The sequence below is a fragment of the Silurus meridionalis genome, chromosome 14 (assembly GCF_014805685.1).
Source record: "Silurus meridionalis isolate SWU-2019-XX chromosome 14, ASM1480568v1, whole genome shotgun sequence".
NCBI lineage: Eukaryota > Metazoa > Chordata > Actinopteri > Siluriformes > Siluridae > Silurus > Silurus meridionalis.
The window spans coordinates 8,221,958-8,294,046 of NC_060897.1; the positions used below are offsets into that span (position 1 = coordinate 8,221,958).

At 37.4% G+C, this 72,089-nt stretch overlaps 1 protein-coding gene and 1 non-coding gene across 3 annotated transcripts; both read left to right on the forward strand.

The window, feature by feature from the left end:
* Positions 1–4,932: 4,932 nt before the first annotated feature.
* LOC124397350 (neurexophilin-1) lies at positions 4,933–58,888 on the forward strand. Of its 2 annotated transcripts, XR_006927908.1 has the most exons (3): positions 4,933–6,103; positions 31,256–32,927; positions 58,872–58,888. XR_006927908.1 is itself a non-coding variant. In XM_046866925.1 (2 exons), exons 1-2 carry the CDS (start codon positions 6,050–6,052, stop codon positions 32,048–32,050), a joined length of 849 nt encoding a protein of 282 aa, XP_046722881.1. In that variant the 5' UTR covers positions 4,933–6,049; the 3' UTR covers positions 32,051–36,796. The 2 variants fall into 2 exon arrangements, 1 of the variants encoding a protein (XP_046722881.1); XM_046866925.1 differs by lacking the exon at positions 58,872–58,888 and having other exon boundaries at positions 31,256–36,796.
* trnae-uuc lies at positions 14,000–14,071 on the forward strand. Its single transcript has one exon. It is a non-coding gene; the product is annotated as a tRNA-Glu (tRNA).
* Positions 58,889–72,089: the final 13,201 nt, after the last annotated feature.

A 72,089-nucleotide genomic window follows, 5' to 3' on the forward strand; every position in this document is an offset into this window, starting at 1 on the left:
GCAAACTTAGGATACCATCAGCCTGAAACTCTGTTGAGAGAAATGATAGCATACTTTTTTTTTTAATGAAAAGACATAAATTAAAACAGGGATAATAAATGCAAGTTCAAGTTTTTAGGGAAGAGATACTGACGGTCATCAACTGTCGTTTGAAGAAGGCAGTGACTGTTCAACCATCTAGGGGAAGTTCATTCCACCAGTCTTGATGTATACCTATCTCTAACACTGAAAGATGGTGGGACTAGTCGTACTGCATTGTCAGTGAGAATACAGTGAGGAGCAAATAATGAAAGACATAAATGAGTCATTTTCTTCCTCTGATGAAACTATAGTCTGGTTGGCTTCGCTATACTACTGTGTTAATTTATCAGTGGCATGATAATGTGTGTGTGTTATGAGGGAAGAAATCATGACAACCATTCCACTGAGGAAAGGTTCAGCTGTCATCTGTCACTTTAGGTTTGACAAAGGACACTGCATTCATAGAAAAACAAATCCTCCATACACACAAAAGCTCCAGTGGGAATCCTTCTAGTGATGGTCAGCAGCAAGAAAACCTGTGTTTTCTCCCACATAATTGCAGGACAGATTTTTGAGGAAATAAATACCATCAGAATTATTTACTGAAGCCACAATAGCTGTGTGAAATTCAAAACATATTGTAGAAGGGAAATGAATAGCAATATAAAACATGTTTGTGGTGTTGAGATCAGTTGTTCTGTAGTGTTCTGGAGAATGATGGAGTGCTCAGTTGGATTGAGTTCTGGTGAATGTGAGTGCCATAACGTGATTTTTTTATTTTTTAATCAAATTCATCCTCCTTATAACATTTAGAGTCTTTGCAACCTGTGGATAAAGGAGGAGTTATCCTGGAAGAGGTGTGATAGTGGGAGACTAGCTTTTTTTAAAGTGTGACATTAGTTCCCCCTAGTGGTCATATCACGTTTTCACTTCGTGTGTAGTGCATGTTATTTTAAGTAGAGGATTTGCCTGCCTTGGCTACAGTTTCATGTTTCACTGTAACACACCTGAAAATAAAGGTTTTTTAAAATTAGATAATTGACTGAGGGGGAAAAAAAACTGTCTAGTATACCTTACTGGATCTTTGATTTGTACCTCTGTATGAATCATTGAATGTTTAGTAGAAATGTTTTGGGAAAAAATAATTAAATAAAGCAAAAACATTTTTGAAAAATCAAACTATTGGCCCATGAGGATGATTTATTTTTTAAATCGAATTACCGCAAATGTAACTAAAATAACACAAAACTACCAGTGTACATTTTTGGCATTTGGCAGACACCCTTATCCAATTACAGTTTGAGGGTTGATCAAGGGCCCAGAAGTAGCAGGTTGGTGCTGCTGGGATTTGAAATCATGACCTTCGATCAGAAATCCAACATCTTATCTACTGCAGTTCCACTTCCCCAGTAGCCATAACATAGGTTGAGCTTTTTAGACCAGCATGGCCAGATGCAACACAGAAAATGACTCTAATATGATCACAATTTTACAATTTTCTTAATTAATTTAGTAATAAAGGAAACTGGAAAGTAAATGACCAGTTGCAAAAATCTTCTACCAATTTGACCTGTTTGCTTTAGTATTTTGGCAACTGGTCACCAGTCAAAACAAGGATATACAGTGCAGTCCAAAGGTCTGAGAGTACACTACAAACCTGGATTTTTAAATTGAAAATAGGAATTTCTAAATAGAATATTGAAAACAACATGCTCACCATCCTGTATATGTACTATTTAAGATTCTGCACTATTTCATGTCACTATTCTAATGTTGTGTTTGACCATGTTAACTGCTTTGTACTAAAGCTCATCTTGTCCTTCTACTAAAGTGGATGGTGAGACAACACGGGTGGATTTGATCTGAAATGAATCATAGGGTTTTGTCCAAACCTGTAGAGTCCATGCCAGCTGAAGTGCACACTGTCATTGAAGCAAAAACAGGACATACCACATACTCAGAGAGCAACTCTAAATAATTATATCAGTATGGTATTTTATTTTTAACTCATGTCGTTGTTTCAATAATATAGATTGTGATGAAATTTGAAAAATAGTGTAAATGATGAGGGGAGAGTACATTTGAGAGAAATCCTTTCTTAATGTTTTCCAGCAATGTAAGGAAGCTGGTGTCAGAGTCAGCCATGATAAATCGCCCCTGGAGCAAGGAGGGTTAATGCTTGTTCAATGGCCCATGACTGGCAGCTTGGCAATACTGGGGCTTGAACCCTCAATGTTCCAATCAGTAATCCAGAGCCTTAACCAATGAACTACTACTTCCCAACCTTACTGTTTTCAGATGTTTTTTTCGATTGTTTCATGTATGTACGCTGTTAATGTATTTCCTCTTAGGACAAACAGTGGGTTTTTTTGTATGAAATCTGTCACTTTCACAATTTGCTAGAATTTGCATCCCAAATACCCCATGTATGCACTAGATGGCGCCAGAGCATTATGACTCGGTCTCATTCTTGTAAATGGTTCCTTAAATAAACCTCACAAATGAAGATACAAGAAGAATTGCTGTTTATGTCTAGTTTTTTTTTATTTTTTATATTAAATCAATTTAATCTGAAAAAAAAGTTATAATAAAATAATATAAAAAAGCAGGATACCCATTGGATAACAGACGAGAAAAAATTTGAATAATTATTGTTATTTTATTATTTGCCACAAATCCAGTCTCTTTTAGTACACTAGAACTTTTACACTAAGACTTTTAAAAACTCCACTCTCACTTCTCTTTTCTTAGCCTAATATATACTAATAGGACTAAGCAAGTTTCTATTCAAGTTGAAGGCTCATTTGAAAGATGGAACCTCTTTATAGGTTTGTGTGTGTGCATGTGTGTGTGTGTGTGTGTGTGTGTGTGTGTGTGTGTGTGTGTGAGAGAGAGAGAGAGAGAGAGAGAGAGAGAGAGAGAGAGAGAGAGAGAGAGAGAGAGATTCCCACTGCCTTCATTATAGTGATGAAAGCTAAATGCTGATGAAAGCACGTTGTCTGACCTAGTCCTCCTGGTGGCTACATAAAACGTGCATACTCACACACACACACACACACACACACACACACACACGCACAAACACACACCCTGACTCTCTTTAGCTTTCTATCTGATGACTACCATCTTATTTTCAACCCAACAAAGGCATTGTGTTTTAACTGTGTATAGCCAGGTGAACACACACACACACACACACACACACACACACACACACACACACACACACAGAGAGAGAGAGAGAGAGAGAGAGAGAGAGAGAGAGAGAGTGTGTGTGGGGTAGACAAAATAGTCTGTTCTCAATTAAGAAAAAGAAATTAGCATTGAAATAAATCAATTTTTTTTCTTTGCCAGGATTCCCCTGTGTGCTCGTATGCCACGGTGCACACGTAAACAAATGAGTGTGGTGCATAACAAATGCACAGTAATCAGCCTGTGTGCCTCTGCTTCACTCAGATATTAACAATGTGATATTTAAATTACTCTCCCAGCATGTGACTCAAGTGCTATGAGGCACGGGCCTACACTTACTTTCCAAATCAATATACTCCAACTAATAGATTCTCAGGGGGAGCTCTGTAGCGCTATACTAATTAACCGTTTTACAGACACACGTACAACATACAGGTGGGTCACAGTGTAAATCTTTACAAGTGCACAATTACTCACTGTAGCTGCTCTGTTCCTATGCACAGGTCATCAACTCTTCTACACCATCATTGGAATAAGGAGGCCATTTGTTATGATTAGAGATGATGTAGATAGAGGATTATTCCCAGTATTAGTAACGGTGTTATTAGTTTTAATATTTGTAGGTGTATGTTTTTAAAAAAATATTAATTAAAAGAGTGTTTTTTCTGTTAATTACTTCCCCTCTGTCCATCACAAATTTCTGCTTGGTTAACTGTTTCTCAACCCAGACGTAATACTGAGGTGTTTACAAACTCCAGGAAACACCTGATATGCTACCATGATACAACACCTAAATAAGATCGTGTCAGTGCTAACCCTGTGGATCTGTGCAGTGATGAATGGTGTGAAATTGTACGTGAAAATGCCACATACTCTATTATTTTCTCGCTTAACGAACTGTTGCATAAACACAATATCGTACTTGTAATTGAGTGGTTACCCTGAATGTCAGCCTGGCTGAGGCTCGAGGTTGCAATGTGCTACAGCCAAATCTTGCTAATGTGATATTGCTTTAATAGCTTCCGTATTTAAAGTGAAGGAATCGTTGGAAGCTGTCGAAATGACAAGCGATCGATTGCAGTACACCACTGCGTGCAGGATTTTTATAGTGTTTTTGAATGTTAACATAAAAATATATAACATTAGCCATGTATGTGTTCTACAGCACATCTGTTTAATCCTCAGCTGCTTAGTTGCATCTTGGTCAAATTCCAAATGTCTCTGGATCAGCCAAATGCAGAAATAGTGAAAATATCTTAAAAGCTCCTTAAAACATTCCCCAATGCACTCAATGTGTTCATATCCCAAACCGTTGTGTTCCCAAGAGTAATGAAATCCTTCCAATGCTATTAGTTACGCTTCATACTGTACCATTACTGATTTGGACCATCATGTGTCTGATGAAATTAGGGTGAAATGCATTTGATTGGAGTGAAGTCAGATCCATTTTGGTGTAAACTGTATTTGATGGTGAGCGTCAGGGTTGTCATGTGATGTAAAATTGGGCAAACATAGTCTTATAGAGAGAACAAAATGCCTGTAATGCACTTGTGTGGGATCATTTAAAATTTCCGGGACTCTAACAAAGAAGCATATTGTTTATACTTCAGCTTCAGCTTCAACTTTATTGTCCCTTTAGGGGAAACCTAAACTAAACTTTTTTTTTTTTTTTTTTGCAGCAAAGCGTAATGCCATAACCAACATTTTTATTATTAATAAAAACAAATACTAAGGCATACCAATACTTACAATACAAACCTAAAATTGCAGGTTACATAAGATACATACATAGAAGATTTTTTATAAAAATCTATCTTTCATCAGAGCAAGAAGAATGCAGTAGCACAATGTCACGAAGGAATCTGTCATTCTTTAAGCCATAACTCTTGGTACTCTACAGCGATGGCCTGAGGGAAACATCTGACACTCACTACATAAGGGATGATCCAAAGTACAAAGAATGGCAACTGGTCAAGAGATACGTGCGTGTGTGTGTGTGTGTGTGTGTGTGTGTGTGTGTGTGTGTGTGTGTGTGTTTGTTTGTGTGTGTGTTATAAGAACAGGAATATCTGACAATTTTGACATTATGGGGTCATTCGGCTTGTCCTTATAAGGCTTTGCAAAAACTGGACAGAAAAAAAAGAGAAAAGGGATTGTGTTTGGTTTTAGAGATTAAGAATGGGATTAGATTTAGGTGTAGACTCTGTATTAATTAGGTGTTAAATAATTGTGTTAATAAAAGGTCCTTACAAGGCTAGTGAAACAAATGTGTGTGTGTGTGTGTGTGTGTGTGTGTGTGTGTGTGTGTGTGTGTGTGTGTGTGGTTGAGACACGGGTTTGAGAAGGGGAGGAGGAGGATGAGGAGGAAGAGGAGGGGGGTGAGAGATAGGGTTTAAAACGACGCCGCTTCACGTAAGATCGTTTACTGCCAGAGTGCGCGCGCCGTGCGCGAGGAGTTCCCGTGCGCCACGCTCGACGTCTGGATCCCATACCGTGATGCTGAGAGCGAGGATGAGGAAGACGCCCCTCAACCTCCCCTAATTCGTCACCTCGGAGCGGAGTAAAACTGTAGGCTCTTGTCCGCGTTTTACGGAGATGCTGATGATGTTAAGGTGTCAACCTCGGCCACACTTCGGATGCCGCCGTGCGCCCTGGTGGCGTCGCTGAGCAGCTTGGAGTCGCCGTGCCGGCGCTGGTCGCACCGGGAAAGTTGAGTGCTCGAGAGTGTCGCGTGTCGGGACATGGGAACACGCCTGGGTAGTGCGGGATACGCTGGTGAAGGATCGGCGTCCTGAGTGCCAGAGCTGGAGAAGCAAGGACGCGTCGCACCGGCACCATGCGCACCGAGCACAGTTTCGTGTTGCTGCTCCTCAACGGGACGGCGTGCCTGGTGAGCGGGGACAGGGAAAGGGGGACACGTGCGTACAACAATAAGGGGTGCGGGAATAAGTGTACACGTATAAATAAATAGATATGTATATATGGTCTTCTGCAGAAATGCGCCCGTAAACAATTTGGTTGTTTGGGGTTTTTGTGGGGGGGGTTTGCGCGAACGCGCGTCTGGATGAATTTCTTTTTCTTAATTTTCTTGCGGGATTTCCGTATATCTTAAAATCCTGAAATTATAATCCAGCAAAATAGCTCTTTAATAATACTATTCACTCCGAGTTCTGACGGAACAAATGAACCTGAAATAAACTTAGGGAATTCGCTTTAGAAATCTCACTTCCATGCAAACGCAGTGGCGCAAAAAAAAAAAAAAAAAAGGTTTACTTTCAGCTCATTAGACAATCCACTTTCACCCTGCAGGAGGGGAAAAAAGCAAACCAGTGCAAGTGATCCTAGATTTTAAATCGCATTAAGGACAATAGAAATCCGTTTCAGTTTAATGGCGACATGCAGGCAGATTGAGCACGCGCCCCGCTCTGTCCTGCTGTCGCGCGACCAAAAATTAATAAAGTTGACAAATCTCACTGAGTTTAATTACAAAACACCTTAGTGCGTCATTAACGGAGGAGTTTAATGCGCTCTGGGGAAAACCGGAGCACGGTCAATTTTCTTCTTCTTCTTCTTTTTTTTTGCGCGCGCGTTAAGATAAGCTTATGATCAGCCAGGCAATATCGTCAAAGACACTAATAATGTAATTAGCCTAATTATGACACGGCTTCTGGTCATTAATTTGCCACGTTTTTCAAATTAGAGGAAGAGACGCGCGCGCGCGCGAGAGAGAGAGAGAGAGAGAGAGAGAGAGAGAGAGAGACAGTGTTCCGCGCCCCCGCGCGCCTCAGCATGGGGCACGGGGTAATTTCTTTCTCGCGCGAGACAGTGATAAATTATGGTGTAATTAATGATTTTTTTCATTGTCCTATAGCGAGGCAGACACGATGAATATGTTAATAAATCACCATCAATTTTGTATGGAGTTAAGCAAGCAAAGAAGGAAGGAAGGAAGGAAGAAAGGGGTTCAGGAGCACATTTCAGGGTTTTAATTATTCCCAAACCTATAGATGCAATAACATCAGAATAGAGCATTTCATCGATCCCAGAACATGCTCAAAAATAAGTATCACACTGTACCTTCGCTTGTTGTTCAGGTTTTTTAAGTGCACATGTTTTGTACTTTTAATATTCATCTTTAAGGCATTAAAAAAAAAATTCGAAGGGACAACTTATGTACCTTTTTAGCTATTAAAAAGACTATTGCACTTTCCCAGGCAAAGGATTCCTTAAATACTAAAAGTAGCAACAATTGGAAAGTACCACCAAAGCAACAGAAAAAAAAAAAACTTTTTTGATTAGCTTTAATTCAGAGAATGAAGTGTAGTCAAGACTGAATGCATGATTGAGCACCAGATAATTCATTTTTCAAATCGTTCTTATTGTTACTCAGTTTAAAGCTTTCTAGACTCTTAGAAATAAGCAAACCAGAAATAAAGCTCTTTTTTATTTTGTTAAGAATTAACCTTCTGCATTTCATATGTATTCTTCACCTTGGATGGTGCACATGATGTCTCTGTAGTAGTAAAGGTACATCAATGGTCCTTTAGGTCCAGCTTGGTTTTGAAGAGGTACCACTGTATATTGATGTTTCCTGGTGAAAACCACACCATGAAACTGCAAAAGAGAATTTAATTGAATCAGATAAACAAGCAACAAGAAAAAAGTACAGTCTGGTAGATTTTATTATTATTATATTTTTTTTTTCAGAAAGTTTGGTCATCAAAAACAATAAAAAAAAAGGGCTTTTCCCTAATAGTCTCCTTGTTTAAATCGGTTTTCTATAAAGGCCACCAGGCAGCTGATTGCAAATTGCAGGCAATTACTGTGTTAAATCTGTCTATAGTGGTGTTGCTGCAATGTTGCCAGTGCAGCATCTCTCTCATTACCACCTTATTAAATTAATCCAGTTACAAGATGCAGCGTTACTGGAGTCAGACACTGACCTGCCTCAGAGTATTGGGTGAAAATAAACTAACTGTGCTACTCAAATTCGACAAGTCTGTCCAAGGCATGTAGGTGTGTGGGTGTGATGGAAAAACAAGAGAGAGAGAGAGAGAGAGAGAGAGAGAGAGAAACTAAATGAGATCTTCTCTTGCAACATAAAGCCAGGTCAGCAGGACATATTTGAGTGTAACACATTTCTGTATAGCACTTTTAGTTCAACACGTTCTCAGAAATAATAGCACCAAACGGCACACTTCCTTGTTGCTAGAGTGATGCATCTTTATCGGTACCTTTACTATGCATCCTTTACATGGGAAGGTGCCTGCTGTCTACATACATTTTACAGTGCAATTATGTACATTAAAATCTAAATGTAGTCCCCTCACATCCAATGTACAAATCCACTGGGTATCACTGTCAACCAAAGACTAATTATTTGTATGAACAAGGATACTTGGCTAATTATACTGATTCAGCTTTAAAAGACAGTACCTTTGACAGTACAAGCAAAGCAGCAAGAAAAAGTACCATTAATACCTTTATTTCTAAGAGTGCATTCAAAGGGAGGATGTTTGATTCTAGGTATACATGTGCTACAAAGTCTAATGTAGTTTATGCAAAGAATGGATAGACATGCGTATTTTCTTTCTCACACATCACATCTGCTTTTCATGACAGCTCTATATGTGGACACACTAGTGAATTGACCAACACTTGCACAGACCAATATATATATACATACATTTTTAGCATCTGAAGTAATCAAGGAAACCCAGCAGAGCTGATGTCAATGTGATTGTCATAATCTCAGCTGCACTATATTGCCACCTACAGCAACTAGGCTGTGACTCAGCTATTCTTCAAGATCCCAGGTCAGGCTTGTCCTATCTGTCCAGCTCAGCCCATCTTTAAGCCTAGATTCTTTACCCTATTTTTGAATTACTTGTCTTACGTGTTGAAAAAACGATCTTATTCGCAGGTATGCATATGGATTTGCCCTCACACATGAATTTATTCACTCTATTAGCTGGATTCAGGAAATACATTTTTTTTATTTTAGAAAAACAGTCTTCAAACACACTTTTTGTTTTGAGTATTATAAAATTATAAAGTAATATAAATTGCATTGATGTAAAAAAGAGCAGTAAAAACGTGACAGTACAAGGTGATCTAAGATGTTGAGATAGAAGCACATCCTGACATTTTGTTATTATGCCGTTTTAGTTCAGAGAACTGCCCTGGTCTATAAAATATTTTTGCTGATCTGTTGGTGTAGGTGGATAATAGAAAGTGACCAAAAAAAAATAAAAATTTGTGCTGTGTGATTTTAAGAAGCCCAAAATAACAAGTCAAAGATACAGAAAAATAAAAATTAATAATTATTTTATGAAAAGTTAAAAACAACAAGCGGTGATTGAATTTGTTGAATTAATTTAAAAACTATGAGCAACAAGTCCTTGAAACACCCACTGTCCAACATTCCGATCCACAGCTGTTCATCTGTCCCCATGAGCTTCCAGCCACGCCCTGATGATGTCAGCAAATGCCTCAGTTATACGTAAAGACATGGAGATGTTAAAAAGAAAAACAATAACAACTCTGTCTGTCCAGATGGTGGCAGATGTTTGCTCTTCATATTAACCAGACCCGGCTCGAGCGCCATGAAAAATGTCTTGTCTAAGCGACATGCAAAAAAATGTATTCCTTATCCAAAAGCCGCTTTGACACAAACAAATCTGTCCCGCTTACTCAGTTGCCATCTGACACTTCTGTAATTTTATGAGAGTAAAATGACCCACAAGTCATTAAAATGAGTACATAATCTGCAGAGTTTGAACCAAAGCATCCAATCATTGTCCTCGATTTCTAATCTGCAGCTGGATATGTCAAAGCCTGACAAGCCCCTATGAGTTTCCAGCAATACCCTGATCACATCAGCACATGCATCTGTTACTTAAAGGAGCCACCATTTCAGGTGTTCTGGTTCTGTCCCTGAGATAAAGAGAGAGAGAGAGAGAGAGAGAGAGAGAGAGAAACTAAATGAGATCTTCTCTTGCAACATAAAGCCAGGTCAGCAGGACATATTTGAGTGTAACACATTTCTGTATAGCACTTTTAGTTCAACACGTTCTCAGAAATAATAGCACCAAACGGCACACTTCCTTGTTGCTAGAGTGATGCATCTTTATCGGTACCTTTACTATGCATCCTTTACATGGGAAGGTGCCTGCTGTCTACATACATTTTACAGTGCAATTATGTACATTAAAATCTAAATGTAGTCCCTCACATCCAATGTACAAATCCACTGGGTATCACTGTCAACCAAAGACTAATTATTTGTATGAACAAGGATACTTGGCTAATTATACTGATTCAGCTTTAAAAGACAGTACCTTTGACAGTACAAGCAAAGCAGCAAGAAAAAGTACCATTAATACCTTTATTTCTAAGAGTGCATTCAAAGGGAGGATGTTTGATTCTAGGTATACATGTGCTACAAAGTCTAATGTAGTTTATGCAAAGAATGGATAGACATGCGTATTTTCTTTCTCACACATCACATCTGCTTTTCATGACAGCTCTATATGTGGACACACTAGTGAATTGACCAACACTTGCACAGACCAATATATATATACATACATTTTTAGCATCTGAAGTAATCAAGGAAACCCAGCAGAGCTGATGTCAATGTGATTGTCATAATCTCAGCTGCACTATATTGCCACCTACAGCAACTAGGCTGTGACTCAGCTATTCTTCAAGATCCCAGGTCAGGCTTGTCCTATCTGTCCAGCTCAGCCCATCTTTAAGCCTAGATTCTTTACCCTATTTTTGAATTACTTGTCTTACGTGTTGAAAAAACGATCTTATTCGCAGGTATGCATATGGATTTGCCCTCACACATGAATTTATTCACTCTATTAGCTGGATTCAGGAAATACATTTTTTTTATTTTAGAAAAACAGTCTTCAAACACACTTTTTGTTTTGAGTATTATAAAATTATAAAGTAATATAAATTGCATTGATGTAAAAAGAGCAGTAAAACGTGACAGTACAAGGTGATCTAAGATGTTGAGATAGAAGCACATCCTGACATTTTGTTATTATGCCGTTTTAGTTCAGAGAACTGCCCTGGTCTATAAAATATTTTTGCTGATCTGTTGGTGTAGGTGGATAATAGAAAGTGACCAAAAAAATAAAATTTGTGCTGTGTGATTTTAAGAAGCCCAAAATAACAAGTCAAAGATACAGAAAAATAAAAATTAATAATTATTTTATGAAAAGTTAAAACAACAAGCGGTGATTGAATTTGTTGAATTAATTTAAAACTATGAGCAACAAGTCCTTGAAACACCCACTGTCCAACATTCCGATCCACAGCTGTTCATCTGTCCCCATGAGCTTCCAGCCACGCCCTGATGATGTCAGCAAATGCCTCAGTTATACGTAAAGACATGGAGATGTTAAAAAGAAAAACAATAACAACTCTGTCTGTCCAGATGGTGGCAGATGTTTGCTCTTCATATTAACCAGACCCGGCTCGAGCGCCATGAAAAATGTCTTGTCTAAGCGACATGCAAAAAAATGTATTCCTTATCCAAAAGCCGCTTTGACACAAACAAATCTGTCCCGCTTACTCAGTTGCCATCTGACACTTCTGTAATTTTATGAGAGTAAAATGACCCACAAGTCATTAAAATGAGTACATAATCTGCAGAGTTTGAACCAAAGCATCCAATCATTGTCCTCGATTTCTAATCTGCAGCTGGATATGTCAAAGCCTGACAAGCCCCTATGAGTTTCCAGCAATACCCTGATCACATCAGCACATGCATCTGTTACTTAAAGGAGCCACCATTTCAGGTGTTCTGGTTCTGTCCCTGAGATAAAGAGAGAGAGAGAGTAACTCAGGAGGAGAGAGAAAAAGAGTGATTTCATTAGACAGGCATCGACATTGCCTGCTTAGAGTGTTAAGTGGTGTTGATTTATGCACAGACACGGTCCCACTGACCTCAGAGCTCCTCGCTCTGGACCTGCTCACTCCCCACCCAGGTGGCAAAGAGCTCACAAGCAGGATTTCCCTTCGGCATCTGTGCAGGGAGACGCATATCCGATGTCTCCCAGACAAACCGGCAAAAAGAGCAACGACGTTTGTTCACATTCCCACTCTCCATATAAAGTATACAGAGAGCAGACGCATTTTTACCATACATACAAGCAGAAGAAAAAAAAACATCTACGTACCTGCCGAGAAGAGGGGTCCAGATATTCCCCGGAGATGCTGTCAATCAAATCACCACTGAATTGCATTCAGTCTTTTTAATAAAGCTTTGGACTTCATTGATGTCCTCGCATAGAGGCCTGGTGAAAAAATGTACTAATAGCACTCTAGGGGATGGGTTTAATAAATAACATCAGACAATCAGGACTGAATCGGTGGATCGATGGCAACTGGGTAAAGGAGGAAGATTTGTTTGTGTCTGATGGGCATTTGGATGTAAAATAGATGTCAAGGATGTCGCTCAGACATTTTTCACGCCAGCATTACTAGGCCTGAGATATTTGATGAGCAGACATCTGCCAATATCTGGGCAAACTGCAATGTTTTTTTTTATCTTTTGATTTTTACACATAACTCCAATATCATTCAGACACAATAGAGATGAAATGACATCATCAGGACCTAGCCAGAGGCTCAAGGTGACTTTTCTGCTTCAAGACTAAACTATAAACATCTTGATACATATACAGGACTGACATGTAATACTCTGAGAAGGCAGATGCAGGTGCAGAGCAACGGGGGAACATAAACCTGATTAATGAATTAATTAAAATATAATATCTGATGAAAATGTTGTATACTTTTAAATCACATCTACCTTAATGTAATATCAATTAATTCCGGTAAATGTAAAGTGTGGTATGATAAATCTAGCTTTGCCTATCGGTTTCAATTAGGTTTGCATCTTGGCATTCCATTTTGGCAGTATAGTTGTTTGTATACAAACAATTATTATTATTATTATTTTTTTAAACCTTAAAATTATATTAATTATGTTTGTACGTTGCACCAATTTAGTTTTAATTGCCTCTGAAGCCTAATGATTATGGGAGAGAATTAGGTGAATACTGAGGAGTTGGCAACACTTTTATACATATACACAGACTTTGACATGACAAGCTATGTATCAGAAATGGTGAACAAAGGATGGGGTGTTCAGCCTCAAACGCTACGTGTTTTATCCGGATTTTGATGACTAATCTGTAATTTATGATCTTTACATGAAGGCTATAAATTCCCTCTATTATCACTGCTTGTTTATTTCACCCTTTCATTTATTTTCAGGCTGGATCTTTTTTATTTTATTTCACTGACACTAGTATTGACCGTGCTTAATGGAGTGTCTATTTTATTCTGGCCTCACTTTTCTATTTTTTTCATGACCATCCAGATTTACTTTCACATATTATTTTGCTTTTCTTCCACACTGAATAGTAGTGGTGAATGAACGCTTATAGCTCTCCTGCTCTCAATGAATCTCTGAAACCGTGCAGTTCCGGGGCTTTCTGCCAGTCACTCTTTTTCTCTTTCTGTCTCATAGTGTTCTCTATGAAAAATCCTAACAAGCACAAGCAGGACTGGGTAGACAAGAACTCAGAGGGTGTATACAGTACTATTCATGAGCTTGGCTCATGAGCTTGAATGAAATGTGGTTGTAGGTGTAAGATGTGGAGGAGGCATGTGAGCAATTGATTTTTTTTTTTTTTTAGTACAATTATAACCATGAAGTAAATAAAATAATTAGGAAATTTAGACTAGTGATCACTTCAGGTCCCTGGTGGTCTAGTGGTTAGGATGCGGCGCTTTCACCGCTGTGGCCCGGGTTCGATCCCCGGTCAGGGAAACAACCCCAGCCACTTTCAGTGCCTGTCCCAAGCCCGGATAAATGGGGAGGGTTGCGTTAGGAAGGGCATCCAGCGTAAAACGTGTCAAATCAAACATGCGAATGATCCGCTGTGGCATCCCCTAATGGGAGAAGCCAAAAGAAATTTAGACTAGTGATTACTTCATTGTCTGTTTCTGTAACTCATGGTGCTATTTCGGAATCTTAGAACACATGCTAAGAACACTGAACCTTCCAAGGACAGCCAATACACACTGAAGTTTGTTCATTTGTAATACATATGACTAATTAAGATTACGGTTAGGGTTCGGAGTTTTAGGGTTGAGGTTAGGAAGTGTTACTTATTCTACAATTTCCTGCATTTAAGTGTGTGCAAAATACATCTATATCACCATTTCTGAAAATAATGAACAATGCGGTGGTGTATATTTCCAATAACAGCATGCTTTGAAGTGTTTTATTCCTCTTAAATGCACAGTAATTTGCCAATGTGTACTATATATTACTTATTTATGAACAGCATCTCATGCCTTTTAAAAGCATTTAATTTTATGGAACATCTGCAAGGCAAGTTAGCTCCTGTTATCGTTTGTATTATTGCAGCTATAAACAGTCATTGATGTGAGGAGGCCTGGGGTGCAGGCAGCATTCCAATTCATTCCAGAAGGTGTTCAGTAGGATTGAGGTTAGAGCTCTATAACAGGCCACTCAAGACCTGTGTTAACCATATCTTCATGGAGCTACCTTTGTGCACAGTGGCATTGTCATGCTGGAACAGGTTTGGGTATCCTAGTTCAAGCCTGCATTGAAAGACATCCTATACAATTGTGTGCTTTCATATTTGGGGAAACAGTTTGGAGAAGCACCACATATAGTTGAAAAAGTCAGGTTTTCCAATATTTTTGTCTATGTAATGTATATTTTATAATACAAATCTTTATAAACGAGTTGTTACCAGAGGAACAGAATAGTGGAATTATTTTATTAATATAACCTGTCAGCACTGTAGACCTTTGCTAGTCCATAGACCTTCTGACCAATCAGCGTCTCGAAATTCAAATGAGCTGTGCTATATAATTATTTAAAAAACAGTTATCTGATCACTCTTTAAAGATTTACTGTCTTCTTGAATGACAAATGAGAAGCGAGTTCACTGAAGATGTTTTTTGATGGGGTGGAAAGTAGAGCATTCAGTCTTCATCAGTGAGGCAGTAAGGACAGGAGGGCAATGGATTATTGGACATTAGTGACCTCCTTGAAGTTAATGTTAATTATTCATTAGGAGTCATAAGGCCTGATTTGTTTTGTGAAAATGCCTCAGTCCTCCCGTTTTGTCAAACGCCTTAGTTGGGAATAATTCATTTTAAGAGCATAACACCCTCAGCATGACATTTCGCAGCATGTACACAATAAGCGCTCTCAATACCAGGGTCCACAAATCCAGTCTAAAAAAGGATGAGTAATATTGTATAAAAGGATGAAATTAAGTAGAGTAGAGTGAATGTATAGTGGTGTGGTAAACACCATCAACTGACCTACTAATCATCAAAATAAGTACATAATCTGTGTGCTGTCCTCCACTGTCCTCCGATTCTGATTCACAGCTGGTCATGCCAAAGCCTGACAATCTCCCTTAGACATTGGATACACCTTGATGATGTAAGAACATGCCTCAGTTAGTCAAAAGACCCTTTATCCTATATGGTCTAACTCTGTCCCTAAGAGAGAATGACTTCATTTGGCATCACTTTGCCTACTTAGAGTGATAAATAGCAAGATTAATGCCCTTGCAGCATGATATAGGACAGTGAGTTGGAAACAAACAGACTGACCGCGGACATCTATCAATAAATAGTCCAGTAAAGTATTGTTTTATATATATATATATATATATATATATATATATATATATATATATATATATATATATATATATATATTTTTTTTTTTTTTTACAGAGAACTAACTGTAACTCTAACCCTCACCAGTGTAGGGCAGTAGCTCAGTGGTAATCATACTGTGATGTGAAGGTTGTGAGCTCTAATCCCAGTACTGGCACAATGTCACTTTTGGGCTCTTGAGCAAGGCCCTGAACCCTCAACTTCTCAATTGTATTAATGAGATTAAAACAAAATGCAGGTCTGGATAAGGGCGTCAAGTGCTGTAAATATGCATGTCATCCCCTTTGTGTGAAATTTAAAGAAATACATTTGTTCAAATTCAGATGAATTCCTTATGAGATCAGGTTGAATAATGTACCGACTGCCACAAAACTATGCTGCGGATTGATTTGAAGTTGAAAACAATGAGTAGCTTGACCTCAAGCCTGGTTAGAACTGCAATCTTTATCATTTTGATTTTGCAGGCATCCGTACATGTTAGCTCCTCTAGGACCTGTAGTGTCACTGTCCTAGTAAGTCCTAGTGTCAGTGGTTGTAATGACACCTGCCCTGATCAACTAAATTAGTTGGACTGAAATACAGTAAAAAAGAATACAAAAAGAATAAATATTTATTTCAGGAATGTACATACTTTTTCAGGGGTTATTTCTTTCTCTGAAGTGATCTAAAACGAAACCGATTTTGCATCTTTTTTTTTGGAGATATTAAAGGATTTAAATTTATGATGAGACAGACAAAGTGAGAGAGAGAAAGAGTGTGTGTGATAGAGAGAGAGAGAGAGAGAGAGAGAGAGAGAGAGAGAGAGAGAGAAAGAAAGAGAGGGGGGGGGATCCAGTGGCCAGCACTTAGGTTTATGAGTGATAGCTGGGGCCTTTAATTAAAAATTGATGCCATATTAGAGTTGGAGATTTCAATCGAGCAGCTGGAGGAAACAGAGGTGCCCAGTGCACAATGAGCTCTTATTAAGAAACGGTGAGAAGGGCACAGAGTGAAGGGTAGGGGCAGATGAGATGAGGATGAGGTGAGACAGAGAGGAAGTGAAAGACTGTAAGAGAAAATATATACTCGATGGCTCATTGCTTTTCGCTCCTTCAATTACACAGAGTGATTTAGAAAATGAAAATTTAATCTCATATGTATTGTAATCAGAGGTAATATTCAAAGTTAATTTGACACACAGGTTAAATTCAGTGCTTCACCAGTGGGATGTGTAAGTGTGTGTGTGTTTGCAGATAGTTTGATTAAGCTCTACTTGTCAAACATATTTTTTTATATTGTGTTTATTATTAAAAAAATGAACATATTGTATAAGGAACAAAACATCCCTTATATAATATGTTCTAGAACAGTAATTGAGCTTGTGTTTTGATAGCACCTCACAGTGAATCATTTTGTGATAAGTATTTTTTTTTTCCACCTATACCTCAGCAATCTTTTTTTTTTATAATAAAAAAAATATATGCCATATATTATGTACATGTGATATATTTAGAATAGCGTTTATTGTTTGGGAATATCCATCAAAAATCCAGTCTTAATTTCTGGTTATTGCTTGTGTTATAGCATCTCCAGTCTCATGATTTTTCTCTCTCTTGAAGTTAGTAAAGCACCCAAAAATGGCAACATCTCTTTCTACTGGTAAACTATGGAATGCCGACTCTTCTTTCCTTAATTGAAAGATTAAAATAAATTAAAAAAAATTCTTTAGGTATGGCAATTGAATGCTTCAACAATTATACAAAGTTGAAAAATACATTCATGTGGAACATCCACCATAAAAAATGTAGAAACTTTAATGAGCACATTGATATAAACCTGTGATATGCCAGAACTGTTATAAGGACTGTAGTTTAAAAAAAAAAACCTAATCAACACCTTCTGACCAATCAGGAATTCATCTGTGTGGTCTACTATGTTGATAGATGGGTTAATTTCTTTGCTTCAAAATAGGGCCAGGGACAGTCACGGTCTTTTACATAGAACCAATAAGGGTTCCTCCAAATAGACAAACTGAAGATCAATGTATGTAATCAGCAAAGTATAAATAAGTAAACCTGAAGTAATATTTAAGCACATCTAATTGATTATTGCTTTAATCATTTACAAATTGTATATATGATATTTCATTTAAATTCTCTGGTGTAAATTCTGCTTAAATTACACCAGTACCTGACTTTACTAATTAAAAGGGAGGATTGGAACAAATGGGGACTTAATGAGGAATGGGATGTTCAAAAAGCACATACAAATCTTAGAGCTTTCTGAATTAACAGATAAAATTATTGAAAAAAAAAGGATGAGTTGCTGGTGATCCACCATATTAGCACTGCATAGCACAGAAGGCCTGTGTCTTTAAGGAGTTAAAAGTTAAGAAGTTTAAGAAGCATAAACTTGGCTCAGTTAGTGTAATTTAGAAATAGTGTATATGTATCCCCCCACCCCAGAACCGAAACACACACACACACACACACACACACACACACACACACACACACACACACACACACACACAAGAACACACACTTACACACACTCGTTATAGAATTCTCCTGTCTTCCAAGGTCATGAGGTTGATGTTTTAAAGGTTACTTGCAGAAGAGGCAACTCGGAATCTAATTGGAACCTTATTTAAAACTATATGGAAATGTACACTTCAACCAGGGACATGTTTGTCACCATGCTAAGTTAAGTTTTCTAACAACAACAAAAAAATATGCAAATTAAGCTATTAAAAGAAGACATTTATGTGTAAATTATAATGCACTTAGAAGGCTTGCTGTTCAACATTGTACTTTGAAGGTTTTAGCAATGTCGTGGCATTTTCAGGAATTCTTCCACTTGAAGTTTACACAAAAAAAAAGTTCAACTGAAAATTGCAGATTTGTACATCACAAGTAGTGCACATCTGAAGTGTGTAACATTGCTTTACACTTTAGGAAGTCTCAGAAGTCAGCATTAGTCAAAGTTTTCACAGAGATTTTGAGCTGGCACTTAAACCTCAGGGAAACTTTAGAAATGCCAAGAGTGTCCTTTTTTAGATCCATGCCAAAAGACAGGGATGTTGTGGCTTTATCGTCAAGCAGCAAATACTCGCTTTTGTCTCTTTAAATGCCCTCAGTAGAGTGCTGTATCCATGCTTATAAAGAGCTCAGGTAGAAATGTTGTGCTCGTCTTCTTTAATTGGCCAATCTCAAACTGTGTACCTGTCTCTTTAAAGGGCTGTTTATTGCCTTGGGAGCTGACAAGGCTGCATTGGTCATCTACACTTTCCAACCCCTTTGTCCCTCTCCTCATTTTTCTCATTCTCTCCTCATATTCCCTCTCTGTCTATTTTCCACCGTCTCTCTCTCTCTCTCTCTCTCTCTCTCTCTCTCTCTCTCTCTCTCTCTCTCTCTCTCTCTCTCACTCTCACTGTCCCTGTGCTCTAAGCATAGTCCCATCTTCCTCGCCTGGAGATGCACCTATAGACACTAACGCTCAATGAGTCAAAATTACCATGACAATATCACTGCCCACAGAGCAGGATCCCACCTCTCTATATACGACTTCTTTCTTTATTGACTCATATTGATGAACAACATCACACACTCCAGCAAACACTTCACCAACACTATACACACACACTTATGCATGCACAGGCCAAGAAGTCACCTTTCTCAATTTATTCTTCATCTGCCTTCATGCCAGTTAATCAGCTTCGGTTTTGCATATTCAAATCTGTGATGTATCACTGAGTAATGAAATCGCATTTGTTAAATGTACATGCTTTGAGCCAACTCTTGGAATTGCTTCCTGGAGCATTATTGTGATTGTGCATTGATGTGTAAGTTATTGAATACAGTATTACACTGCAATGTGTTAGGTACAGACAGGCTTTGAATGAAAGTGAAGGGTTTATTAAATGAAGCAGACGAAAATAAAAGGGCAAACTAAATTCAAAATCGATAGACAGACAAATTATCAAACAGACTTAACTAGGCAAGGCTGAAACTGAATAAGTGAAACAGACACGGTCAATACGAGAAGAGTGTGTACACAAACAAAAGGCTCGATAATGTCACTAGTGGTACGATAGAAGAAACACTTCGACAACATTCAGTGAACAAATGGGTTATTTCTATTGAGAGTTATTCAAGAACAGGTGACTGCCCTGGGAAGCCTGGGGAAGTGTAACTGGGTTTATAGTTCGGTGTTGGGTTGAGCATACTGGGAAATGGATTGTGTAACTATGATAGTATGGTGCACTCTAGCTGTAATACAGTGCTACTATTTGTAGCTCCAAAGATTCATATATGCATCTTATAATGGATTCAACTCTGAATAGGGTGTGGCCTAAACCAAACATTTCTTTTTATTTTTTTATTTTTTTAATTTATTTTAATTTTATTGATTGTGGAAACATTGAAAACCCTTAGAAGAGGAAAGCCAGCAATTTCACCTCACTGAAACTTTATTATTGGGCTCAACTACATTTTTTTATTTTTGTTTGGACCTGTCTAGTGAATTTAGTTGGTTCCATTTCTCAAAATATAAACAAAAGAGTAGCCTTGTATAAACCACACCCTGCTATGGACAATAGTTATCACCCAAGCTTCAAGAAAGCAAAAAAAAAAGAAAAGTCTAAGTGTAAAAAAGATGTGTTCCATAGGATTCAAGTCTTTATAGTGTATATCCAGATGCCATGTAAAAATCAGAATAACCAATTGTGTGTAATGTTCAATCAAAAAAATTCTTATGAGCAGTATTTAGTTACATCCCAATTCCAGATATATTATTTGCCCTGTGATGTAAAAATTCTTAACTCAGCTTGCTCTCAGATCCACATCCACATTTTTTCCTTCAACTTTCAGTCTTCTCCTCCTCTTCTCTTCTATCTGCCATCTGCTGCTTGTAGCGGGGTTCTTTTTGTGGGTCTTTTTTATTTATCATCTTGGTAACCAGCCATTAAGGACACTTAGAAACATGGAGGCTCTGCCACTGATGATGATGAGAAAGACAGAGGCACATCATGGGTTTATTTAGGATGTCATTCACATCATTTTTTTGGAATAGTATTTACATTTCTACATTTCAAAATTGACACATAAACTAATCATTATTAATCATTAATCACATCATTAACATCTCTAATGTAAGAATAGATGTAGACAGGACATCCATCTATCTTTGTTATTATCCATGCATCCATCCATCCATCCATCCATTGATGCATTCATCACTGAACCATTACTTTACATCCATTCATTCACATCTCTATATCCAAACATTAACCTATTTATATATTAATCATCAATAAATTGATCTATGTACCATTCATCCACCCATTCATCCATCCATTTACTCATGTCTATGTATATTACCGACCCATTGCACCCTGCCTGCACTTTTTTCTTCACTTCTCTAACACACTCTCCATTACTTTGCACTGTTGACCCTAAACATCATAGTCCATGGGGACTCCTGCCTGACCTCGTCTGTCAACCTGTCCATCACCACTGCAAACAGGAAAGGGCTTAGAGCCGATACTTGATGCAATCTAACCTCCACCGTAAACCAGTCTGTCTTTCCAACTGCACACTTCACTGCTGTTACACTGTCCTCATACATGTCCTGTACCACCCTCACATACTTCTCTGACACACCTGACTTCCTCATACAATACCACATTTGTCCATTCTTCAATTCATGACTTTTATACTGTATCAGTTTATCCTTCTATTACATTTGTCCATCTGCCAATCAGTCAATCCAAATCTACATAGTTGCACTAATACAAATCAAAGATTTGCATATTTCTAAAAATTATATTATATTTGACATTTAGTGCAATTTCAATTAAGTAATATATACTTATATACTAATATATACTAAATATATGCAAAATTAGCTTGTAACAAATCAAATTAGTAATTGCTTGCTTTGGTATTGGGAGCTTTCCACCAATTCCCATCCACTTATCCATCAATATATCTTTTCTGGAAAGAAACCATAATATATAATTCAGAAGATCAATTTTATTCAGGTTTATGAAAACCTGAATTAATTATGAATGAAGGTTTATAAACCTTCAATATCTTTTTACACTGTTTAGAATTCATCTTTATTGTAACCCCTGGATGTGTTGAGCTCCTTTTTTCTTTTACTTCCTACCCCCAAAAGCTAAAACAGAGCATGCAGAAAAGTGTAAGGACACAGTGAAGCTTTTTTTCTTCATTTGAAATAATAATGCATTTTGTGCTCTATATCTAAACCACAATACAATATCAGAATCATTGTCATCCCTCTAGAAAGCCTAAACGGTAGTAAAATAGAGAAACCACTTTAGGCACTTCACCTTTCCACTGCAGCATCCTCCATCGAACGCTGCTGTCTCACCGATGGTGATAAGGATTACAAGTGCTGCAAAGTCTAGACAGCTGCAATACTCTCAGTCCCACATGGTGTTCCTCAGCCCTGGGGCTGCATTTTGCCCTAATCTCCACAGATTATGCTGCTCAGCCAGCCGATGGGGAGATCACATCATCTCACCCACTGGGATCATCCCATGATGCACACTTTCCTTTCTGAGACATGTGGATGATGATAATCGCGATGATGATGATGATGATGATGATGATGAGTATGACCACAAGCTAAACATGACCTTTAGAGCTAACAGCTAAATCGATTATTGAGGTGATTTACAATGACAAAGAAATGAAAAAAGAGCATTCCTGAGTTCAGCAAAGACATTAAGCTTCTTACTATCATTAAGGTGATGTCATTGAAAGTGTGCATACAGAATTTTGGCTCTAGGCATTGGGTAAATGTCAAAAGGAAGATTTTTATCTTAAATTTTGCTTATGTTACATGAAAAGGAAAGGTTCTTTCAACACTTGTGAATATTTAAGAGGATCTATGGCAGCACATCTGGAAGAGTGGCAACCAACATTAATGGCAATCCGAATACTTTCTTTCTTGAAGTGAAAACTGTATTTGTAGGTATCCACAGTTCCAGGGTCCCAGATTTGATTTTGGTTTTGCATATTCTTCTAATGTCCTTAAGGTTTACTGGTAACTCAAAAACCAAGCCTACAAATCCACATTTACATTTATGTCATTTAGCAGACGCCCTTATCCATCTGAGCAGTTGAGGATTAAGGGCCTTGATCAAGGGCCCAGCATTTTAAACTCTATGACTCTAAATTAGACAATGTGTGAATCAATGTGTGACGATGTGCCCAGTGTTTCCAGGTTAACACAGTTATGGAAAGTGATTTGTGTGTCACTAATAATGTGAGTTTGCAGTTTAAAAATTTTCAGTGGAGCATATGTATTTGTCCAATTCAAAACATCTAATCTTTAAATGTCAACTTTTTTGGTAGGATAGAGGTTTTTTACTGGTTTGGTTGACATGTGCAGAGTTTTGAATTTCCTGATGTTCTTTAAAAATAGTGTAAGGTGTGACTCAAGGGCATACTCATACCCTGCCCTTTTATTGTCCTGCTGTTATACACCTGATTCAACATACAACAAATTACCCATTTAACAGCCAGCATGAGAATATTAAAGTAAGAACATTGAAATGTAGAGGTCAAATGTACTGCAGGACAAGGTTTGGAAGCACTGCTCACAATATAATGCTGTAAATGAACATAAAATTTTGCTAAAAATGACATAAAACATTGTTTTCACTCTACAACATACATAGACTAAATGATTAAAATATAAATGTACAAAAAATGTAGAAGAATATTTCTTATTTCTTGCTGCTGTTGGTTTTCTGAAAAGATCACAATACAATGCAAATGTAAAAAAAAAATAAAAAGGCAGCTACAAATGTCTTTAGTTTAAAAAGGTAGGTATAAAAATAACCACTGTTTATCTGGTCTTATAATATTTTTTATTTATTTAACAGCATTTGGTTTTAAACAATGCAGCAACATTAAACAACATACATTCCTTAACACTAACAAGTGTGATATAATGATGTATAAATCAATGCTAATGTTATAAAAGGCTCTTTATGTGTACAAAATATATATTTATTTAAGTTCTAGCTACCTTTTGTAGAAAACTGAGTTGAATTTGCTTCCAGAATTTTGCTCGAATTTCGCTTTTCGCATCTCCAGCTAGGCGACGTCAAAGAAATTTTTAACACCACAAATGTTTTTGGCTGATGTTTTGTGCGCAGCGTTTCCTCTTCCCACTCCTGCAGTTTGTTATGGATTTGAACACCAAGCAGAAGCTAGCTAATGCGTTCCTCTCCATATGCTGCCACGGTGGCAGATGTGTTGATTAATGGCATCAGTGATTCTATTGATTACAGCCCCCTCAACATTGTTTATTAAAAATAGACAAATATATTTTTCTGATATAATCTAATATTTTATTGCATTACAGCAGACATAATTTATAATGTATCATATTGCGATAATTAGATTTTTATGTGTGTGTGTGTGTGTGTGTGTGTGTGTGTGTGTGTGTGTGTGTGTGAGAGAGAGAGAGAGAGAGAGAGAGAGAGAGAGAGAGAGAGAGAGAGAGAGAAAGACTACAGGGACTTTCAATGATGTACATAAAACATTTGTTAAAGTCAAGAGTGCATATAATTTTATTTTGGATTTCTCAATTTGGATCACCTCCAGTCGTACAAATATTGAACTTTGTGATGTTTAAATGCTGTGGAGATTACTGTTGTGTTGCACCTACCAGTATTCAGCTTTGAGAACAGCCATAACCGTAATCAGGCAAAGCTTCTATTTTTAAGATTGGTGTTATGGGAAATTAATTTAATTATGCACATAAAACTTTAAGCATCTTTTGGAGGGCTTCAGCTGAGGGGAATAAATGGAAACTTGTAGTGTGTTATGTTTAATGTTAGGTGTCAGGTTTTCCCCTGACCCTTCAAGACTAGTCTAGTCTTTAACATAAATTGGAGGCTGCTTGTTGGCTTGATGCAAGTTGTTTGGGGTTTTTTTGGGTAAGAGGTGAAGTTTGTGGTATAGCTTTCATTTTAAACACACATGTATTCCTCTATTCTCAGCATACAGTATGCTGCAAAGAATATGACAATAAATATATACTAAACCAGCAGAACTTTTATGCCTCATTTCTGTTGTTTAGTTGGCCATATTTGAGGTGTTAATTTCCTCAATAATTTCCTCATTAGATTCCATAATCATATGTGTTCCATACAAATTGTTGTAGTCTGTAAACACAGTGTTATTTCTTAGTTTAATTAGATTCTTGCTTAAATCAAATCTCAGCACAAGACTTTCATTATTGTTCTCAGGCAAACAGATTTGTCTTTGTAATATTTAGTTTAATTATTACAGCCACAATTGGCAAGAAAATTGTTGAAAAAGCACATATAAATTGTGTGTGTGTGTGTGTGTGTGTGTGTGTGTGTGTACATCTTCTGCATTACTTGATCTTACAGATACATATAATTGGATAGAATCACTGTAGTTGTCATGAGAGAGAAATCAACATCCCATTCACCTTCAAACATGGACAGTTTTGCTCTTTTGACTTCTGGACATGAATGACCTGCATAGGAACCTATGTAAACCATCAGGTCAACACAAAGACAATATATTAATTATTCCAATTTGAATGATAAATGTATGGCAGTCAATTTCAGTCAACAGCTAAGAGTTATCCATTAGCCTACTGCATACTATAAATGTAGGCTTTGTTTGACGTTTATCCGAGAAGATTTTGCCTAAAATCCGTATTTTCAACGTTCTTGATCACTAAATTGGTTTTAGACTTTTGGCAGGCACTCTAAAGCAAATTAAGAGTGAGGGAAAAGAGTATAGGGTATCCAAGTTTGGTAATTTCCTCAGTTTCAGATTGCTAACTATATCCAATATTTCACACTGCACATAATTAGGCCTCTCTACCACAATATACTAACTGCAGTTTGCCTCCGCTGCAAATGACATCAGTGGGCTCTCTAAGCTCTTTAGGTTTCATAATAGGCTGTTTATGTCTCTTGCTCCCCTGCTGAGACTGACTCCTAGTGTACTAGAAGTGTCAAATCACATCATGTGTCATCTCTATCTTTTACCCAATGCTGGTAAAGTTGATGCTTTTAACAAAATAAGTATGTGGGTGTTGTTTCAGGCCTTTAAGTGTTAGCTTGAGAAAAGAAAAGATGTCTGACAGAGTGTTGGGACGGGATGTAGCAACCTGAGGAGTGGGAGAAAGAGAGAGAAAGAGAGAGATGGGGATGGATGAAGTGATAGTGGCAGGGCAGGTGCAGAGGGGAATAGCGCAGTTTGTTCTCATCAACCCACCACCCCAGATTTGACTTCACGCCAACCTTGTCTCTTTGAAAAGAGTTCGAAAATAAATGAGAGACATGAAGGAGAGGCCTGAATAGATTAAAATCAATACATCTACCTTGCCTCTTATTTTTATTCATTATTAATCCAGGGCCCGCAAAGGTCTCACATGGGGGATATCAGGAAGATCAGATATGCTGGCAGGCTTTTCTAGTACCGGCTGTTTTGGTTGAGCGGGGGAAGGTGGAGTGTGCCACATATTCCCTAGACAGATTAAGCCTGGCTCACACTGTACAGTGTAGGCAGTCTATTAGTGCATGTGCCGAGTCAAACTGTAAGAAGAGCCCCTGGGACAGGCTGTATGCCACATGGAACTAGTCAAAGCTTTTTAGTGTACGAGTCATTGCCTGGCAGCTATAATTACACACTGGACAGATCTGCCAACTTTTACAATGCAACAGCAATAATTCAATTATGCATCTACTGTGTTAAAAAGGAAAAAAAATCTATTTTTTTCTTTCAAAAAACATTGTGGCCCAGATAAAGTAAAATTACTTTTTTTATTTATTCAAGTATCTTCCTTATTCTAATACAGAAATAAGAGGATATATACAGCATACAGGGATAACAGGATACAGAGATTTTTCTTACTGTTTTCTTTAGTGTAGTAGATATATACTTGTGATTTTGTAGATTTCCTTATAGATGCATTCAATTGTAAAAATGGATTTTTTCACATTACCTTTCAGTCAGAAAAGGAAAAGTTGTAATTTTAGAAATATATTTAATACCAACTCTTAAGCACCATGAGGCTCATTGTTCTTCAGTAGTATTATAAAGGTGGACAGATGAGAATCAAAATACAGACAAAGGGGTAAACCTGAAGTAGGCTATGGTCAGGGCAAGACAGCAATACAGGCAGAGAAAAGGCTTAGAGTGAGATTTGACACATTATTGAGTCTGGGGTATATATGGACTTGTTTATGAGGTTTGACTGGTGATCATGTGACAACATGGCAGGCTGAAAATCATTATTTCCATCTAATTCTAGGAAAGGAATTCTAGTCTGGAATGTCTGGAACAACAGACACAGAAATGACAAAGCAAATAAAAAACAATTTCAAGCCAGTGTTATGAGGATGTTTTCTCTAAATTTGATCATTTCTTACACATAACTGTAGACTATTAGAGTAATCATGACACCATTTTTTGTTAATCTAAGTTTGATCAAGTGAACAATTTTTTATTATATAAAGCGGTTTTTCATTTCTTCATCAGTTAAGTGTTAATAATGAGGCTCTAAAAAAATCTATCTATCTATTTATTTGATCTGTCTCTGTATAGTTGTTAATTTTATTTTATAATGTAATTTTTAAGTTTTAAATGAACAGAAAAGTGCCTACAGCACCTACACCATTTGTTTAAAAATTCTGAATTTTAATTTGTTTATTATTATTCTCATTATTTTATTATTAATATTGTATTTGAATTAAGTAACATAAAATAACAATCTGACCATTCAACTAAGCTTACAGCTAAAAATTAATTTGAATCATATTATTAGCTATAAGTTATAACATAATAATCATAACTACAACAACTTGGATAGTAGTTGAATAATAAAAAAAAAAAACATGAAAATAAATGTATAAAGTATATATTTAATTGTATAAATGATGAAACATACTTATGAAAATTTTTGTATATATTTGTTTTAGAATATATAAATAAATTTAAAGTAATCAATTAAATCCAAATCTCTAAGTGATTTTTTTTTTTTTAAATACCACGGTTTAAATGAGAACAAGGATTTAAAAAAGCGCTCTCTAATACCCAAAGCCAAAGCACACTGCAGCAGGGTAAAACAAGGGCACTGAAATCAATACTATACTCTTTTAGACACGACACTCCGCTCGGCCCAACTGTCAACACATAAACAAGAGAGGGACTGCATTAGCTTTCACCCAGCTGGATAAAACCCAAGCCACAAAACCACCGATTAGGTCCTTCCACTCAGAGATTGATTTACTGAGCAAAGGAACTATGCAGGGTAATTCAATTTCAAATTCATAACTCTAATTAACCGTGCCACCACTCCGAGAGCTACTTTATGAAACCGAAGATTAGTGGATTTGAAATCCATCTAATATTAAAGAATTATTCAAGCGATAAAGGCTTTAGGTATTATGCACATGCAGGCCGAGCTATTAATCCAACAGTTTTGCTGTACAGACATTCTATCTTTTTTTGTAGTTTTCTGTGAAAAGCTAAGCTGAAACAGAGACTACAGAGGAGTCTGTGGTGGATCAACAGAACGAGTAACCGGCAGAAAAAGAGTGTGTAAGCCAGAATTACAGTGAGTGCTGCTCACTAATCCCGGGCCGAGCAAAATGGACTGAAGTCTGTCTTATCAAGATCAGAGATAGATACAAAAAGGTGGAATGAAGCAGGGAAGGCATGAGTAAGCCTGATTAAGCTGGAATAAGCCTGAATAAAGAAGGTGTGGAGTGCAGGAGTGGGCACGGGGATCAGAGCTGAGGCACTGTGCCATGCATTATGAAGGAGACAGATGCTTAAATGCAGGGGATATGACTGCTCTGCCAGAGAGAGGAACTCAGACACTCAGCCATCCAGAACACACTGCGATACACTGACTGAATATGCAAAGCCATATATCCTGATGGCTAGATCAGGCATGGAAGGAAGAGCATGTATGCACAAGCACAGACAGTCAGGCAGAGTATCAGTAAAGGATTGATATATATATATATAAAAAAAAGACCACCAACTGTGCTTCTTCCATATCTCTTTCTATAGTCCTTATTTCGAAATATGAGCACACATAGAGTCGAGTTATTAAAGTCAGGTGTTAAATTGGGATGTAGGACATGTGGGAGTGCTCTAGATCCTTTATAGGTAACAGTGCTGTCCAATTTATATAGAAACAGTTTTCAACACTCGTACCATGAAAATGCAAATTAAATTCTATATGTATGTGTGTGCACATTTTTAGCGTATCATTTAAATTATATATCTTCTCGTACTTCTTCTGTCAGTAATAAACAATTGTAATAATATAAAGGATTATATTTTGAATCCAAATCAGTGTGAAATTCCATTAAATCATTATTGTTATTTTTACTGTTTCATGCTTTGCAATTACCGTTCAGTCAAATTCTAGTATTTGAACGTACATTTTGTATAACCTGTGTAAAGCTGGTTTGAGACAATGTCTGTTAAAAAAATAACTATAATTATTTTTTTTATTGAATCGAATAGTATTGCAGCTCAGATCATATTCATATTCACTTTTTTCCATTCTTACATCAATGCTGGGATTTAAACCCACAGCCTCCTGACCAGCAACTCAAAACCTTAATCACAGCCATAATTTAGTTCAAAGTTAATTTATTTAAATATCAAATCCACTAGTTATACCTACCAAATAAAGAGCTTTTACATGTAGCTGATTTATGACACCTATTTTATTTGGTTCTGAAAGGAGAAAGAAAAAGTCCATATAATAGAAAAGGAAAATAAATCCAGTTCTCGAAAATGTCTAAAGTGGGATTGCATTTTTAGGAAATGGATAAAATAAAAATATTTGATAATAATAATTTAATGAACAAAAATAAATCAATAAAATGCATAAAATTGTTTATCCTAATTCATCTATTGGAGCAAATTATCAGGTTGGTGTTGTCTGTCGAACTACATTGGGGATCTCACAGACATTACTTACAAAGTCCTACCCAAACATTGCACTGGAACAGACAAAACATGAACAATACATCAAACAGATGTGGCTGACTACTGATGCACTACAAGTACAGTGGCATGAAAAGGCACACAGGCACACACATATACACACACACGCGCACACACAAACAAAAACAAACTTAAAAAGCACCCACACACTCCATCATCTGATCTGAAGGACAGGAGCTTTTCAGCTGTGCTCTTGAAGGTGGATGATGTGTGCAGGAGTGTTTGTGTTCAAACAGATCATTATCATGTAATAATTATCCATTACACCCACTCACCCTCTTCCTGTTTGCCACTTCACTGAGCCATGTATATACTCAGAGGACCGTAATGTCATTTCCAACCTCGACCCTTAAAATTTCTCTGAAAAAATACACTCTCTGAAGGTCCGCCTGCTTCAAAACCTGTTATTTTCTCCCTCTTCCTTTACTAATTTTCTTGTAAGAAATTTCTGGACACATACAGGTGTAGGTTGCAAAGTTTTTTTAGTGTAAACCAGTAATAATCATCTACATTTTTCAAAAGTACCATAAAGAAATATTGTTATACACTGGACTGGATAGAACGTTGCTTGGCTCTGTGTATTTTCTGTGAAAAGACATCTAATTTCAAAAGGGACGGATGAGTCTGTTAGGAGACTCCTTTGTTTGAAACTGCAATTCATTTCAAGGATAGAAGTCTATTTTTTTTTTTTTTTTTTAAATGACAGCCTTTATAATAGCTCCAAGACGTTATTACAATGTCATGTTATAAAGAAGAAAAAAATATAGATGGTAAGCAAATGTATTGTAAAATGGGAGAAGAAAAAAAAAAGACTTAATATTATTGTCATCATTATTCTTTTAGTTTATCAGTCCCCTGCCAGTCTTGCATTTTGTACCATTCAATGTGATTTTTTTCTCATTAAAATATAAAAAATATTAACTACACATTTACAAAATTATTTCCATTTTTTAAGAAGATAAATTCCCATCTCTAATACTGCATTAAGAAGAATTGGAATCTCTCTTTCTCTCTCTTTGGTGTGCTAATGCTATGCTATGCACAAGCTATCAGCAGAAGGGGGACTGTAGCCTTCACATGCAATATCATGTATTATAGTGAGACATGGACACTGGAAGTTGTTTAAATAAGTTAAAGTGGAGTAGACTTATAAACTATTTTGCTGCTCTGGCAGTATTTGAGGCATCTGTGGTTGATTTACAGCTAATTTCTGTCTCTTTGTCTTATTTTTTCCTCTGTTTCTGTAGTTGGTTTTGGCGCAGGAAGACCGCTACTCATCCTCTTCGCTGAGTTCTAAATCCTCCTCGCATGCAGAACCCTCAAAGACTGTTAGTGTTCTGGGTGGTCAGGGCTCTGTCTCCCCCCTCAGCCGATGGGTGCTGCACAGTCGCAGTCGAGCAGCCAATGCTTCAGCTCTAGAGCTACCCTACCGCTCACCTGTGCCCTTCTCCAAGCAAGAATTTTGGGAGATGCTGGGCAGTGACCTCCTCAAGTCTGACACCAGCTCTGATGACGACTCCTCAGCGAGCTCTCGTGTCAAGCGCCGTCCCATCGTCAAGACAGGCAAATTCAAGAAGATGTTTGGCTGGGGCGATTTCTACTCTAACATCAAGACAGTGCGTCTCAACCTGCTCATCACTGGCAAAATAGTTGACCACGGTAATGGGACATTCAGTGTCTACTTTCGGCACAATTCCACAGGCCAGGGCAACATCTCAGTCAGCCTGGTACCACCTGTGAAGGCAGTGGAATTTGACCTGGAGCGCCAGAGTGTGGTTTACCCGAAGGACTCCAAGATCTTTAACTGCCGTGTGGACTACGAGAAGGTGGACCGCAGCAAGCGCACCTCACTGTGCAACTATGACCCATCCAAGACCTGCTTCCAGGAACAGACCCAGAGCCATGTGTCCTGGATCTGCTCCAAGCCCTTCAAGGTCATCTGCATCTACATCTCGTTCTACAGCACAGACTACCGGCTAGTGCAGAAGGTCTGTCCAGACTACAACTACCACAATGAGATGCCCTACCTTCCCTCTGGGTAGAAGGGAATTGGAAAAGGGGCAGAAAGACAGGGATGGGCCACAACCAAGAGGGAGGGGCGAAGAGACAGGAACATAAATGAATGATGAGGTTGGAAGTTTTGACGTGGGAGGCATGGGTATATTTTATATTGGTGATAAAGCTGTCTTCAGAGTATATATGGAACCTTTTAGGGAATTGTACCTGTTTGGAAAAGACCCCTTTGCAAACAGAGCATTTTTCCATGGATTGTGTTTTGATCATCTGTAATATTCCTAAGGTGAATGTAAGGCATTTTGCTCCTGTGATAAATGTCTTAAAGAAACTCTATACAAAAAAAATACCTGACAAATGTGACTGCAAAGCTCAACATATGCAAATCAAGCTCTCTTTTGCAGATATGTGGGTAAGAGAGCACACTAACATGAGGCTTTGGTGACAGGCAACCCCCACCGGTGTGCTTTTTACGCATCATCGGGCCTACATCAGGGCAAGGTGACATACATATCCGTGAAATCATGAAACATTACTATGAAAGAAAAAGAAAAATTACTATGTTGATTTCAATACGCCTACTATGCAGATGCTAGTGGTGATGTTCAGATTCCTGAGGAGAAAAAAAGTCTATGTTTTCAGTGTATAATTCAGGTTGAACTCTCCAAAACAGCCAACAACAACAACTTAGACACACATGACCTCTGGGTATCCTCAACTGCAAGCGTTCTCAAAATGAAAAGAGGAGTGAGAGAAAGAAATGATTAAGACGGCGGAGTATGCAAAAACACGGCAAAGACAATTGAAAAAGAGAAGGCAAAAGGGAGAGAGGGCGCATTTTAATTAAAATTGAAGCAAACAGAGAGAGAAAGAGAGAGAGAGAGAGAGAGAGAGAGAGAGAGAGATGTTAAGTATGAATTGCAGCATTTGCGCTATTGTTCTAGCTATATGAAATGGGGGTGAAAGATTACATTTTGTTGCTGACAGGACTCCTGATTCCTCAGCATGATAAGTTACCCACTGAATGCAAGATTGCTCTATCTTTTTCCGCTAGAGTCAGCCTGTAATCTGTGATTAAAAAGCAGCGGAATATTATGGCTATAATTATGCATTATTTAAGACTTATTTAAAGACATGGTTAAATGGATTGGATAGATTCAGTTATTCATCTGGTCTGGGAAATCTTTTGACAAGACAGAATACTGCATTTGACAAATCAGCTGTCAGCTTGACCTTCAGAAGTTGGGATCATTTCTGCTAAGGTTATGCTGCATGAAACAGATAAACTTTGATAGTGGGTGCAGAGGTCAGAAAGCAAAGTAATATAAAAATAAAGAAAGAAGCAGAAAAAGAAGGATAGTAAAAAACAACTGTATTGACATTAAATGCCTCGGTGCCGGTCAGGAAGTTGATGAACAGAGAGGAAAATGCTCAGGGAGTTGTTAGAATACCAAGTGAAAGGAACAAACATGAAAAAAATTCTATAAAATAAGTATGAGTTGAATGATGACACTCAATGCAGTGACAATAGCATAAAGTGGCACATAAGAGCATCATGATGTTTGATTCAAGTAATGAAAGGAAGAGAAGAATAAGGAAAATGAGAGAAGGCAACGGTAAATGTCTTTTTATGAGTTCATAACTTAAAGCATGTCTTGCCTGAAGAGAAAGCCAGCATTGTGTATCCCCATCAGGTCTACATATTAACCCTGATATAAAGGCAGGAGCATCCGAAACGCTACAACTATTTATGCTTACTTATGAAGCTCCGTAAACAATCCATTTATCTCCTCCTGCTATATTTCCATCCTACATACCCTCATTAGGGACCATTCATAGAGCCATTTTTTTTATTTTTATGTTCTGTTTGAGTGTTTAGAAAAACTGAATCATACAATGCCAGTTTTACTACAATATACAGAACTTCTTTACATGCTTATTCTTTCAGTCTAATTACACTCTAATCTCTAAAATCCAGTTTACATCTCCACTGTAATTTCTCCCAGTTTAAATTCATTTTAATCTCCACTAGTTTAATTACACTTTAATCTCCACTTTAATCTCCTCCAAATTAAGTATACTCTCATTTTCAAAATAATCACCTCCAGTTTATATTAATGCTGATTTCTTTGGTTTACTACACTCTAATCTCCTCCAGTTTATTGTCATGCAAATTTCCTCCAGTGTAGCTATACTCTAATCCCCATTTCACTGACACCCAAATCTCTGCCACATAACCTAGGCAAAATTGTCCCTCAGATGAAGGACCTGCAGTTTAATTATAAATTTGCCTCATCTATCTTTTCTACACATTCAAATCCTTTAGGTCAATCACATGTTAATCTCCCACAGTTTAATCACACACTAATCTCCTACAGTATATTTACACTCTAATCTCCAGTTCAACAACACCCCAATCTCCTCCAGTTTAATTACATGCTAATGTCCTTCAATTAAACTACACTCTAATCTTCACCAGTTTAATTACATGCTAATGCTCTACAGTACAACTACAACTAGTCTCATCTAGATTAAGTACATCTAATCCCCTCCAGTACAACTACATGCTAATCTTTACCAGTTTATCTGCATTGTAATTTCCAGTGTAATGATACAGTCTGAGGTAACACAAATCTGAAAAAAGTTTGGAAAATGGTATAATGTAAATTAAAAAAATTGCAATGATTTGCAAATCTAAAATGAAAACACATTTCATTCACAATATAACTTAGAAAACATATCAAATGTTCAAACAGAGGAAATATAAAAGTTTTAAAGGAAAATATAAGGTAATTTGAAACTTGATGGCTACAACATGTCCCAAAAAATAACATGTTTATCACTGTGTAGCACCACCTCTTCTTTCAACAACAGTCCATATGGTTCAGGGAAGTGAGGAAACCAGTTGCTGAATTTTAGGAGAGGAATATTGTCCCATTTATGTTCTGTGGATTCTAGCTGCTGAACAGTCCTGGGCCGCCTTTGTCAGATTTTTCGTTTCATGATGTACCAAAAGTTTTAGAATGGTAAAAGGTCTGAACTGCAGGCCAGTTTAGCACCCAGACTCTTTTTCTATGAAGCTTTTGTAATAGATGTATGCAGTTTAGCATTGTCTTGCTGAAATTTGCAAGTCCTTCTATGAAAAAAGATGCAGTTGGATGGAAGCACATGTTGCTCTGAAACCTGTGTATACCATTCAGCATTGAAGGTGCCTTTTTCAGGTGTTAAACTGCTCATTACATAAACACTATTGCAGCCCATACTATCAGGCTTTTGAACTGAAAGTTGATGATAAACTGGTAGGTCCCTCTCCTCTTTAATCAGAAGGATGTGGCATCCATTGTTTCCAAAAAAAATAGCAAATTTGTCTGACCACAGAAAAGATTTTCACTTTGACTCATTTTAATTTCTGGATCATGTTCACAAATGGCTTCTTCTTTGCATGATAAAGCTTTAACCTGCATTTGTGGATGTGGAGCAAACTGCACAGAGATTGTCCTTTTTACCAGCCCATGTTGCCCTGCCTCAAATTTTGAGATGTGTTACAGCCGTCACATTAAAACTGACCTTATTTATTTTCTTAAAAATGGTACATTTCCTTAGTTTAAACATTTGATATGTTTTCTATGTTCTGTTCTGAATAAAATATGGGTCTATGATATCTGCAAATTATTTTTTTTATTTATATTTTACATGTATTCCAACTTGTAAAATGGGACATGCTCAGTCATTCTTGGTTTCCTTTACACCCCACACATCTTCAGATTGAGTTTAATGTTGTTTTATATATACATATGGAAACTTAAAGCATACATTTGATAAAATGAGACTCTCTCACTCTTTTTCTTTTACCATCAAATGCTATTATTTTACTTTTCTTCACTAGTACCTGGATCTATATCTGTTGCATGGTCTACACATCTGGATTACAAGTCACCCCCAAATGCCCAACCTTACATTATTGGTTTGTTTTCCTCCACTGTCAAACAAGCTTCTCATCATTCTACTGAAGGATTCCTTAACTCTTGAAGTGTTGCTAAGTCACTAATTGCTATAAATGTAAAAGAAAAACTAATGGTTAAGGAAATTATTGAGATGCGGGAGCAAAAGAAAGGTACTTGAATGGCCAGAGGAGCTCTGTGTGGAACTCTATCTCCAGCAAGTAAGCTAAACCAGCTTAATTATTTTCATAATGTAGCATCTGTTCTACGCTCAGTCTGTTCTCCGCAAAATAGATTTTGTCATCGAGCGAGCTGTCGTTCGTGGACAACAATTCAGCAATAGGCCTCAATCGGAGAGTAAGAGGAAAGGATGAACTTGTGCTGTCACACTCTGGTGGGTGTTGCCAACAAAAGGAGAAAAGTTCAAGTGCTGGAATGTGCCAGTTGTCATAGCAACCGGCCCCTGTGAAGTGCGGACGGAGCCTCGGACACTTATCTCTGAACTGAGTTACCGCTCAATACAAACTGAAACTGAGCTCACTTATGGCAGATGGTACTGTTGAAACTATATAAAATATATCATTATATAAATATAATAAATATAATAAATATATATATATATATATCCTCACAAAGCCAGCAGTGGGACTGGATATATTGTATGGGACACTCAAGTAGACTCTCTAGCTCATTTAAGGTTTGTTTATTTCTCTATTTTTTACATTGTTTCTTTTCCATGTGCATCATGTTGATGTAGTGTATGGATGATAATGGTGGCATTTATTGTGGTTTTCTGACCTCTGGAAAAAAAAAATCAATAAACTAGAAAGGTGTGCTGAATTTCCCTTCTGAATTCCATGGGCTCAAGCAATTTATCAGGTGTCCAGGCTTTTGTGCACAAAAGGCTAGTGTGGCTCTGGGTTTTCATTCTAACTGAGAAACGTGTGAATACAAATCGATTGAGTAAACAAATGATATCAGGTTAGCAGATAAGGTTGGACAGTACTGTGTCTCAGCACTGTTTTGACAAAGAAATGATGAAATGAGGTGCATGTCAACAATGAGTGTGTCGGAAATGTAACAGATGCTGCCTACTCAGGCAGTATTCTTAAAACAGGAAGGCTTCCACCCATGTCTAAATCTACTGTTTGCTGATTTTTCGAGGGCAGCATATACTGTCCTACGTATCCAAACCAACATGGTGTCATACTTGCAAAGTTGTATCAACTCATTCGACTCAATTCATAAGAAAAGCAATGAAGGTTAGGAATAGGTTAGGGAAAAAGATTAACATCTGCACATTTTTCTGTTAAACACAAAAAAGCACAGCCATCTTAATTGGGCCAATTCTTTTAATCCCAGAGAGGCCAGCTCAGTACAACACCAGCACAGTAGGGTTTTGGTGTTACAGAAAAGTATTTTTAATTGATTACCAATATTGGTACAGTAGTACAGTGTGTAACATCACCCCTCACAACTTAGAGTTCCTGGTTCAATTCTTGGGGAAATCACTATATGGAGTTTTTTTGTTTTGGCTTGTTCTTTTTTTTTTTTTTTTGGGTTTAGTTTTTTTGATGTTTTGAATGTTCTCCAGCTTCATCCAGGTTCTCCAGTTTCTTCACATTTCCTAAAAACATGTAGGTAGGTAAGGTGCCCCAAGGTGTGAATGAGTGTGTAACTGGATGTGTAAATGTGTGTTTGCGTGATGTCCTACAATAGTCTGGGTGTATTCCCACCTAGTGCTCCTGGGACAAGTTGATACTTTCAGAGGCCTGAATTAATTAATAAAAAAAAGGTTTTTTTTCTGATTAGAAAAAATTATCAATTTGATATAATGTATATGGATATAATGTGTGATATATGTTTTCTTCTAGCTATGATGTAAATATTTCAATCCATCAAGCCTGGATAACCCACTTACAGTTTGCTTATAAATGTGGTGAGCAATTGTTTTGACATTTACATTTCTATACCTGATTTTACTGTACATATAATTTTATATCATGATGTCATATTGCCCCCTTCATTTGCTATGTTCATAACTATACATAAAAATAGCTATAAAAAACGAAAAAATGAAAACAGGCAGCCAAGCATGAAGGTATCAACTCTTTTATCTGCCTTTGGTTTCAGTCAGATATGCGGTGGAAGTCTTCATTATTACTGTATTTGCATACTCCAATTGAATGCCCATGGCAACACAGAGATCGGACAAAAGGTGCAGGTAATAATCCATAGGGAGAAGCATGCAAGTGAGAGAATGAGAGAAATTGGGTTAGAGAGAGATTAATGGCACAATATTTTACGCAATCTCTGTACCAACTCAGGCAAATTTCATTTGCTCCTTTTTTTATTCTATAATTATATTTTTACCTTCTTCCCCTTATATTATTCTTCCACATACTGCATTTTCTTTAGCTACATTTCTCATTCTTGGTTTTTAGAATTTTCTTCACAGCTATTTATAAATAGATACAATTTTTGAATTCATTTTTGTGCCTAATTGACATTAAATCTGCCTGGCACTGTAATTAAATCCCTGACTACCGATAACAAGCAGATCAGTTCAGTAAAAGTCAGCACACTACACAGTTTTAAGTAAGATCGATTCCAGCCTTGTTATTTAAACCTCTACCTCTCTGCTCCATCTCACTTACACCCTCACCTCTCTTTCTCTCTCTTTTCTTTTATCCATCACTTCTCTCATTGCCTCCTTCCCTAATGGCAGTCACCCCCTTTATTCCCCCTGTAAGGGTGCAGGTTGCCTCAGGATAACCTTGGTAGGAATGATAAAAGGAAGGAAAAAAATCAACAGGAGTGAACTTAGATCTAATTTTGGAAGGTTGATTCCCACTCCACACGACATAATGTAATTTAAAAGAGCTGGGTGTTGCCGAAGCCAAATAACCAGCAAGAGATCATGAACAAAAACATAGCGTTAAAAAAAAATAAAAAAATGCAGGGTAAACAAAAGAAAAAGAAAAGAAGAAACAATTGATCTAGAAAAGTGAATCATGGGAGTTAGACAAAATGATTTGGCTTTAAAGGCTGAAAAGATTTCTATTCTACTTATATCTTGATCAGGGAGATTTTTTAATTTAAGTGTACTATATAATCACCATTATTCCACCTTACACTGATATCATGTGACTATTAGATTGAAAAGTCCTAAAGTCCTAAAGACTTGGGTGGTTGTAAATTCTAGCTCTTTTTTTATGATTCTGCTTAGAATCTTAGAATCATTATTCATTTTCATTTAATTAATATTCAGTTTTTAAAGACTAGTTTTCTGAAATTAGCATATTTTTTAAAAGCATTTAATTAAGTAGACACTTTAGATATTTTAGAATACTGGCCTACATACTGATTTGTAGGTACATTTCTTGACAGTTCATATATTTTAAACCAAAAGAAACCACAAGCGGATAACAGCCTCCTAGAAATAGCAGTTTCCAGGAAGATAATTAGATCAAATTGTTGAGCCCACAATATAATTGTGTTTAATAGGCATATGCAGTGGTTGAATTAAGCCCAACTTAACAGCAAATGACCTTTCTGTATAAACCTGGTTACAACCATTTCTATGAGATTGTAACACATTTTTCCCTTTCACAAGTCTTGGCAAAAACCCGAGATGCTCATTGCTGAATATGTATCTACAGTTCTCTCCATCTCTATATTGGAGGCAGATTGGTTTGTCATTACGGTATTTATATTAATATATGCATATATATTTATACACATATATACATATACATGTGTGTGTGTGTGTGTGTGTGTGTGTGTGTGTGTGTGTGTGTGTGTGGGCAATGGACATTAAAGGAAATCAGCTTACAGAATTGTACAACAAAAAAATCTAATTTAAGTAAATGATGTGTATTAATCCTCGATGAGTAACCCTGGGGCAACAATGGCAAGGAAAAACTCCCTTAGATGATATGAGAAGAAACCTTGAGAGGAACCAGACTCAAAAGGGGAAACCATCCTCATTTTGGTGATATTGAGTGTGATTAATATCACTAATATATTAATATCATTAATATAAAACACTGGAGAGTGAGAACTACCATGAGCACAGGAGTGTTTGATTATGGTCAATGTCTTTTTTACCCTTTTATACAGTCAGTTGACATTGTGGAACCAGAAGTTACTAGACAACTCACAAAATAACGCAACACCTGAGATCATTATAGATCCATTACCAACTCCTTCATGCCAGAGCCTTTAAATGTTCGAAGACATCCAATGTACAAACTCTATATAAGGTGATACACAGCTAGAGCTGGCTTAACCTCGGGATGCTTCGGGATGTGTGGAGAAAGAGAAGTATTGGAGAGGAATTACTGGAGCTGCTGTTCATAATATTAACAAGCACAAGTTAATAATCTGTGTTTGATCAGATGTACTGGAGCACAAGGTTATGATATGTGATGTGTTGTATGAGTAGGCCTTGCTAAAAAGATGTCTTTAATCTATGCTTAAACTGGAAGAGTGTGTCTGAGCCCCGAACACTGTCAAGAAGGCTATTCCAAAGTTTAGGAGCTAAATGTGAGAATGCTCTACCGCCTTTGGTGGAGTTTGCTATTTTAGGAACCACTAATGTCCAGAATTTTAAGATCTCAAAGAGCATGATGGATTGTAGCATGTTAGAAGACTGGATAGATACATGTGCGCTAAATCATTTAGGGATTTGTAAGTAAGTAGCAGTAGTTTTAGTCAATTTAAAACTTAACAGGTAGCCAGTATAGGGATGATAAAATTGGGGTTATATGATCATATTTTCTCAACCTTGTGAGAACTCTGGCTGCTGCATTCTGGATTAAATGTAGCTTGTTTATTAATGATGCATGACAACCACCAAGTAATGCATTATAATAGACCAGTCTGAAGGTCATGAATGCATAGACTAGCTTCTCTGCATAAGTTATAGATAACATATTTCTTAGCTTTGCAATATTTCTAATAAATTAAGTACACCCCATACTAACCTACACTACCTTCCACTTGAGGCCCCACAGGTGCTCAATAGGGTTCAGGTCTGGAGACATACTTGACCACTCCATCACCTTCAGTTTCCCCTGCAAGGCAGTTGACATCTTGGTGGTGTATTTGGGGTCATTATCATGTTGGAAACCTGCCGTTCGGCTCAGTTTCTAAAGAGGGCATCATGTTCTGCTTTAGAATGTCACAGTACATGTTGGAATCCATGTTCCCCTCAATTAACCGCAGCTCCCCAGGACCAGCAGCACTCATGCAGCGCCAGACCATGATGCTACCACCACCATGCTTGACTGTAGACAAGACACAATTTTCTTCGTACTTCCCACACATACTGGACACCATCTAAGCCAAACAAGTTTAACTTTGTCTCATCAGACCACAGGACATGGTTCCAGTAATTCATGCTCTTGGACAGGTTGTCTTCCGCAAATTGTTTGCAGGCTTTCTTGTGAGCCAGCTTCAGCAAAGGCTTCCTTCTGGCACAACATCCTGCAGTGTGTGGCATATGATTTAATACTGATAAGTGGACCTTCCTCAAATCACTCCTCCAACTCTTCTCCACCCACTCCACCCTGCCTGCACTCTTTTATTCACTTCTCTAACAGACTCTCTATTACTTTGCACTGTTGACCCCAGGTACTTAAACTCATCCACCTTCGCCACCTCTTCTCCCTGCAATCGCAACTGCATCACTCCACTACCCTCCCTCTCATTCACACACATGTACTCTATCTTGCTCTCTTACTCTTACTTACTTTAATTCCCCTTCTCTCCTGCACATACCTTCACCTCTCCAGGATTTTCTCAACCTGCTGTCTACTCACCACAAATAACAATATCATCACTGTTGACCTCGTCCGTCAACCTGTCCATCACTACTGCAAACAGGAAAGAGCTCAGAGCTGATCCTTGATGCAATCCCACCTCCATCTTCAACCAGTCTGTCATTCCAAATGCACACTTCCCTGCTGTCACACTGTCCTCATACATGTCCTGCACCACCCTTACATACTTCTCTGACACACCTGACTTCCTCATACAATACCACAACTTCTCTCTTGGCACCCTGTCATACGCTTTCTCTAAATCCACACACACAATGCAACTCCATCTGACCTTCTCTATACTTCTCCATCAACATTCTCAAAGTTTGTTGTGCTTTTTCTTGCCATGAAACTCATAGATGGTCAACACATCTCTCAGTCTGGCTTCCACTACTCTTTCCCAAAACTGCATGGTGTGACTTATCAACTTTATTTCCCTGCAGTTACTGCAGGTTTGCGCATCTCCCTTATTCTTAAAAATTCATACCAGCACAATTCTTCTCCATTCTTCAGGCATCTTCTTACCTTCCAGAATCTTGTTTAACAATCTAGTTAAAAGTCCACTCCTATATCTCCTAAACATCTCTATGTTTCTACTGGTATGTCATCTGGTCCAAGTGCCTTTTCACTCTTAATGCTCTTAATAGCTCCAGCACATCCTTCCCAGCTCGGTCCCTCTGCCTGGCCAATTTCTCTTTCTTTAGTATCCAACCTCACATACAGCACCCTCGTAAGCCTTTTCCTTAGCTTATCCCACATCCCTATTCACCTGCTTCTGCATCTCCTTGTACTCCTGCGTACTTTTCTCATCTCTGTGTTGATCCCAATTCTGTTTCGCCAACCTCTTTTTCCATGTGCTTTCCTGCACTTCCTCATTTCACCACCTCTTTCCAGATGTCACACCAAGTACCATACTCACGGTCTCCCTTATCACTTCTGCAGTATTTGCCCAATCATTCAGCACCTCTTCACCACCACCGAGCCCCTGTCTGACCTCTTCCCTGAACCTCACACTCCAGTCTTCCTCCTTTATTTTCCACCATCTGATGCTTTTTTTTAGTCCTTACTCTCCTCCTCTTATTCTTCACCTACAAAGCCATCCTACATACCACCATCCGATGCAGCCTAGCTACACTGTCCCCTGCCAACACCTTACAGTCTCCAGTCTCTTTAAGGCTGCATTTCCGGCATAGAATATAGTCCACCTGTGTGCACCTTCCTCCACTTTTATGCTCCTCTTTTTTCTCTTAAAATATGTATTTACCACCCTTCTTTGTAGAAAGCAACAATTCTAATTCTCAAATCCTCAGAGAGTTCTTCGCCGTGTTCGCCTTTGCAGTGGATGTTGAACATCAAGTGGTCAGTATGAGAGAATTGTATTCGAAGCACCAAATTTTAACTGCTATCACAAGCTGCACAAATTGTCATGTCAAGCGGACAAGAACGTGAACATGATGAATAGGACATGTGAGATTCTATGGTTAAATGACATACAGCTGTGATCACTTAGGTGTGGGGTGTAGTCACTTTTGTTGGCAGCTATTTTGACAATAATGGCTATATGTTGTTATTTTCAGATTACAGTAAATGTGTACTGCTATACAAGCACATTGACTATATATATAGAGTGGTGTGGAAGCCCAGGTTTCTTCGACAGTGGCCTTCAGCTCATTTGCTTGTTTCTTATTTAAATTGTTGATGTGAATTGGTAGGTTTTTGTTAAATGTGACGAAATAAACACTTAAAATATAGTCTGTGTGTGATAAATCTATATACAAGTTTCACTTTTTGTATTGAATTACTAAAATAAACAAACCTTTTAATAATATTCTAATTTATTGAGATGCACACACACACAGACTGACACACACACACACACACACACACACACACACACACACACATATATATATATATATATATATATATATATATATATATATATATATATATATATATATATAATTATGTTATAGATGTAATGATTTTTTTACACCTCATTCCATTAAAGAATGGAAAATAAGGAAAAGCTGAGAATTTATCATTTTAAAGATTCGTTTGCAGAAATACAATTAATCAAAAAGTGAAAAAAAAAATAGTGCTTTTTTACTTTCACATCCCTTATATACCTAATCAACAGCAAAATTGGTTGCCTTCTTGATTAAAGCTGTGTTTTGGGCCCATTTTGTCTTTGTCCTTTGTTATTTCATTTCCCATCTCCACCATAACCTCTCATCATGATCTTCCCATGAAAAAAAAACATTCAAATTAGTCTATGATATTCAGACCACAAGAGGGCCATGCTAAAACCACTTATACACTATCGGGATTTTGAAGGGAATTTTTTTTTTACACTACTCAGCCTTGTATAATATCTTGCTAAAATCGCTAATTGTAACCTTTGGTCCAAGGGCAAGATATCAGCTTCCAATGTGGCTAAAACAAAACAAAATTAACATACAGGTTCAAAAACTTAGCAATTCCATCTTTTATTCTCCTGTACTGTTTATTATAATAAATCAATTCAATGAAGAAAATCATGTCATTTCATGCTGGTGTATTTTTATTCTGTTCTGCTGTTCAGCATATTTTGTTTATCGTGCTGCACCTTTACCTGCTTTAAATGTAACTGTTTATTTCTAACCTGAAACACTAGAGCTAATCTTTTACTTCCACATAAAATAGAGCACTTTATTTAACATTAGGTCTGAGTTTTAATAAAGGATGCTGCTAGTTTACAAGACTTTGACTAGCCAATTTGAAAGCTAAATATGTTACTCAAATAAAATTGTCTGTGCTTTTCTCAGCACATTTTTCTCCTAGATGTACCAAACAAAATACCTTTAAACGTTCTTTGGGAAATCCGGCACTGTAAAAATACTGCTGTGCCAGCAAAGTTCTTGCAAATGTGGAATCTACTGCACTGGAGTCCGGAATCTCTGCTCTGCCTGTAAGCTAGTAGGTAAATTAACTGCTTATAAAACACCACTCAATAACACTGATGTGACAAGTCTACAAGATAACAAAGTCACCTGCCTTGAAGTCTGATAAAATGCTTCTATCTTTTAGCTGGAAGTTGAATTGCTGATCATTTTGTCTACGTTCACTCTCTACTTTCTGCAATATGGATGGATATAACACACATCATGAAATTGGCAATATGTCACACCTCTAAAATGACACCTGCATGTGACTCATATATGAAAAAACACTTTACTGTACTTCCCTGCTCTAACACATCTACTTCAAGTCAGAAAGTTTGTTTCAGAATTAAAATCCATTTACCTTTACATTTGCTGACTTGACTGACACTTTTATCTAAAACAGTTTACAAATGAGGCAGGATACAATTGAGACAGTGGCAGCCTGGTGGTGCTGGGATTTGTATTCAGGACCTTAGCCCAAAGCCTTAACCACTCAGCCAAGTATGTTGGGAACAGGAGAAACACATTTTTAAATGTTCAAGACAGGGTACTCCAGGACAGGCTGTATTTAAGTGTCAAGAAAACGGACATAGAAATAGTAGTAGAGCAGACAGTAAACTTAATACTTTCACCAATGGTTTCTGCTATAAAGTATATACTGCATTACATTATACAGTATGTTATGGTAGCTGATACCATGGTCTGTCTGATTCTGATTGTCTGGAAGGTCTGCAGTGAAATTGCTGAATCACGCTTCTAAATGAATGCGCCGTCTTATAAACAGTTTTACTGATAGCAACAGCCGCATCCTGAGTGAGACAGCTGTTGTAAACATTTCCTAATTACATTCTGAGTTAAATGGATTTGTGTGTCATTTACTTATATGGTGAATATGGCAATTTTGATAAATGGGCCAATGCACAAGCTGAATTTGAGGAACTGTAGACTACAATGTTAAAATGAGAGATATAATGAAATACAGCACAAGGAGTTAACTCCAACAGCTTTATTATTAGAATAAATGTGTCACAGACCCAGGAAATTGCTATACACGTAATCTGCTTGCACTTCCTCTGTGGATGTTTTAGATTATTCTTTTAGATCTAACAACCCATAGATTGAATAACTAATGAAAATGAACCACTATTTATCTATTTAGTCAGGTTTTGCAATGCAAACCTCACTGACTGTTTTAACTTATCAATGCTTGCAAGTGAAGACTGGTATAATTGGGATAGTCGAAGGCTAGGTGTGTCATGTAATTTTAATGTACTCTGCTTTACTTTAGGGGATTATTTATCTCTCCATCAGGCATTAAAGTCATATAACATAAACCTAGCTGTGGGTTATCCCTTATTACTTAATAGGTACATCCTAATCCTAAAATCTACTGCAAGATGTTGATATAATACAGACAGAAGCTAAACAATGTCCCAATGTGCAAACTAACTATCATCTACTACAATATATCTATCTATCTATCTATCTATCTAATTTATTCATGTTAGTCTAATTTAACACATTATCAAAACATTTCCTACCAAACATTTTGGGCTTTGATGAATTCTGGTTTGATGTTGATCTGATTCCAGACATCACAGCGAAGGTCACTACTACAGTTTCCTCTCTATTGAGAAATAACAAGCACATTTATTAAATGTCAAGCTCAGAAAAAGAAATATTTAAGTGTTAAGGAAGGCTCATTATTTAGTACATCCAAGTTAATGATCTTTGATTAATTTTTTTGGACATCTTTGTTATTATTTTCAGTGCTATCATCAAAAGTATGGAGTTTGTCCAACTGTGCTCAGCTGCTTGTTTTCCAACCTTAACATTTTAATCCCTTTTCATTAAAACTTCCATCAGCCCAAGTGGCAATTGGCAGGCCTGATTTTAATACTAAAACAACACAAACATTTTAGAAGTGTACTCCTGCATTAGTTTTATATTGCAAACTATATTGTTCATTCTCTTGGGATTAACTGACTGATGCTTAACTAAAAGTCTTTTGTAACTGCAACATCACTGTCCCTACACCTTCAAGTAAACTCTTCAACTTTTTGTTTTATCTATAACATGATGTTATACTGTACATCATCCTAGATTCTTAAGCTCTATTCAGACTGAATTAGTTTTATTTTAGGAGGTGGCTAATTGAAGCTATTGATTGTAAGCTATTGATTGTAAATACAACCAAAGTAATGCCTAACTATATATGCAAAGTACAGTTACTCTGGTATTTTTTACCTCTTGGCAATTCTATGCAAATCTACAGTATGTTAATTGATGCAAAATTGAACAAACCAAGGTGTCTTTATGACATCTGTATGTTGGACTTCATGATTGTTTATGTAAATCAAGAAAGGCTTCACTCTAGGTACAATGCATTCAAATGTTTTCTCTGACCCGAGTCTACTATATGGCCAAAAGTTTGTATCTATATGACCATCACACCTATATGAGGTTCTTCCCCTTCACAATTGTATAGAATGTCTTTGTATGCTGTCTTCCTTCATTAGAACTAAGTGGCCCAAACCGGTATGACAATGCTTTTGTGTATAAGCGAGCTCTGAGAAGATATGCTTTGCCAAATTTAATGCTTGGACCTTCAGTGTCCTTCACAGTGCCCTGACCAACCCCACTGTAAACCTCTTAGATGAACTGGAACAATGACTGTACCCCACACCTGCTCAAACATCAGTACCTGACATCCCTAATGTTATTTGGCTGACTAAACACAAATCCAGACAACCATGTTCTAAAATCTAGTGAAAAGCCTTCCTAGAAGAGGTTATCATAACAGCAACTATATGAAAGCAATAAGGACTCTATCTGAAATGGGAAGTTGAAAAAGCACATGTGTGTGAAATGGTCTGCAATCATTTATCTATCTAATCTATATTATGAAAATAGACCTTTCTCAATGCAGGGAAGTATATATTATATTATATTATATCTCCTTATTATAAGCAATATAAGCGATTCATATAAGTGATTTTGCCAACATAGTACTACACTAGCAAACTGTTAAACTTAAACTGTTAAGGTTTTCGTTGGGAGTGATGAGGAAGGACAAGATTAGAAATAAGTTTATTAGAGGAACAGTGCATGTTGGACGTTTTGGTGACAAGGTGAGGGAGGCGAGATTCACTTGGTTTGGACATGTGCAGAGGAGGGACATGAATTATATTGGTAGAAGAATGCTGAGGATGGCGCCACCAGGTAGGAGGAAAAGAGGAAGGCCAAGGAGGTGGTTCATGGATGTGGTGAGGGAATACATGCAGGTAGTTGGTGTAAAAGAGGCAGATTCTAGAGGACAGGGTGGTATGGAGACGGATGATCCGCTGTGGCGACCCCTAATGGGAGCAGCCAAAAGAAGAAGAAGAAGAAGAAGAAGTACTACACTAGCAGTGTACTGTATTATTAACTTACATACATAGAATTGATCCAACAGTAATAAATTAGTAAGACGAGATAATGAACATGTTTTTTGCTGTGAAGTTAATGCAGTATCTAACAGTGGTTTCAGATGACTTACACTATGTATGGGAGCAAAATGAAAGAGAATGAAAAAAGCAAACAGGAAGAACAGCATGTCCATGAAAACCAATTAAGGGGTGTGGTCACCTGGTAAGCACAAAAGCCTAGAGGCAAAGGATTAGCATAGCTCTTCTCATCAAATGCAAATACCTGCAAATGTATTTCTATGTCTCGTTCTAGTAATATTAGTTTACAGCTGAAGCGTGTATACCGTCAGGGAAGATACACACTTGCTCTAAGTGGTTGCATGGGCAGGCATTTTGATATTACCTCACGATCACCATGACAACGGAAACGGGTGACGATGCTGCCAGGTGGCTTAATGACAAAAAAAAAAAGACTGAGGCACTTATAGAGTCACTGGTTCATACCCCAAAAAAACTGTAAAACCTTATGTACTATTTATTACTCAGAGAGAATGAGAGAGAACATGAAGGACAAGGAGGAGAAAAATGGATCTGGAAGAAAGAAAATGTTTGCTGAGGTAATGAACTCAGAAAAGGAAAATATAAAAAAAAGACGAAATATTTAAATGAAAAGGGTAATTGAATATGGAAGAAATGAAAAGAGGAAAAGAGAGAGAGATTGTTTGAAATGAAGTCCTACAGGACAGGGAATAAAGGAAGATAAATAATCCGATCATGTGAATTCGAATAATCAAAAAAAAAAAAAAAAAAAAAGTTCAAATCTTTCAAACCACACAAATGGAAAACACACTGCATATTCCCTAATCTGTTTTTTTAGAAATGTGCTTTCACTTTTATATCCTGCTTGCACCAAAAACTCTGGGTTCTGGGTTCAATCAAAGTCACCTCTGGGTTAGATTACTCTTTGTAACGGGTGAAATATGTTGCGCTTCCTTTAGAAGCATAGCGGCATTTTGGGAATAGCCTGGCACTGCATTTTTCCGCTATTACTGCGTGTGTTCAAGACGAGGATTATGTCCTTATTATTTTCTGATTCTCATTTCTAAGTTTCTTTGACTAACCGGTAACGCTGTTGCCAAGAATAATAAAAAAGCACGAGTTTTGGAAAGGTGTCTATGCTTATATGATTTCTGTTGTAACTGGAGTTAGTGAGCTCTCCCTTCACCAGACTCAACGCATTACAACGGCTTGTATCTAAACAGTAGCCTAACAAGAAAGTTATTGTTCACTGTCTTCCTCCTTCCTTTCACAATTATTTCTCTCGGGAGCTTATCTTTTGGCATCGTCGTGCGTTTAAAAAAAAATTTTTTTCTCCCGATGCCTTGCAGCTCAGAACACAGGTGAGGGCGCATTTTTTCGTTTCCGTTCGGAGATTTTATTGGTCTAATGTTATGGGGTTCAGTTTTTTCGCTTGAAGTTTGTGAAACCGGGAAAAACCCAGGAAAAATCCATAAATAAGCCGCTTCGTTGTTTAAGCCGCGGGGTTCAAAACGTGGGAAAAAAGTAGGTAGTTGTTTTGAGTGGCAAAAGCTGGTTAATAGCTACAATCACAACTAGTAATTCAAAACTGGAATAACAACAAGAGCTAATAGAGGATCACTGAAGTGGAAATCATGCATTTCTATGCTCATTCAGGTGGAGGCGGTTTAGAAGACAGGAGCCTTAATGATGTCTTCTTTGTTTGACAATAATAAACACACTTGCTGTATCAAACATAGTTGAATGAAAAAAGGTGGTCTGGATTCGTTTCAGTGGTTCTCGCTTTTCTGTGTTTGTGACGATGGGAAACACACTTGCTGTGTCAAGCAAAGTTGACTGAAGGTACATCTAAAATTGCCCAAAACAAGCTGCAAGATTGTATTGTAGATGACTGCAGGTTGTCCACTCTCATGTGCCAATTACTGGGTTACACAAAGAAATCCCTAGATAGTAGCCTATAGCTAAGCCATGTGTGAAAACCTGGCAAATTATCGTTCATGTTGTTCTTAATGTTGTTCTGCACCATTAAAATTTACAATCATAAAAAAAGAAAAAGAAATACAATCATGAAATAGTAAATGTTGTTTGAGTTCAAGTTTCACATTGACAGGGAAAAGACATATAGTCAGTAAATAATCGTTTTGTACAGATGTAGGAAAGTAGGCAAATTGCTTACTTAGGTAAAAGTGCTTATACTATTCTATTTAAAAATAAGTATTGAGGCCAGGAGGCCATCTCTTTGGATCTGCCTGATTTATCCTGACCCCCTTCCTCTGGGTGTTCTCTTCAATTGGAGACCACTTTGTGCACCACATCAACATCCTGAAAATCCATGAAATTACTGAGAAAAAAAAGAACTTCGAAATTGGATTTGGACTGTAATTAATATCAACAGTCTACTACTATCGCACAGGTTGAATTTAATCAGCCTATCACTGCATACCTTAACAATGATTAACTGTAATGAATGTCCCACCCAGATGAGGATAAATTCCCTTTTGAGTCTGGTTCCTCTCAAGGTTTTTTCCTCATCCCATCTCAGTGGAGTTTTTCTTGCCACAGCCACCACTGGCTCACTCATTAATAAACTTACAATAATAAGGAACTTATACATTCTTTTATTACCGCTATATCTCTGTAAACCTGCTTTAAGACAATGTACATTGTTGAAAGCTCTATACAAATAAAAATTAATTGAATTGAACAGAGGTGTAGACACACATAGGCCACCAATGTATTTATTGAAGCTCTTTCCAGTTTAATGGCAAATATGAATTTGAACTTGTACCAATATAAGTTTTTCATCCACGGCACATCACACCTTGTTCATTATGCCAGTGTTGAGTCCTGTCAGACAGAACCTATTGATAGCTGCGCCATCTCACACCCCACAGTCCCCATGCATCCCAACTAATAGAAGTCTAAAACAGGCACGCGACTCGATCATGTTGACAGCCTCCCCTGTCTCTGCCTTGGCCAACATAAACAAACATCCCTGTTAGAAAAGTGCGATCTTGTGGATCAAGAGACGTGAATTAAAATTCACCGACAAATTTTTAAATACCAGACAGGGAGTATAATTTTTTTTTTTTGCCATGGGCAAAGTAATTATTCATTCTGATAAAAGACACCTCAATGTTTCTGTGGGTGCGTGTGTGTTTAGGGGGGTGTGTTCTTTATAAGTTGTGTGTATAAGTTTTCACATTTAAAGTGAAGGATTTCTGTGAAAATTGTTTGTGATGTGCGATATGAAAGAGGATAAAAAAAATAAATAGTAAAAAAAAAAGAGAAAAACAGAATCTATGTGAATTTTTTTTTGTATCTAATAATGATGCAATGCAGATGCCCAAAACAGTTTAATGCAATATTACAAAAAACCTCTCATATTTCTCTTTTGCTTGTCTTTCATTATTTCAAATAATTTTTTTTAGGTTAAATGAATTAATGATCTTGAATGACCCACATGTGCCAATTTTTATTTAATACTAGTAAGTGGATAGATAGATAGATAGATAGATAGATAGATAGATAGATAGATAGATAGATAGATAGATAGATAGATAGATAGATAGATAGATAGATAGATGGATGGATGGATGGATGGATGGATGGATGGATGGATGGATGGATGGATGGATGGATGGATGGATAGATAGATAGATAGATAGATAGATAGATAGATAGATAGATAGATAGATAGATAGATAGATAGATAGATAGATAGATAGATAAACATAAGCATCACTAACAAATTGGTTAATTAAATATTTATGCTCAAAATAAAATAAATGTAATTTCTTATAGCTGTTTAAGCAGATTTAAGCAGTTTACAATACATCTTAACATAAACGGGTCAAACATTGCACTGTGAGTTCATAGTGAACCTGATCACGGTATGTTTGATTATTCTGACTAGCCTAAGTTATATAGGTTCATAGTTGACTATTTACAAACTACTGTGCCAGCTAAATGTATTATTTCCTAATGTATGTTATTTATTTAGTATTGCCAAACAAACAGAATTATACTAAATTCTGCTGCCTTTAGTTGTAGGCTTTGGAAAGTGGTACTGGCTCGGTTTTCTCTCCAAGAACAGAAAGTAAACTTTCACATTCCCAAATGAATTAACATTTGAATAATGACTCTCATAACTCTAAAAGTAACTGCAGAAAGGCCCATAGCTTTAATAACAGACTAAGGATATTCTGTCAAGGACTAAGCCAGCACTTAGATTAAAAAAGGCATCTTTGCCAGTCAGACTGAAAATATTTAGCAGCCATCTGAAACTAAAATATACCTTAAATATGAGCTTGAAATGAATATGGACCAAGAAAAAGTCAGACCAGGTTATTGATGGGTCACCTCACGGATGCTAGGAGATTTAAAAACAGTTTTCTCTGGACAGCTGCACATCAGGACTAATCTGATATATATCAAATTATTCCTGATGTAAGGTGAGAAGGCCTCGGATGCAGTCAGCATTCCAATTTATCCTAGAAGTGTTCAATAGGGATGAGGTCAAAGCTTTATAGCAGGCCACTCATGATCTTTCACTCCAATCCATGTAAAACGTATCTTAATGGAAGGCACAAAGGCATTGTCATGCCGGAAAAGGTTTAGGACTTCAAGTTCAAATAAAAGGAAAATGTAATGCCTCTGCATCCTAAGTCATTCTACACAATTGTGTGCCTTTAACTTTGTGGTAACTGTTTTGGGAAGAACCACATTTGGCTGGAAAAGTGTCCCAATACTTTTGTGCCTATAATGTGTGCATGTATATATTTATATGCATATACACATATACATATGATGCAAAAAAACATTTGAGAATATTGTACTTTCATGAAGCTTAGTCATACTGTATTTTCTGTTGATAAGATGAGGTGGCAGATCTGTCTTCTTTTTGGTCAAGATGAAAATATAGGTGTTTACTGAACTCAGCTGTTGTCGGGTCTCTTCATTCTTCATCTACCTTTTCAAATATGATGTAAGCTACCACACTGAATCTGCAATGAACTGGCATCCCAACTAGGCTGTGTTCCTGCCTCATTCCCAGTGTTCCTGCTATGGGCTTTGGATCTTCTGTTTCTCTCCAAATACAATATGAGTCTACATTGGGTGGCAATCATTATATGAAATGTTAAGTTAACTATGAACAGCAGCAGATGCGAGTTCATATTAACTATTGCATTCACAAAGGCTCAATATGAGGTTAAAACACAAGCCCAGGCACACTGCTGAATTTGTTTTGTGCTCTGTCTCTTATTGTACTGGTATACTCCTTAAAATGGCATTGAAGCCCCGCACATCAACTTTTAAAACTTTGTGAATTTAAATAACGCCAACATATAAATTGCAATGCTAAATAGGTGCAAATTACCATGTAGAGTGGTCATTAATACTGGCACCTTTTATCAATATGTGCAAAGATAGCTGTGAAGATCTTTTTATATTTTTTGTGAATTTTCTAAACAAAAGATCAAATGGTTAATCAATAACGGCATCTTTGCTCATATTTATGTAGGGTGCCAATATCAGTGAAGTGCACTGTACATATTTGCAGTGGCATCCCATCCAAGGTGAACTGTTATGCCTTTGTGTCCAGTGTTCCCAGGATAGGTTCCAGCTCCTCCACAACCCTGAGCAGAATAAAAGGCTTACTGAAGATCAATGAATGTCCTGCCTAAGATTGATTCACTCATTTACTTCTACTTTGATCTGAATTTAAGCTGATAATGAGCTGCTTTTTTCTAAGCGAATGAGTGGAAATGTTTTCCCATGCACATGTTTTGTACATGAATCGAGAGTAGGTTGATTGACAAGCAGAAATGGCATCCCTAAAGACAAGAAACTGCATCTTAAAGAGCTGAAGTCCCTACTTGGCACTCAGAAAGCATGCCTACCATTTCCCTGGCTCCAAGAACACTGTGCTGAAACAGGTAAGTGAAAAGCTAAATATAAAACAAACCAAAAAACACTTAACATCTTCCTTTCCAACCCAGCATCTAAACATTAGTAAGCTGTGCACAGACTTGGCTAATAAATAGGGTTTTTTTGTGTTTGATTTTGCTGTCTCTGGGTTTCTGTTTTTTTGTGTGCAGTCCTCAGTGGCAAAAATGACTCAAACCACTCAATCTGTTGTAGAATTTGGTTTGAGTAAGATTACACATGCCTTAATCTTTTTTTTTTTGTGCTTTTTTGGAGGAAAAGCCACAGACCTTTTTTACTTTTATCTTTTTTTTTCTCCAGATTACCAATAAATCTATTTCGGGCATATTTTCACATTTTAACTGTCCAAACTGTTTCTGCTTACAGCAACATTGTATGATAGAAGAAAAGATTTTCCAATGGTGGCATTTTTTAACAATAATTAAAACCGTTAAATGTTAAAAAGGAAAAGAAAAATCAGTGCTAAGTCTTTCCTCTGTGCATATGCAAGGACAAGTTTATTTTAGACAAAATATTTAAATATGATTCAAATTTGGGCTCTATAATGTCTACAGAAATTGAGGCATATCCAGGTTCTGTAGCTTGATATTGCCACTGAAGGCAGAAGGTAAAATGTATTAGAATGTAATGTAAGGTCCAGTTGCATAAAATTCCTTTTTTTTAAAGGTTAATATGTACAGCTAACATGAACAGATGATATAAAATTTTACCCTTTAATGCAAAACCATTAGTTTATAGCTTATAGCTGATTAGTTTATAGCTCTAAATATAAACCGGAAAGAAAGTTAAAACTGTCTGTGCATTGTTTTATGGTGACACCATGTTAGAAATTGTGAATAGTGCCATGCACCTTAAACAGATGAGACATCTATTTTGAATCTGATGCAGTAAGACTAAACATATGTTACTGTCTATTTTGTTTTCATCAACTGTATCTTTTTTTTTTTTGCATGTTGTCAAGTTTAATACTCAGACCAGAGAGGAGAAGTAAAATGAAAAAGCTGTAAAATTAAAATCTGTGAAAACTCTCACCTATCTGTCATGAAACACCTCTCAGGCCCTGTAGCTAATCTGTTGTCCAAAGATTTAATTTTATGCTCTTTATGATGATTTTACACTCTTTATTTCTGTTCTGCTACACTATTTCTTTTTTTGTTCGTTTGTTTGTTTATTAATTGATTTATTTTCTGGGGCCACAATTTACAGAGGGGTGTGGAGGGTTTGCCAAACTTATTAAGACTTTAACCCTAGAATAAAATGTACTTAGAAAGATTTGGTTGTTTAAAAACAACAGATGCTTAATAATCTCAGTTTTTAGTCAAATGCTATTTCCCAAGCCATGCTAGAAAGAAAGACGAAAGATTTATAAATTCTTACACCCCTGAATGAGCCGTACCATTTAACTATTGATGATGCCTCAAACTGGATTTTCCTTAATGCATATTTATTCATTGTGAACAAGATAATATAAAGGAAATTAACTAGGTGGCTTTTAATTTGACAGCTTTTCAACCTCCTTAACGAGTCGACCTTATCAGCTATCTTTATTTAATTTAAGTGTGTGTGTGTGTGTGTGTGTGTGTGTGTGTGTGTGTGTGTGTGTGTGTGTTTTGCTTGAATATTTAAGACTGTACAATCATCTCACAGAGTCAATAATCATGCTATTAGGTAGTCACTTTTATTGTTAATTAACTAGTTAAACTATCATAGATATTTTAACCCTTTTTATACCATTTTATATGTTTGTAAAATGCACAAACATTATTGTTTTAATACTTAGTAAAAGCTATCTGGGGAAAAAGGAATTCTCTGATTAATATTCTTCTACTGCTTAAAATAAAACTTGAAAATTAATTTCACAAGCTAATCTCCCTTTTCAGTTTTCCCTTTCCTTTCCCCATTTCTTTGTGTGTATTCGTGTGTGTTCTTTTATGATGTTATAGTGCAGTGTTTAGACCGAGGGGCTGATGGCCTTGTTGCTTGACAAGAAGTGACATTTATCAGGAAGTTGTCCTTCACAGAGAGCACCGCATGAAATGTCCTCAGTAGAAAATGACTATGCTTGACCCTCTGGTTCTTCATCTGTGTGCTGTAGGGCAGAGACGAGGAAGACCAGGTGTGTATCTGTGTCTTTGTGTGTTTGTGTGTGTGTGTGTGTGTGTGTGCTTGTGCGTGTGTGTTATTGTCTGTGTGTGTTTGTGTGTGTGTGTGTGTGTATCGAAGAGACAGAATAAACCAAAGTGTATTTGAGTATGTCACACAAAGAGAGATTGTGTCGTTATCATTCGCCCTGAATGAGCTCCACTGAGCTAACCCTCATCTTTCTCTTTCTCTTGCTTTCCCAGTGGTGCGCAAACACAAACACACACACACACACACACACACACACACACACACACACACACACACACACACACACACACACACACACAATGTCTCGCCAATCCACAATCAATCTTCATTTTTAGCCTCACTCTTTCCCCGCCTTCTCCCCTGTTTAACAGCCAATTGCTGAAATCTCTCAAGTGAAAAACCTCCCCTATCATCCCTTCCTCCCTTGTTTTTTTTTCTCCTCTCTCTTTCTCTCTCTCCTGTCCTCTGTGATCACAATTTTTCTTCCCTAATAAGCAAGACTTCTAGTTTGCTGCAGTTTTCAGAGCTATCTCTTCTGGCCAAATAGCCACCTGTGTCAGTGATGCATGAACGCTTCATGTCCTAACATCAATGCAGGAGTGACAGTGCTGAACATGTTCTTTATCTCAATACAACACTCTGAGTGACATGTATAACAGCCATTTACCAGGAAATATACCGTATAACAGAAATATATATGAGCATTCATTAACAGTTAGTGTGTTTAGATTCACATTCAATACAGCTATATGTAAAAAGCAATATTTGATAAATTACTTTGGATCTACAGGGAGTGGAAAAGCTCCAGTGTGCTTTTTCAGTTTTAAAAAAGTGCCAAACTAATTACTATTTAGTTTGGCTAGTTGCCTAGAAAAGTGCATTAATATAGAGCAATGGAAATAAAAAAGTGTCAAATTCCTGGCGATTTCACAGCTCCATTAAGCCATATATAAGCGTTATTTAATTTAATTTAACTCATTTCATTTTTATATCTATAGTCCTTTTTAACAATGGATATTGTCTTAAAGCATCTTCACATAGATAAAATGGTTATAAAAGAATGTATAAGTTTGTTCCTTATAATTGTAAGTTTGTCCCTAATGAGCGAGCCAGTGCCGAATGTGGCAAGAAAAAACTCCATGAGATGGCATGAGCAAGAAACCTCTCCCAGACTCAGACTCATATAGGAAACCATCCTCATTTGGGTGACACCGAACACCCATTCATTACAGATGCATCATTGTTGAGGTGTGCGATTAATTGCAACCTGTGGTCAGAATCAATGGCCTTATCTTATAAGTTTTCTCCCGTAGGATATCCTGTTTCCGGTTGAAAATCCAGCCAAGATTTCTTCTATAAAATGCATTTCTGTCCTTGGATCACATCCTAAAACCTCATGTCTGCCTTGCATTTTTATTGTCTTTCAGTATTTTATTGTCAGCTCTGTAAGAGTTGTATATTGGACTTTTATACTTTCCTTTTGCTCAGTATAATTTGTCATTTGTGCAAAATAATTAATCAGACCGCCAACTGTATCACACTGAGGCTGATGTTTGTAATGCAGCAGGTAGTGCGATTTTGAAGGAGAAACACATGCTTTAGTGACAGAATTGATATTTTTTTATCATCTAAAATAACATACAGCCATATATCACAGCGGTCCCCAACCTTTTTTGCGCCACGGACCATTTTAATGTCAAACAATATTTTCACGGACCGGCCTTTAAGGTGTGGCTACGGTGGCCGAGAAGTGCAAAACACATTAATAAATCAGAAAACCAATTAACAATTTAGAAAACACTAACAAATCTAAAAAAAAAACCCTAAATAACAAATGCAAAAACAAAATAACAAATCAGAAAAAAAAATAACAAATTATTTTGTTTTCAGATTTATTAGTGTTTTCTAATTTGTTAATTTGTGTTCTGATTTGTGTTTTGCACTTCTCGGGCACCGTATGTGGCGGATAAATACAACAAAAAAAGATACGACCGGCATAAAAACTGATATTTCCTACATATAATAATAAACGTGAATCCACTGTGTTGTTGTTTGTTCATTTCGCTAGCTTGGGGGTTTTAATTTAGCAGTAATGTATTATGTGTTAGCGGCCGGAGCCCCTTTAAGAAGGTAGCGGATGTTGGTAAGACATGTGACTGAGGCATCATGACATGCATCAAGAGTGAGTCATAGACAGATAATCTGCTAGTTTTCCCCAAAATAAAACATCGTTCAGAATCAGATAATAAATAAAACGGAAATAATGTAAGGTATGTATTCTTTCTGTGCGGTCTGGTACCAGTTGACCCATGGACCACAGCCCAGGGGTTGGGGACCACTGATATAACATACATAAAATAACAGACTTGCCCAGATTTCCCCACCACTGTACATGAATCAGTCAGTATTTAGATTTGGTATTTCTTTAAGTTTAATTGCAATTTTAAGCAGCACTTTTCTAGCACTTTTTGATCCTTTTAAAAGACATCATACAGATGGGGTTGGCATGATTTCAGCTGATGATGGATTAGTGAAAGCCTTCTGAAATCGAGTGCAGAAAAGTAAAAAATTGTGTGTGTGTGTGTGTGTGTGTGTGTGTGTGTGTGTGTGTGTGTGTGTGTGTGTGTGTGAGAGAGAGAGAGAGAGAGAGAGAGAGAGAGAGAGAGAGAGACAGCAAGAGAGAAAGGCACTAGGGTTTTAAGATTTTGGAGTTTTATGGAGGGCAAGAGAGATTCAGCAACTAACAGGAGCATAAGGAAAGTAATTACCATCTGCTCCCTGCACCAAAATACTAGGCTAAGACGAATTAAGCAGCCCACAATACAAAAGAATTAGTCTGCTAATCAGTTGTAACTAGATATGGGAAAAAGAATCGGTTTCTCAATGCCTTGCCTGAATTGATGCACAGAAAAATTGTCAAAAGTTTAAGATAAAGAAAAATAAGCATTAGTTTAAGATTGTAGTGTTTTTTTCATGGATAACTCTGTTTTGCAAGAAGCAACTGATCATAATTAAAACTGCATCCCAGCATCCTGCATTCATGAGCAAATAGCATTTCTTACATCACCTCGGATACAGATAAAGTCGAATTAGCTAATCATGCACAACTTAGCCATTTTGCAATTGTTTACAGCATATGAACCATATCCTTGTGAATGTAAAATAGTGGTAATTTTGGTATTAATATGCCTGATAATATGCAAGTTACATTTTGTAAATGATAGTAGAACATAAATGACCACTTTGGCTGGTTTGAGACCAACAAAAAGGTACAGTAAAACTGGTTCTTCATATGGGTAATGCATATATTCTGAAATAGTATGTACATTTTCATCACTCAGAAAACTACAAATGTCCACTTTATAGCCATCTGTCTACAAAAACATGAGAAATAAACCTGCAAAAATGTTTCTTTTTAATGGAAAAAAAACAGCACGAGTGAGTCAGACTGGGTGTAGTTTGGACTGTGATAGACTGCCATTGACATTACAGGTCATAAAATATAGTTTCTCAAAAATGGTCTTTTGGATAGTATTGCAGTACCACACTTCACACATCACACTTTAATGCCGTTTCTGATAGTCACTGACCTAACTGACATGTTTATTTTACACTATAGACAAAAGTCTTGGGACCCCAGACTTTTCCAGCTATTTCTGATTCTTCCCCACAAAGTTAGAGGCACACAATTAGGATGGCTTTGGATTCTGTAGCAATACATTTCCCCTAACATGAAGGAGACTCACACCTGTTCCAGCATGACAATGCCCCAGCAAATAGCCAATAGAGTTGGAATGGAAGATTTCGGGTGGCTTGCTGTAGAGCTCGACCCTATTAAACATCTTTGGAATGCTGTCTGCACCCCAGGGCTCTTCACTTTACATCAGTATTAGAATTTACTTATGTCCTTGTGAATGGTTGAGCACAAATCTAGACAAACACATCCTCTTCCTTAAAGAGTGGTAGTTATTATAACAGTAAACAGGAACCATTTACCTGTACTTCTCAACAATGTCCACACATCTCTGCACTGCTATAGCCTTTATATGTATTCACTGTATTTCATATATATATATATATATATATATATATATATATATATATATATATATATATATATATATATATATATATATATACAGTATATATAGTACATGCTGTACATATGCTACATATCTATCTGCACTATTTGCACAATTGCTACTTGTTGCACTTCTGATAGATGCCAAACTGCATTTCGTTGCTATGTATGCTGAATTGCATTTTGTGATGGCAAAAACTATGGAACCAAGACATTCGTATTAACTTCAAGTGAGGGGGAGGTTGGGGAGAATCTATTTCGTTCCTGATAAAAATAGAAATGTGTTATTGTATGCTTTTTCATTTGATGAAAGGGGATATGCAGTTTTAGAAAATAAAATCAAGCCTACCAACAACTGTTCAGTGTGATCACAAGTCTGTGATCAGGTAATCTTTTTTTTTTGTAACTTTAGAAGAGGGATCAACTAGATATCTATTAAGGGTTTTGCAGTGACTGTCAAAATTTGAAAACACCTAGTTTTATTATATTTTGAGATATGCATGAATGTTTCTTTTTATTTATTATTTATATATATAAATATATATTTATATTTATATATGTCTTTTTTGTGTGTTTATAATTTAATGGTATGATTTAATTTAAGGAAACTAATATAAATATATATACAGTTATATATTCATCTTATTAATTTCTTCTTCTTCTTCTTCCTCTTTCGTCTTCTTCTTCTTCTTTCGGTTTCTCCCATTAGGGTCGCCACAGCGGATCATCCCTCAGCTCTGCTACCTCCAGCTCCATCTCCATCTCCTGTCTTTTACTCAATGCCACTGTCTCTAAACCATACAACTGTCTCTAAACTATACTACACCTCCTGTCTTACTCTTACTGACTTTCATTTCCCTTCTCTCCAGCGTGCACCTCCACCCCTCCAGGCTCATCTCAACCTGCTCCCTACTCTCACCACAAATAACAATATTACCTGCAAACATCATAGTCCACGGAGACTCCTGTCTGACCTCGTCCATCACCACTGCAAACAGGAAAGGGCTCAGAGCTGATCCTTGATGCAGTCCAACCTCCACCCTGAACCAGTCTGTCGTATCTACTGCACACTCCTGCACCACCCTCATAATACTTCTCTGATACACCTGACTTCCTCATACAATACCACAACTCCTCTTTTGGCACCCGGTTGTAAGCTTTCTCTAAATCCACAAACACACAATGCAACTCCTTCTGACCTTCTCTATACTTCTCCATTAACATTCTCAAAGCAAAAAATAAGTATGTGGTGCTTTTGCTTGATGTTGACCTCTTCTCTAAGCCTGGCTTTAACTACCCTTTCCCATAACTTCATGGTGTGACTGATCAACTTTATTCCCCTGTAGTTACTGCAGGTCTGCACATCTCCCTTATTCTTAAACATTGGTACCAGCACACTCCTTCTCCACTCCTCAGGCATCTTCTCACCTTCCAAAATCCTGTTAAACAATCTTGTTAAAAACTCCACTGCCATCTCTCCTAAACATCTCTATGCTTCTACCAGTATGTCATCTGGTCCAACCGACTTTCCACTCTTCATCCTCTTATTTGCTGCACTCACTTCCTCCTTACTAATCGTATCTACTTTCTGCTTCACCATCTTCACACCATCCAACCTTCTCTCTATCTCATTTTCCTCGCTCATTAGCTGCTTAAAATACTCCCTCCATCATCTTAACACACTCTCCTCACCAGTCAACACATTTCCATCTCCACCCTTTATTGCTCTAACTTGCAGCACGTCCTTCCCAGCTCGGTCCCTCTGCCTGGCCAATCGGTAAAATCCTTTTCTCTTTTTTCCTTAGTGTCCAACTTCTCATACAGCTCCTCATATGCCTTTTCCTTGGCTTTCACCACATTCCTCTTTACCTGCTGCTGCATCTCCTTGTACTCCTGCCTACTTTTCTCATCACTCTGTCGATCCCGATTATGTTTTGCCGGGCTTTTTCTCCCAATGCTCTCCTGCACTTCCTCATTCCACCACCACATCTTGTTGTCTTCCTTTCTATTTCCAGATGTCACACCAAGTACCTTTCTAGCTGTCTCTCTTATCACTTCTGCAGTAGTTGCCCAATGATCCAGCACCTCTTCACCACCACCAAGCCCCTGTCTGACCTCTTCCCTGAACCTCACACTACAGTCTTCTTCCTTCAGTTTCCACCATCTTATTCTTCTTTAAGTCTTCACTCTCTTCTTCACCTCCAAAACCATCCTACAGACCACCATCTAATGCTGTCTAGCTTCACTGTCCCCTGCCAACATCTTACAGTATCCAATCTCCTTCAAGTTGCATCGCCTACATAGAACACAGTCCACCTGTGTGCACCTTTCTCCACTCTTATACGTCACCCTATGATCCTCCTTTTACTTTAAATAAGTGTTCACCACTGCCACTTCCATCCTTTTAGCAAAATCTACCACCATCTGCCCTTCCACATTCCTCTCCTTAAAGCCATACCTACCCATCACCTCCTCATCCTCTCTGTTCTCTTCACCTACATGTACATGTAAATCTGCCCCAATTAGCAATCTTTTATTCCCAGGTATCCCTTCTACCACTTCATCCAACTCACTCCAGAATTTTTCCTTCTCCTTCATCTCACAACCCACTTGTGGAGCAAAAGCACTGATGACATTTATCATCACGCCTTCCAGCATCACGTTAATCACCCTCAAAAACTCTCTTCACGTCCACTACACTCGTATTGTACTCTTCCTTCAGAATCACCCCTACACTATTTCTCTTTTCAAAAAATCCACCTCCAATGCGCCTGGCCTTATTCCCTTTCCACTTGGTCTTCTAAACACACAACATATCTACTTTTCTCCTCTCCATCATATCAGCTACCTCTCTTCCTTTACCAGTCATAGTACCAACATTTAAAGTGCCCACCCAAAACTCCACTCTCCTACACTTCTCCTTTCCCGTCTTTGTGGACATCTTCCTCCTCTCCTCGTCCTCCTTCGGCCAACAGTATCCCAATTTCCACCCTGTTGGCTAACAATCCCTGTGGTCGTCGTTGGTAACCCGGGCCTCGACCAATCTGGTATGAATTTCTCTTTTGTAATCCGCATATTTGTTTTGGCACGTTTTATGCCGGATGCCCTTCCCTAACGCAACCCTCCCCATTTATCCAGGACTGGGACCGTACTAAGAGTGAACTGGCTTGTGCAACCCTAATGGTTTCTTATTAATTTATTATTATTTCTACTTATTATTAAGGCTTAATTTTTATTTGAAAATCCTCCCTTAGCATGAATGAGAGCCTCACACACACTTATGGCACCTGGCTAGTTAGTTTCTATAAATATTCAGCTGAAATACGTTGCTATGCCTCTAGTAAAACTTGCCCAATGTTCTTTACTACTTGTATATTTCTTTCTGATCTTGCAATCCATTTCATCCCAGGGCAGTTCAATAACATTTAGGTGCAGTGAGTGGGCAGGCCATTCCATGATAGTTAACATTACAGCAGACTGTTTGCCCTCTAAATAACACTTGCAGGATTGAAACGTATGCTTGTATAGTGAAGTCTGTTCCAATTAGCTGCAGTCTGTCAAGTATGGAATAGCAGCCATGTTGATTTGGGTGTTTTTCCAAGAGTATATATTTGCCAATGGCATAAATGACCTTTATCTAAAGTTAACTACATTTCACCTGGAACTGGAACAGGATGTGTAGCAGCAGGTTCTCTGAATTCCTATCACCTTCTAAAAAACATGCTGATAGCTGGATTGGTGTTCCTAAATTGTTGCTAGGTGTGAATGAGTGTGTGCATGTGTGAGCATGGTGCACTATTCAGGGTGTATTCCCACCTCACGCCCAGTGTTACCAAGACTCTGGATCTGCATGATGTTTACCAGTAGAAAGTGGATACTACTGGACTTTTTATCCAAATAAAGCCACAAAAAAAACTCTGTGCCAGTTTTTCCTTATAATACTGCCCATGACCAGATTTTGCTACATTTCTAGTAGTCATGACTTCGAAATGTTTCAGCTGTTAGTGAGGAAGCACTGTTGGAATTCATTAGAGTCCGAGCTGTGGGACATAAAGAATGGCAAAGAATAAAGATCCAAGTGAGAGAAAAAATGGGTAAGAGTAGGCTAATGGCTTACTGGTTGTGATTACATATTCATGGAATCACACAAATCCACACACAGAGCAGCAGCTTGCAGGACAAATCCCTTTTTTGCCCTCCAACCCACACACACAAAAACACACAGACACAGATTGGGTGAGCTTTAACAGATATACTCCAATATGAAGGATTAACAGCAAGGTCACTGATTTATATTGACTGCTAACCACACACACACGCACACACACGCATCTTACTAAATTCAGCCTCCATGACTTAAGTGTGTTACTTTGTCACTTTGTACATTTCATTTGACAGGCAGTCAAGTGCTGTGACCCTGGCTGACCGCTGATTACATGCTGAGACCGGCGAGGAAGAGAAGCAAAAGGTCATCATAGTCACCTTCATCTTTTTTTTTTTCGTTCTCTCTCACTTGTATACACACACACACACACACACACACACACACACACACACACACACACACACACACACACACACACACACACTTTCTGTGCAGGTGGCTAAGAGGCGTAAGAACAGAGGAAAGGGTGAGAGCAGCGGGTGTGTTGACGCTTTTGATGACCGAAGTGTAGAGTGGCATTCACACGCCATCCGACACATGCGCAAACACACACATGCTGCAGATTACATTGCCACATAGATTATCAACAGTCAGTTATATATGTTGATGGAAGCTTATTAAGCATGTGTGTGTGTGTGTGTGTGTGTGTGTGTGTGTGTGTGTGTGTGTGTGTGTGTGTGTGTGTGAGAGAGAGAGAGAGAGAGAGAGAGAGAGAGAGAGAGAGAGAGAGATGAAATGCAGCAATTCTAAAAACTGAATGACAAGAACAATTGAAAAAAAAAAACCCACTAGAAACAATATAAGAATGAGTAAGGGAGAATGCAGACATAACAGGAGCAAAAAACCCTCACATATGCAAAGGAATCTCTATATAATATGTTTGCCCGATAGTTATATACACTACAGTGTCCTGTTTATGTACTAGGTAAGTCACATGTATGATTAGGTGCTAAGTTTACAGGGATGATTGTGTGTATACAAACATTAATGTGTTGGCATGATGGCTGCGTGTCAGGGTTCTGATGGCTTAGGAAAAGTCTGTATTATCTGTGTAGAAGAACTTCTGGATATCTGAGAAGACATTGAACTTCTTCAATTCATGTCGTTGGTAAAGAAGTTCTCTTGGCTTCGATATTGTGGCCAGTATTTGTTCCCCATGTGCATCAATGAGCCTTGGCCGCCCATGACCATGTCGCCGATTCACCACATCCTTGAAACACTTTTGATAGATACTGACCACTGCAGACTGGTAACAGCCCACAAGAGCTGCAGTTTTAGAGATGTTCTGACCCAGTCGTCTTGCCATCACAATTTGGCCCTTGTCAAACTCGCTCAAATCCTTACGCTTGCCCATTTTTCCTGCTTCTAACACATCGACTTTGAGGACAGAATGTTCACTTCACCCACTAACAGGTGCCATGATGAAAAGATAATCAGTGTTATTCACTCACCGGTCATAATGTTGTAATGTCATAGTGTTATGCCTGATCGGTGTATATGCATGTGGCTTCGGTGCATGGACAAGTGCTGGTGTGTGGAGTACGCTGTTACATTTTGCTTGCCGTGCAAAACTACAAATTTGTTGTATCGTTATGGTCATTGTAAGATAAAAATAATTTGATATTTGAACCATCATAACTCAGGGACCATCAGTTCTTAGTGATCGGGCCTACAACTGTAGAGTCATCCGCAAATGTCTTAAGCGCATGGTTTAAATTGTCTCATTGTGAAGTCTTGCCAATCCCTTATATTGATCTTACCTGCATTTTCACAGTTTGCCTAATTTGTACTTTGACCATTGGTTTTGTTACTGAATTTGGTTATTACCTGCTTCTTGCCCACATAGATTTTGATTGGTTTTGAGTGATTGATTTTCTTTTACCGAGTCTGGACTATTTCAGTAACAACTCTGTGCTCAGACAAACACATAGTAATGCATAGTATGCATGATAGGATAAGACATATTTAAATAGATTTTGTTGCATATATTAATTGGAATTAGTTTATATTAAACATGGTTTTAGTGAAGAGACCACATTTGATACAGTATATTCTGATTTCTTTTAACTCTGCCAAATTGGCCCTTTAGGGTTATATAGAAGCTAATCCTGAGGAAATCTTTACACCTTAAATTGAATAATGGGACACACTTTAGAGTTTTGGATCTCAAGTGTGCAGGCAAATGACTATGAGACTTGAAACAGACCACTGTTTCGTCTGCAATCCACAATCGTCTGCTTAAAAGTGCTCCAATGTTTCTGTCTCACTGCCCTGCAGGGACACTAGATAGACTCTGTTGTGCCACTCTATTTGAGGGAGGAATAAGGAGAAAGTGTGTGTGTGTGTGTGTGTGTGTGTGTGTGTGTGTGTGTGTGTGTGTGTGTGTGTGTGTGTGTGTGTGAGCAGCCAAGCAGCTTTGGCATATGTAGAGCTTTGGTGTGTGTATGTGTGTAGATGGAGGTTGTTGGCATGTGGGGGATTGAGCATGGTGCCTAAATGAGAGAGGACATCACTCATTTCCAACCTCAAATTGCCTTGATCTCATCTGTGACCTTCTGTAAACAGCCTCAGTCTAACAACCACCTGATCTCTCTCTCTCTCTCTCTCTCTCTCTCTCTCTCTCTCTCTCTCTCTGACACACACACACACACACACACACACACACACACACACACTTAGTATGGAGCCTGCCTAAGGCAGTCAGTCATCTCTCTCCCTCCCAGCCTGCAGTCTCAACTGAGAAGTCGTGCATGGGTAAATGTTGATTTTCTTACCATCATTTTATATCCCCCACAACTGCCCCAACCCACCTGCCTTATTGTCTTTTTTATATCTGTCCTTGTGCTCTGTCAAAGACATGCATAATATATGTCTCTCTCATTGCACAACATACAGGACATAGGTGCAAAAATGGCATCAAGAGTTCAGAAAGGACCAAGCTGAAGCAGGGCTGAGGGGTTGCATATGGCCATATACTCTCTAGCACTGCAGAGGATTCTTCTGGTTTGTTCATACTGTATACAAAATACTACAAAAAGTATTTCCCTTTTTGGAAAATGCTTTGAAGAACCCCCTTTTCGAAAAGCTTGAATTATAGCCATCCTAAGCACCATTGAGGAACCTTGTTTTCTAAAAGTGTGTTCCTGACTATTGAAATACTGAATTCTTTTATCAAGCTACCACAAAAAAAATCTCAAAATCAAATATTAGGTGTTCTTGTGTTTGTAAGTGTGAATATTAAGTCTATATTGTGTGAAGGAACCATGTGTAGCTGTGAAAACGAACGTGAGTAGAGTCAGACAGCCATATAGGATCTGTAAAGCTAGACAATATGAGACATGAGATGCTTTTTATTACTTATAAGGACATAAATACATATTATCAAAACAAATAGAGAAATAAATGAAGCCCACAAACCTTTTGTGTTCCAGTTCCTAAATCATTGATAGCAGTTAAATATAATTATGCAGTAATTCAGTAATGCTCACATACTCCAGTTACATCCAAATGATTAAATTCAGCCTTAATTTTGCAATCTAATTGCTTTTTATACAGAGCAGCAGCCTTTTCTTTTGTCTCCTTCTTTCTGCATTCTCTCTCTCTCTCTCTCTCTCTCTCTCTCTCTCTCTCTCTCTCTCTCTCTGCTGCCATCCTGTATGAAGGTCAGTTGGGCTGATGGGACGCCTCTGCTCATACAACTTTATGACTTTTTAATGGGACAGCAATCATACCAGCCTGCTGCAATCACAGGCAATTAGCAGCCCCTACTCGTTAAACACCACTTCCAACACTCTGCTAATTGGAGGTTAATTGGCTTTGATTGGATTTTTTTAATATTCTGCTATATTAAGGTGAGAGATGAGTTTAAGCTTAAATATGTTTTAATCCAGTTTGGGAAAAGAAAGTAGGCTAGTTCTGTCAGATTAAAAAAAATTGGATGCTTGATGTATGTTCTACAGAGAAACTTGTTTGGGAAAAAAAATCTTATTTGCTAGCTTGCATATGCACCAGATACCCAAAATAAATAGTAAAATTTATTTTGCAATACAACCATAGTGTGGATGATGAATTTTTACATGATGGCAGGTGTTTCTGCTCTCTGAGAGACACCTGTTCACATGCACCTGTTCATTAGTTATGATTTAATTTGTAGGAGAATACATGATACTATTATTGTACTATTATGATTTATTTTAATTCCTTTAATAAACTGCTTAACCTTTTGTACCGATAATTCTTTATTTAGTGTGTGTGTGTGTGTGTGTGTGTGTGTGTGTGTGTGTGTGTGTGTGTGTGTGTGTGTCATATACAAACCTTCACAACAAATAGGAAACAGACATGTCTTTAAGTGAAGCATCTGTTGCAGATGCAGACATTTAAAATTTCAATGAATAAATTAAAACTACACCTAAGATCTAAGACTGTATATTTTTTCAAGGTATAATTCACAGATGGAGGCTATAAATAGCATACTATTATTTGAAATTCCACTTATAATGTTATTGATGTTAGGGCTATGGGGCTGCTCATGCAAGTGTTACTTTTAATGTTAATATAACATGAAATAAAAAAATTACTCAAAAACTTCTCACACCAAATTGCCATTTAAACATTTATGTTAAACCCTGACCGTTCCATTTTTTTTAAGCTAGAATAATATAAGCAAAACTGATCATAACCACAACATAATTCAGTGTAGACATTTAGCTTGCTTATGATACAGTTGAACTGGATGCTTGTAAAAGTAGCCTAGTTATGTCACTTGAGAAGTGGGTACATGTCAAGCTCACTGAAAATATGAAGGAGCCCAGTAGTTAAGGTGGTTAAGGACTTCTGATCAGAAAGTTAGAGATGAGATAAAATCCCAGCACCACCAAGCTGCCACTGATGGGCCCTTGAACGAGGCCCTTAATCCTCAACTGCTGCAATTGTATAATTGGAACTTGTTAAGAGTAAATGTGAAAAAATATAGAAATAAATGTTAATGTGAAATGACAGATGCTGAAATTGCCTGCTGACAGTTTTTCTTTTAGTTGTTGTGGCTATGGAAATCAATTAAGTAAAATCTTTTAATAAACATTACCACAACCTACATGAGTAAATGAGTCTCTCTCTCTCTCTCTCTCTCTCTCTCTCTCTCTCTCTCTCTCTCTCGTTCTCTTTGTCTCTTTCTCTCAATTCGCTGTGTATATTGTTTTTTGTTTGTTTGTTGAAATTTGTCTCATAGTGGCTGCAATGCCACTTGAAACTTGCTCTGCATTCTCTTGACTCACTTGTTGAGCCTTACATTCCTTTTGTATCACTAAGAATACATTAACTCAAGGAGGGTTCCTATATATCTTTTTTACCGCTGCATCATCAAGAGCATCCTGACCAACTCCTTCACTGTATGGTACAGAGGCTTCACTGTGTGTGAACTTAAAGCCCTGCAAAGGGTGGTCAAAATCGCCCAACACATCACTGCCACCCAACTACCTGCCATTGAGCACTTTCACCACAGCAGATGTCTGTGCAGAGCTCACAAGGACACCTCACATTCCAGTCACAAACTGTTTAACCTTCTTCCATCAAGAAGGAGATACAGGAACATACGCACTAGAAACAGCAGGTTCAGGGACAACTTTTTTTCCATCCATCATCACACTACTGAACTCTACACTACAGTGTTAGAACACTGTATAAACACTGTTTATAACTTCTGTACAATTATACATACATTGTACATATACATACTGTAATTTTTATATACTTTTATATACTCCTTATTCTCTACACATATTGTTCCTTACATACATATTATATTTACAGTACAGACCAAAAGTTTGGACACACCTTCTCATTCAAAGAGTTTTCTTTAATTTTATGACTATGAAAATTGTAGATTCACACTGAAGGCATCAAAACTATGAATTAACACATGTGGAATTATATATGGAATTATATACATAACAAAAAAGTGTGAAACAACTGAAAAATGTCATATTCTAGGTTCTTCAAAGTAGCCACCTTTTGCTTTGATTACTGCTTTGCACACTCTTGGCATTCTCTTGATGAGCTTCAAGAGGTAGTCACCTGAAATGGTCTTCCAACAGTCTTGAAGGAGTTCCCCGAGAGATGCTTGGCACTTGTTGGCCCTTTTGCCTTCACTCTGCGGTCCAGCTCACCCCTAAACCATCTCGATTGGGTTCAGGTCCGGTGACTGTGGAGGCCAGGTCATCTGGCGCAGCACCCCATCACTCTCCTTCTTGGTCAAATAGCCCTTGATGCCTTCAGTGTGACTCTACAATTTTCATAGTCATGAAAATAAAGAAAACTCTTTGAATGAAAAGGTGTGTCCAAACTTTTGGTCTGTACTGTATGTGTATCTCTCTCTCTCTCTCTCTCTCTCTCTCTCTCTCTCTCTCTCTCTCTCTCTCTATATATATATATATATATATATATATATATATATATATATAGAATGCTATAGCATTGAAAAAAAAATTGCTAGTTGAATACACAAGTCCACTAAATATATATATAATTAGTGGACTTGTGTATTCAACTTGCACATTTTTTTTTTCAAAGCTATAGCCATATAACCGTGTACTTGTTGTTCCTTTACAACAGTGTCTACACATTTTTCACTGCCATAGCCTTATAACCATTTACTTATACTTTTCAACAATGTCCACACATCTTTGCACTGCTATAGCCTTTATATTTATTCACTGTACATATGTTTGCATATATACATATACTGTATTACATGCTGTACATATACTACATTTTTTTCTGCACTTGTCTATCTATCTATCTATCTATCTATCTATCTATCTATCTATCTATCTATCTATCTATCTATCTATCTATCTATCTATCTCTTAAATTATATATGCTAAAATCCAACATAAATCCACATAATAAAGCTAAGAGAAAAGATTTAATAACTGAGTACATAGAAAAAAAGAGTGGATTAGGCCCTGTAACCATTTTGATAGGGAAAGATTAAAAAAGTTAAGAGGTTAATATCCTGCACTGATGGATGTATCTTAAAGTAAGTTCTCCTTAGCATGCATTTAAAGCTACATGTATACCCGGTGGACTGGAATTACATATAAGCCCTTACAGTTACTGATAATTATAGTTGACATCTGAGAGTTAATTAGTTAGTTACTGACATTCTTACTCTTAAGCATACAGCTGCCTCCTGATATATCCTGTAGTTAATTACGGGTACTTTAATATACATTTCTTAAAGCTAAATCTTGGCATTCTTGTGTATACCTTAGATTAAATGTTGACACAACTACAGCTATTCCTGCTATGTCTCTTAAGACAAATTATTGACATTTTTACTGCAGTCCCTCAAGAAAATTGCTGACGTTCTTACTATAGTTTTAATACCTCTGGTTGTATTTCTACAAATAAGTGGCATTTCTAATATAATATCCTTTTTACAATTTACAAAAGAAGAAACTACCCAATTCTGTTCCAGCATAACAATGTTCCTGTACACACAGTGGGCTCAGTGGGTTACATGGTTTGGATTGGAAGATCTTGAGTGGCCAGCTACACAGCTCTAACCTTAACGATAATGCACCTATGGGAATGTTGACTGCACC

Bases quoted from the DNA above. Each gene is read 5' to 3' on its own strand.
- LOC124397350 (XM_046866925.1), top strand. From the start codon at position 6,050: ATGCGCACCGAGCACAGTTTCGTGTTGCTGCTCCTCAACGGGACGGCG. The intron at 6,104-31,255 runs GTGAGCGGGGAC...CTGTTTCTGTAG, and splicing joins TCAACGGGACGGCGTGCCTG to TTGGTTTTGGCGCAGGAAGA.